The 72,089-nt window shown below is 35.2% G+C and overlaps 4 protein-coding genes and 1 pseudogene across 5 annotated transcripts in view; 3 read left to right on the plus strand and 2 right to left on the minus strand.

Moving 5' to 3' along the window:
- LOC142631284 (DExH-box ATP-dependent RNA helicase DExH12-like) overlaps nt 1–4,155 on the plus strand; it is a 7,126-nt gene extending 2,971 nt beyond the window's left edge. For both annotated transcript variants that reach the window (XM_075805417.1, XM_075805418.1), the window contains exon 3: nt 1–4,155. This exon is cut by the window's left edge and continues 2,511 nt beyond it. In XM_075805417.1, the coding sequence (XP_075661532.1) occupies nt 1–4,009 (4,009 nt within the window). In that variant the 3' untranslated portion in view covers nt 4,010–4,155.
- An 11,179-nt stretch (nt 4,156–15,334) lies between these two features.
- On the plus strand, nt 15,335–17,143 carry LOC142631689 (uncharacterized). The gene is made up of 3 exons (XM_075805935.1): nt 15,335–15,612; nt 15,704–15,770; nt 15,955–17,143. Exons 1-3 carry the CDS (start codon nt 15,538–15,540, stop codon nt 16,866–16,868), a joined length of 1,056 nt encoding a protein of 351 aa, XP_075662050.1. The 5' UTR covers nt 15,335–15,537; the 3' UTR covers nt 16,869–17,143.
- A 26,633-nt stretch (nt 17,144–43,776) lies between these two features.
- LOC142632900 (uncharacterized) lies at nt 43,777–50,439 on the minus strand. Its single transcript, XM_075807218.1, has 8 exons — nt 50,328–50,439; nt 46,182–46,543; nt 45,636–46,082; nt 45,308–45,554; nt 45,057–45,178; nt 44,727–44,951; nt 44,481–44,565; nt 43,777–44,003 (listed from the first exon to the last, which is right to left on the minus strand). The coding sequence occupies exons 1-8, from the start codon at nt 50,437–50,439 to the stop codon at nt 43,777–43,779; spliced, it is 1,827 nt and encodes a 608-aa protein (XP_075663333.1).
- A 2,177-nt stretch (nt 50,440–52,616) lies between these two features.
- Nucleotides 52,617–53,339, plus strand: LOC142632901 (uncharacterized). Its single transcript, XM_075807219.1, has one exon. The coding sequence runs from the start codon at nt 52,617–52,619 to the stop codon at nt 53,337–53,339; it is 723 nt and encodes a 240-aa protein (XP_075663334.1).
- Nucleotides 53,340–64,048: 10,709 nt separating this feature from the next.
- LOC142632903 (protein EDS1-like) lies at nt 64,049–65,694 on the minus strand (annotated as a pseudogene).
- Nucleotides 65,695–72,089: the final 6,395 nt, after the last annotated feature.

The raw sequence follows: 72,089 nt of genomic DNA on the forward strand, positions 1-72,089 counted from the left end.
ACTTGCTTGGGGTGTGAATTTGCCAGCTCACTCAGTGATTATTAAAGGGACACAGATCTATAATCCAGAAAAGGGAGCTTGGACTGAACTTAGTCCTCTGGATGTTATGCAGATGCTGGGTCGCGCAGGAAGGCCCCAGTATGATTCTTATGGGGTGGGCATAATCATTACTGGTCATAGTGAACTACAATATTATCTTTCACTAATGAATCAACAGCTCCCCATTGAAAGTCAGTTTGTGTCCAAATTGGCTGATCAATTGAATGCAGAAATTGTTCTTGGAACTGTTCAAAATGCTAGGGAAGCCGGTAATTGGCTTGGGTACACTTACTTGTATGTCCGAATGTTGCGGAACCCTCCACTATATGGTTTAGCACCTGATGCCCTCGCAAAAGATAGGGATTTGGAGGGGAGGAGGGCTGATTTGATCCATTCTGCTGCAACCATATTGAACAAAAATAATTTGGTGAAGTATGATAGAAAAAGTGGATATTTCCAGGTCATGGACTTGGGTCGCATTGCTAGCTACTATTATATTACTCATGGGACTATATCCATTTATAACGAGCATTTGAAGCCCACTATGGGTGATATTGAGCTTTGTCGGTTGTTCTCACTCAGTGAAGAATTCAAATATGTTACAGTGCGACAAGATGAGAAGATGGAACTTGCAAAGCTTTTAGATTGTGTTCCCATTCCTATCAAGGAAAGCTTGGAAGAGCCTAGTGCCAAGATTAATGTTTTGCTGCAAGCATATATTTCACAGTTGAGGCTTGAAGGCCTTTCATTAACATCTGACATGGTGTTTATAACTCAGAGTGCAGGACGTCTCATGCGAGCTCTTTTTGAGATTGTCTTGAAACGTGGATGGGCTCAATTGGCTGAGAAGGCTTTGAACTTATGCAAAATGATTGACAAGAGGATGTGGAGTGTTCAAACACCTCTTCGCCAATTCCATGGAATTCCAAATGATATTTTGATGAAGTTGGAGAATAAGGATTTGGCCTGGGACAGGTATTACGACCTTTCATCTCAGGAGATAGGGGAGCTTATTCACATTCCAAAGATGGGAAGAAAGCTGCATAAATTAATCCATCAATTCCCCAATCTTAAACTTGCAGCATACGTTCAGCCAATCACTCACACAGTTTTGAGGGTTGAGCTGACAATTACAGTGGACTTTCAGTGGGAGGACAAAGTTCATGGATATGTGGAACCATTTTGGGTAATTGTTGAGGATAATGGTGGTGAATATATTCTTCATCATGAGTTTTTTATGCTGAAGAAGCAGTATATTGATGAAGATCACACTTTGAATTTCACAGTGCCAATTTATGAACCATTGCCGCCTCATTACTTCATCCGTGTCGTGTCAGATAGATGGCTTGGGTCACAAACTGTTTTACCTGTATCTTTCAGGCACCTCATCCTGCCTGAAAAGTATCCTCCACCGACAGAGCTATTGGACTTGCAACCACTACCTGTGACAGCCTTAAGGAATCCAACTTACGAAGCTCTTTATAAGGAAATCAAGCATTTTAATCCTGTTCAAACTCAGGTATTTGCTGCTTTGTATAATATGAATGACAATGTCTTGGTTGCTGCACCAACTGGAAGTGGCAAGACCATATGTGCTGAGTTTGCTATTTTAAGGAATTTTCAAAAAGGAGCTGACAGTGTTATGCGTGTTGTGTATATTGCACCCCTTGAAGCACTAGCCAAGGAACGCTATTGTGATTGGGAGAGGAAGTTTGGTAAGGGTGGTCTTGAAATGCGGGTGGTTGAATTAACAGGGGATTCAGCTACAGATTTGAAACTTGTGGAGAGTGGTCAGATAATAATCAGTACTCCAGAGAAATGGGATGCTTTGTCACGTCGTTGGAAACAGAGGAAACAAGTTCAACAGGTTAGCCTCTTCATCGTTGATGAACTCCACTTGATTGGGGGTCAAGGTGGTCCCATCTTGGAGGCGGTGGTTTCCAGGATGAGATATATTGCAAGTCATGTTGAGAACAAGATTCGTCTTGTGGCTCTTTCAACTTCTCTTGCAAATGCAAAGGATCTTGGGGAATGGATTGGTGCTACCAGTCATGGCCTTTTCAACTTTCCTCCTGGCATCCGTCCAGTGCCATTGGAAATACACATTCAAGGGGTGGATATAGCTAATTTTGAAGCAAGGATGCTAGCAATGACGAAACCAACATACACTGCAATTGTTCAACATGCCAAAAATGGGATGCCTGCTCTTATTTTTGTTCCAACAAGGAAGCATGTCCGACTCACTGCTGTGGATCTGATGACATACTCAGATGTGGATGATGGTGAGAAGAAGCAATTTTTATTGCAGACCCCTGAAGAACTCAAGCCTTTCATTGACAAAATTAATGATGAAATGTTGAAAGCCACTTTATGTCATGGAGTGGGCTACTTGCATGAGGGTTTAACTAACTTGGATCAGGAAGTTGTGTCACAGCTGTTTGAGGCTGGGTGGATTCAGGTCTGTGTCATGAGCAGTTCAATGTGTTGGGGAGTTCCGTTGTCGGCCCATTTGGTGGTGGTGATGGGTACACAATATTATGATGGTCTGGAAACTGCTCACACTGATTACCCAGTTACTGATCTGTTGCAAATGATGGGTCATGCCAGTCGCCCTTTGTTAGATAATTCTGGTAAATGTGTCATCCTTTGCCATGCACCTCACAAAGAGTACTACAAGAAGTTCTTGTATGAAGCATTCCCAGTTGAAAGCCATTTGCACCACTGTCTACATGATAATCTGAATGCAGAAATTGTTGCTGGAGTTATTGAGAACAAGCAAGATGCTGTGGATCATCTTACATGGACATTTATGTACAGGAGGCTCACACAAAATCCCAACTATTACAATCTTCAGGGAGTTAGTCATAGGCATCTTTCTGATCACCTGTCAGAGCTTGTAGAGAACACATTAAGTGAGTTGGAAGTGAGTAAGTGCGTTGCTATTAAGGATGATATGGACCTTTCTCCTTCAAATCTGGGCCTGATAGCTTCATATTATTACATCAGTTACACTACTATAGAATGTTTCAATTCTTTGACTTCCAAAACTAAGATGAAAGGTCTTCTGGAGATCCTGGCTTCAGCTACGGAGTATGCACAACTTCCTATACGACCTGGGGAGGAAGAGGTGGTTCAGAGGTTGATTAATCACCTGAGGTTTTCATTTGAAAATCCCAAATGCACAAGTCCGCATGTGAAAGCTAATGCACTTCTTCAGGCCCATTTTGCAAGGCAAACTGTGGGTGGGAACCTAGCATCGGACCAATGTGAGGTGCTTCTTTCTGCAAGTAGATTGCTTCTGTCAATGGTTGACGTTATTTCTAGCAATGGCTGGCTGAGCCTTTCCCTTCTTGCAATGGAAGTCTGCCAAATGGTGACACAGGGCATGTGGGAGCATGATTCCATGCTTTTACAGCTTCCCCACTTCACAAAGGAGTTGGCCAAGAAATGTGAAGAAAACCCTGGAAAGAATATTGAGACTGTTTTTGATTTTGCAGGGATGGAGGATGATGAGAGGCGTGATCTGCTGCAGATGTCAGATGAACAGTTGCTGTATATTGCACGATTTTGCAATCGGTTTCCCAATATTGATATGACATATGAAGTGCTTGAGAATGGAAATGTGAGAGCTGGGGAGGACATCACACTGCAAGTCACCCTTGAGCGGGATCTTGAGGGAAGGACAGAGGTGGGACCTGTTGATGCTCCCAGGTATCCCAAGGCCAAAGAAGAAGGGTGGTGGCTTGTTGTTGGTGATACCAAAAGTAACCAGTTGCTTGCCATCAAGAGAGTTTCCCTGGAAAGGAATGCAAAAGTTAAGCTTAAATTTGCAGCCCCTGCAGATGATGGAGAGAAGCAATATAACCTCTATTTCATGTGTGATTCATATATGGGCTGTGACCAGGAGTGTAGCTTCAGTGTTGATATCAAAGAATCAGCAGGCCCTGATGAAGACAGTGGAAGAGAATGACCAGGTCATCATTTTTATTTGCTTTTAATCCCTACTTATTTTTCCTTTCTGATATCTTGAACATTGTGAGAGGGAACCGTTATGTTATTTGATAATTTACAAGCCAAATACCTTTGCATGTTTTGAAGCAATTGGATCTTAGCTAATAGATAAATGTCTCTGCTAGCTTGTGTCTAATTATTATTTATGGTTTGGGGAAAACTGATTAAGTCCTGCTGTAGTTTTATCTGTGCTTCATTTGGTTGAATTGAGAGCAGGTGGTGGGTTTTTTTTATTATTATTATTTTTTTATGTGTATTCAAAAACTTTTGGTTTTATATGGCAGCCTTAACCTTTTTTATTTGTTGCCTGCCAACAATTTTGAGCTTGTATAAGGTGCCCTGGCTTTTTGCTGTTTATTTAGTTTTCTGAATGTGTGGCCCATAGAGAGTGTTTACCCAGTAAAATACCATTGATGACTAATAATGTTGGTTAGCTTTGGTAAATTTTTATTTTATGTTAACAGGTCACCTTTCTTAGTTTGAATATTCTTTATGCTTAATTTCTCTCCCACAATATTTTTTCTGTTGCTGCACCTTGTAAATCTTAAATTTTGAGCACGACTTTTCTAAGCATACGGAATCTCCTAGATTAATCCCATTCTTATATTGCAGTGGTAGCTTGAGATTGGAGAGGGAATTTGGTATTCACTTCATCTAAGAATGTGAACACCAACATCCCTCTTCAAGCTAAAGCTGAATCTATACTGGCTATCCGAATGCAGATCACGAATCTGGTTTCTTTGTGGAAGGGTTTGGTCTCCTTCTTTTGTGGGTATAATTCGAAAGAAGCCCTGCCTTTAGTGTAACTGAATTTTCCTGGTTTTGTTTTTGTTTGCAATAAAAGTTTTTCATTGCATCAAAAAATAGTTTGTCTGGATTCCATCTCACAATCTGTCTATCAATGCTATGTCTGCCCGTTAGGAATTATCCAATTCTAAAATTGTATCTCATGTCTATATTTTATTATGATTGCTGTGGCCAATTGGCCATTAGAATGTGTAGACTATATAGAGAATGAGAGGGAAGTAAATGGCACGAGGGGAAAAAGAGAATCATTCAGTTTAATACTATTCTATTTGATGGATAATTGATATGAGATTTGATGACCTATTGTGTTTTTATATACAAGGATTTAGCAAATATAATGACATCTAAATTAGAGAATTTACATAACTTCTTTTTATATTTTCAATGTATGTTACATCTAAACAAAGAAATTTGTAATTACAAGAATTTAAATATAGAAATGTAAGTCTTATCATTTGTGAATTTCTATGTAATTAACACTTATTAATCCAATGGTTCATTTAGTGACATTTAAAAAAAATTTCCACATCTTGTCCCAATCCTTTATTGGTTCTATATGCCGTCCATCGTTTGCCAATACCTTGCTCTTTCTTCTTTTTCTCTTTTTTATTTTTTTTATTGTTTTTTATTTTTTAATTTTTTTATGAATGTTCATCAATACCTTCCTAACTATTTTACTGGAGCAACTCATAAGCTAGATGCCATAATGACAAAAACTGGACAATAAAAAAATAAAAAAACACAATCATAGATTTATTGTAGCACAAGTTATTGTGCAAAGTTTTATATCATAGTTCTTTTGTAATAAGATATATAGAAAAACCCATAAAAAAAAAAAAAGATATATAGAAAAAAAAAAATTCAATAGCACTAGGTATTGTGTAAAGTCTTATATCATAGTTCTGTTGCAGTAAGCATATATAGAAAATATCCAATAACACCATAATGTCATTCTGGTATTAACCTAATTGACAGCTACTACTTTCATGATTTTCCAATTTATTCTGAATTTTACTGTTTTTTTTAAGAGATTCAGTAATTTCAACATATATGGACTATTATGTTCTTCCACCATTCAAATTCTAATTAATTAAATAAAATAAATTCACTATCTGATAATATTATCCACATAGAAGTATGTACTGCTTGCATGTCTACCATAATTAAAATTAGACAAAAATTCAATTTATACCCTATAAGTTTGGTGAATTGTCATTTTTTTTTTTTTTTGAGAATGGGTGAATTGTAATTTTAATCATTTAACCTTGATAACTTTGTTATCTTAGTTTTTTCATTTATTGTTGTTTGAAGAATTTTTTTTTTTACTTATCTTAATCTAGTTTTTAAAACAAGTTTTTTTTTTTTTTTTTTTGGATTAGTAAAACAACACCTCTGTCTTAATATAGTTTTTTAAAAAATGTTTTTTTTTTTTTTAATCCAAAAAAAAAGAAGCATTGTTTTAAAAACTAGATTAAGACAGAGGTATTGTTTTATTTAGGACAAAAAAATGGTAGAAGTAGAGTGTGTTGTTTTATTTCTATCTTTTTGAATAAAGGTATATTGTTATATTTATAATACATGATTTTTTTCTTAATTAATTTTTTGAATTTGTTAGGGTTTAATACTCTATATTTTGATTTCCTATTTGTATGGTTTTGGGGATTTTTTTTTCATGTTAATATTTGTAGTATATATTTTGTTCTAATTTTTTAATACAAGATGTGAAGACTCACTTCAAATATATTATTTTTTTCAGAAACTTTCTCTCTAAATATTATTGGTGATAAAAATTTTATTTTTTATTCTAGAATTATGAAATTATGAATTAAATTATTTATAACTTCACTAATTATTATTTACCCTTTGCTTTATGACCACTTTGGATATAGATTTTAGGGTCAATGCCCTTTACAAAATTTTTCCTTACATACTTACCATTTTTATTTTTACCCCATAAAAAAAAAGAAAAATGAAGGGTTGCAAAATGGAGCGTCTATAGTTGGGAACTTACTAAGAAACACTAGAAACATCTTAAGTGAAGTTTAGTGTTACTTCTCTACTGGTCAGTCATGACAAAACTATCAAACTTTGTGAGTTTGTAACTTTGTATGCATACAACTTCCGAACTTTCAATACAGCATACCTTTAGTGTGATAATTGCTCCACGAATAGAAGTGCTTGTGGGGTGTAAGGGGTAATGGTCGAGATTCAAATCTCTAAGAGGAAGTTTCACACACATGTACACTTAGATTATATTTGAGTAGAATTTTTATCTTGTAAAAAAAAAATAATAATAAAACTACTTGAACTTTCATTCAAGTTGGAGGTACATTTTGTTGATTGACATCACAGATGTGCTGTCACTCAAGGGTTAAACACTTTTAAGGGGGCACCAACTACCAAGAACTTCTTTTCGGTTTCAATACTTTATTGCTAAAAGGATATGAGATCACTGTGCCACTCCAAGGTGACCCGGTTTTGAAGAATGCTAATTTTGGAAGTAGGGATGGCAATTTATATCCGATCCGGGATATTCGGTCCGGCCCGACCCAACCCTAATGGGTTGGATTTTACCCAACCCGATAAATGATAGGGTCGGGTATGGGTTTAAAAAAAAACCCAAACCGGGTCCGGGTTTTTGCAAAAATCCGGCCTGAACCCGGCCCTGACTCGTTTATATATGAGTTAAAAATACTAAAATACCCCATGTATATATATGAGTTAAAAAAAAAAAAACCCTAACCCCATGTTCTCATCTCATTTCACTCCTCAGCCGCATCTCTTTCCCTCTCCCACTCTCTCGGTCACTCCTTCTCACTCACCCCCAACCCCCAATCTGTCACCGTGGAGAGCAAGGACGTTCTGGTCCTTCTGGAGACCATTAACCTTGATGGTTTGAAGAGCGTGGTCGATCTTCTCAATAGGCATGTTGGTGCAGGTGAGATGCATCATGGACTCAACACAGATCATGTTCTACATCCTGTTGGCGATGTCGAGAGTGAGATTGGCGGTGGAACCACCGACTCCCCAAGTGAAATCAGTGGTGAGATCGGCGGTGTCTCTATTACCTTCATTTTTCCCATTCCACTCAGATTTGTGAAATCACCATCGACACTCTACTAATAATAATAATGATGATGAATTAAATTAAATTTCACTCTGTTATAAGTAAGAAAGAAATTAGAGATTAGAGAGGAGTGAGAATAAGGACACAGAGAGAGATTGATTGTGTTGTTAACTGTTAAGTGCTTCCCATTGTTCATCCATGATGTCTTTTTATTTTTCAAGTTTTCAATTTCATTCTTAGATTTTCTCCATAGATCCTCAAATCTATATTATTTTTCAACAATTTCTCTGCTAATCCTCAAAATTTTTTTTTTTTTGGGGATTGGGCCACGATTTAGACCCAAATCATTGCATGGCTGGTGGGGTCTGTGGGTGCCCGACGGGCCAAGTTTGGGGTTAAAAAAAATCCGTTTAATAAACGGGTCGGGTCCGAGTTTTTAGGGCAGACCCACGGGGTCGGATCCGGGTATGAAAAAACCCAGCCCGAACCCAATCTGTTGCCATTCCTATTTGGAAGAGCAATAAGCTTTGTAAACCAAGATAAGGTACAAAATAAAAGCACAAAAAAATATATATATACAAGCATATTGACGTTTCAATTGCTTTTAATTTAATTCTATTCTAATTACAGCAACAGTTTATTGATGATGAGCAGCGTTACAACTTCTTCCTCGAATCTCTCCAAGAACATTGAAAATTTGAAATGGGAAAAAGAGCCTCAAGAAATTAGTCCTTGAGGTTCTTGTTATTCCTTCTTGATCTTTACGCTAAAGCTATGTTTCTGTGTTTGGTTTTGAGGTACAATTTTCATTTCTCAACACTCATTTCTCATTACCCTAAACTCTAATCCGATTCTCAGATCTGTAACTGGCATTTTTTTTCCCGTAACTCTACCAGCCTTGCTTTTGGGTTGTCATTCCCGGTGGAGTTTTCATCTCAAACGCTCCAAATTTTAGAAAACTTGTGGCACCCACTCGCCTGACTATACACAGAAGAGGAGCAAAAGCATGAATAGTGGAAAAAGGATAAGTAATAATAGCACAGGAAAAATTCTATTAAAATGGAATCAGGAGCTTGATTAGACAATAAAATAAAGGGTGAAAAACTTTCCAATAGTTTGCTTGAAAATCTTTAGATATACATCACCTGATAATCAGTTAACTTTTTCATGATAATGAAGATTTATAAGGGTAATGCTATTTACATTTTTAAAAAAAATTAACAACTTTTTTTTCACACCAGTTGATTTGGCAAAGTTTTTATTAGTTCTTATTTGGGTTTATCATTAATGTCACTTTTTTTTCTTGCTACTAACAATCCTGCCACATAAATAGATGTCAAATTTTGTTTGTCTCTAGACTTTATCCAAGTAGAAAGTTCAGAAACATAAGCTGCCCATTGGTCATATTATCAACTTGGGGGGGGGGGGGGGTGGGTTGTGCTGGCTAGGCTCTATTGGGCTTGATCACCTGATATTTCTTTTTTTCACCGACAAGGTTGGACTGAGTAGAAAATTTCCCTTATTACATCACAGTGATTATCAAAAAAAGGAAAGATTTGGGAGCTTACGCTTCCCTCAGGTTGTCATTGATCGAAAAAACTAAAGACTAGTCACTGTACCACCTCGATCTTGTTTGTTTATAAGTATAAATTATGGATTCTTTCATCCCCATCTCCAGTCTTCTCGTCCCAGAAGGAACAAGCAAGAATGCTAACTAGACAGGGAATTGAGTTGGGCTATATGTATGGAGTGGAGGTGGAGAAACCTCCATTCCAAAGACGTGGCCCACGAACCTCATCGGCGCAAAAAGGAGCCTCTAGTAGTAATGTCTGATTGATGTCTTTTTCCACAATCCCACTTTGTTGTCGGTACAAAACCAAAAGTAATATTGAAAAATTCTCTTTTCCGAACCTATATGCAACCGTAGATCAAATCACATATTATACACATGAAATTTCGAAATTATTGATGATGTAACAAAATTCACATGCGCATTACATTATTAAATCTTTTAGACTTTGACGAAATACTACTATAAGGTTTGATTTCATAAACCCGATGTTAAGGGGATTTGTTCAAATTGAAAGTCTGAAGACATTGGTGAAATCCCTTACTTTTAAGGAAACAATGAAAAGTCATTTTGAACCAAGTTTTTTGAGATAAAAGATAGATTCCGAACCAAGTTTTAATCAGGATTTTTATCTTTCGTAGCAAAGCTTCTTACCAAGGATAACTTGTTTGGTAGTGTGGAAGTAGTAATGGCTACCAAACCCACCTTGTGCTCTTTCACATTACTTATATGTTTTTTGGATGAATTTTCAAATTGCATGTGCTTCTCACTGCAATGCAAAGTCACTAAATTTGATCATGACTATTTTACTGATTTAACGTGACAGAAAATTAGACCTTCTTTTCATATTTAGAGTAGAACCCATCTGCCATTCTGTTTTTGGCAAGAATGTTACTTCAAGAGACTTCATGTCATGTGATGGTAGCATGGGCTAGTTGGCTCTTTCTTTGTGTGCAATGTCAGCTATTGGAACAGAAATTAAATTACAGCAAAACACGATTGTGTTCTATACTTTCCATGGCGTGAAATGAGAGGAAAACATTTTATCCGGGAAATGTGTGTAAAACATTTTTATTTTCCAAAAAAGTATTCAAGGTAAATAGGTAATATAGAAAGGACAAAACATTTTTAGTTACAATTTTTTTTTTTTTTTAGAGAGAATTTAGTTACAAAATTAGTTGTACCTTAAGGCTGCAATCTTATTCAATATATTTTTATTGGTGGTGAATTTTGACAAATTCACCATTGGATTACATCTTCTTCTTATATCCTCCATAGTTGCAAAATTTCTAAAAAATTAAAAATCAATTGCTATGTTATTAATAAATTATTTAAATTGCAAGTTTTTGTAATTTAAAATTATACATAAAATATAAACTTATAGATCATACAGTAAATAATATCTAATTGACACAAAATTTGATAGGTGTAGTAAGAGCATAAAGAACATGCAGTCCAAAGATTAGATTTTCAAAATATGTAGTAATGTTTATTTTATTGAGTAAGGTTGTAGTTTTAGATTACAACCAGTTTTGTAGATAAACTATGTCGATTATAGAAAGGACAAAATTAGTTACAACCTAAGGCTGTACCTGCAACCTTATTCAATGTTTATTTTATTGAGTAAGGTTATAAATTTATGCTACAACTAGTTTTGTAGATAAACTTTGTTTATTATAGAAAGGACAAATTTTAGTTATAAAATTGGTTGTAATTTAAAGACTGCAACCTTATTCAATATTTTTTTATTGGATGTAAATTTTGACAAATCCACAATTGGATTTTTTCTTCTCCTTGTATCATCAATAGATCATTTAGTAAATAATGTTTAATTGATACAAAATTTGATAGGGGTATTAAGAGCATAAAGAACATGTGTAAGGTCACAATTTGCACTAAAACCCAAAAGTAAGAATGAGATAGGCCCAAAAAACCCAATATAATGAAATTTGTAGAGAGTGGGCTTGAAATCTATATTTTAGTGATGTTAAATAACAAAAATGATGGGCTAGATTACAATATCATACACATTGGATTGTTTATGTAACAGAAATTGTCTTCGGACTCAAGCCGAGAATGATGGATATTATCTTTCACTCTTTCAAAGACAGATTACAATTATGGATGCTAATGTGTACATTGTTTTCTCCCTTTTTTCTCCGATCCCCTTTCCTGAATGTCCCCTCCTTCTTTTATATCATCCTCCCTCTTCTTCCCATCTTCCACGTATGGATCAGATTACTAGTTTAGATACTTGTCCCATCAACCCATCTCTGAAATTTTTAGAAGCAGCTGTAAGGCTGAACCCTGATGCTCAAGTATCACTTCCCTATTAATGCTGCCAAAGAGGTAGCTACAGAGCATTTAATGCGGTGGTAACAACTTTATCTTAGATATTTCATAACCCTTTTTCTTATCTTGTATATCCACCATACCTACCCTTACTTATAGGATTTCCTAGAATATTGCCTTTGGACGCCAGATAGCCCTTTCCTATCTCGGCTTTACATAGCCGAGGACATACTCTTCCTCGGACCATCTTCTTGGATAACCTTGATCAGACATCGCTTCTTTATTCATCAGTACTGCCTCTTGGGTTGATATTCCCACATCCTCGGACCATTCAGTGTCCTCGGATTGGGCCTTTAGCCCAACACGTATTCTTGAGCCCATTGACCCCACAACATGCAATTCAATGATTAGATTTTTTAAATATGTAGTAATATTTATTTTATTAAGGTTGTAGCCTTAGGCTACAACTAATTTTGTAGTTAAATTTTGTCTATATAGAAAGGAAAAAATTTGACTATGAACTTGGTTGTAACCTAAGGTTAAAACTCCACTCAATATTTTTTTATTGGATGTGAATTTCGACAAATCCAGCAATTGATTATAGTTTCTTTTTATATCCTTCATACTTATAAAATTTACATAAAATTAAAGATTAATAGTTGGTTGTAGCTAAACTTTGTTCATATAGAAACGACAAAATTTGACTATGAATTTGGTTGTAACCTAAGACTACAACTTCACTCAATATTTTTTTATTGGATATAAATTTTGACAAATCTAGCAATTGATTATATTTTCTTCTTATATCTTTCATGCTTGTAAAATTTACATAAAATTAAAGATTAATAGTTATGCCATCAATTAATTGTTTAAACTGCAAGTTTTATAGTCTAACATTATACATAAAAAATATGTTTATGGATTATATAGTAAATAATATGTAATTATGTTACGTTTTTTAAAGGAAGTTATAGTCTTAAGTTATTATAAAATTTGTAGTCAAACTTTGTCCATATAAAAAAATTATGATATATAATTTTTTTTATTATTAAAAATTGCTATAGTTATATTTTTTGACTTGCCGATGGAGCTATGAGACTAGGTGATGGAAATTTTTTTATTTTATCAAGTCACTAACGCACCAATATATGTACTAGGAAAAGAAACTTTGATCTTTACAGGGAAGTTCATACCACATCATACTTTAAAACAAAATGCTATGTCTCATGCCACAAAATTTTTCTTCCTCAGCGCCATTCTGGCGGGGCACTCATCCCTGTATTCACTTAAATTCATTAGGTGGATCCCGGCTCCTTTACCTTTTGTTATTATCAATATAGATGAAAGCTCGTTAGGTAACCCTGGTATGTCCAGAGTGGGTGGCGTGGCACATTCAGCCAATGGCAAATGGTTGTGGGGCTTCTCCTTGCACCTGGGAGTCACCAATTATACTATGGCCAAGCTTTAGGGTATTAGGGAGGCATTGGTTCGAGCATGGGCCAACAGTCACCATTGAGTTTGTCTTCAAACAAATTCTCTTCTTGCTTATAAATGGTTGAATACTAATGAGGATTACCCTATGGAGTTTTCTAACTTGATTTTGGATTTCTGGCTCCTCAACAGGGGCTGGGAGGCATACGTTAAGCACGTATGGAGAGAGGCAAATAGCTGTGTGGACTTATTGGCAAAGAGGGGTGCTTCTCAATCAGAAAGGGAAGTTTTGTATGATACATGCCCCACAATTTTGTGGCAATGTTTATATTGGGACTCCATGGGTTTTGTTTCATCTCAGAGTCATCGCGGTTAATAATGGTCCAGTTGTGTTTTGTTTTGGTTCAAGCTATTACCTCTCATCGGTTTGGTTAGTTGTGTACAAACTATGTATGTCTTGTTTCAACCTGGTTTGTGTGTTGATGTTGTTCTATGTACTGTAGTCATGAAGTTCTTATAATATTTCTGTTTATCTGATATATTCCCTGTTTATGCAAAAAAAAAAAAAAAAAAACTTTTTATTTTTCGAAAGAGTACTGGGAAAAGAACCTAATGTTGTTTTATAATAAAAAATAAATAAATCACATGTATAAAAATCATTATGATTATTTTTACATTGTTAATTTTTGTTGTATTATTTTGTTATAATTAAACTCTTTTTGATTAATTTCATATTCATAATATTATATTTGTTATATTTCTAGAAACAAATTTATAAAGCGATCCTTTTTTTTCTTTTAAGCAAAGAAAGATTCAATTAACTTTTCAATTATTCTCTCTTTTTATCTTTAACTTTCTCATATCCAAAATGATATTTTAATTTTCTAGTGATGATTACGTTTAAAAAGAATTTAAAAAAAAAATGCATTTATATATAAAGAAATGCTATTTATAATATAAAATTATACTAATATAATAAGAATTAAATAAAATTTTTAATTCAAACTTCAAACTATAAAGCCTAACTTATCAAAAGTTCATAGGAAAACTGTCCAATAGCCTTGTGAACTTCCCTAAATTGAATTTAGGATTCGTATTTTGTAAAGCAATTTGACTTTAGTCCCAAGATTTAATTTATAATTATTAATCAATTGAAATCAAAAAAAGAAACCATAAAACCTTTGATCTTTTTTTTTTTTGGCTGAATCCATTTATTAATAAAAGGAAATTGTGAATAATGTTGGAAAATTTGAAATACATTACAAGAACGTCTGTATGGTTTTACACAACACAAGAATATGTAATTGCAAATAAAAGTAAATCACAATGAGTAGTAGTATGACTTTTCATTAAAAAAAAACACAAAAAGTCAAAACACAATCTTGACATTTATATTGAGGATTATCAATCATAATATATTTCGTTTTTTATTTTTATATATAGGGTGCTGCCCCCCTTATTTTGAGTCTATTATTAGGATTGAGGCAAGCAATTTTGCTTTTTTGTAGCTTCTATTTTTCTTTAATAAATACTTCTTTCCCATAATATATATATATATATATATATATATATATATATATATATAATATGATCAAAATTTTCTTTTTTGGAAAGATGGTTTCAGTTTATGATGTCTACTCTTGATGATATCAGATCAATACACCAATAAGTTTTTGGTGTAAGTGGAGATTGAATTCTAAATCTCTTATTCATCCATCAAAATTTCCATTAGTTGAATTAACTAAATACAATCAAATTGAATGGCTATGATGAGATTGAAACCTTCCTATGCAGTTATTACACCCAAATAAAATCTTAGATAATAATCCAAAAAGAAAAAAAAAAAACTGTGTAATTAATGCCACTCCCCCAGCTAGAAAATCTCGGATAATATTTTAGTTGACAATGCTTTTACGTGGTACTCAAGTTTTAAAATAAAAAAGAAACTTTAAAACGGTGTCGTTTTGACAGATAATCTTCACCAGACCCCCAATATTACCCCTCAATTGTCACCTTAAATATGCGTGCTCTGTATTTGGTATCCCCGCAAATTAATTTAAAACCCAGGGGCATTTACGTAACTGGAGTATTATATATATGAAACACGGCCTTGTTTTATCAGACTTTGTGAATAGTCAAGAGGCGAAGCAGAGGAGTTTCCGTTATTCATTCATCAAAATATTTCTCTCTCTCTCTCTCTCTCTCTCTCTCTAACAAAAAAAAATAAAACTCTCTCTCTTTCTCTCTCATCGGAAAATTTAGGGTTTTTGAAAATCTCTCTCTGTGTTTTTGTCGAATCCCGAATCTGAGTGTGTCAGCCATGGTTTCAGACTCGATCACCAGAGCTTCGATGTCTTCGGGTCCGAACGTGAGGGATTTGGGCAAGAAGAAGAGGGTGAGAATTGCAATTTCTCCTTTTTTGATTTCGTTGATTTTGGAAAAATTTGGAAAATTTGATTTCGTTTTTGGAATTTGGGGATTTTCAGGCTAACAGGTCTGCCAAATTGAAGCAGTGCAAGCTTGACGCTCGTCGTGAACAATGGCTATCTCAAGGTACGCTTACGATCTCTTATTCTTTGTATTTGTATTCTATAGCTATTTATGTAATTAGAATCACACATGCATGTATATGAAAACGAGAACAAAAAACAAAAAACAAAAACAAAATTTTATTTAAAAAAAAAATTTTATTTGGTAATTTTAATTGATTTGGAAATGATGGGTGGGGTTGGGTTAGGTACGGCGAAAAACAAAGGGTGTAAGGAGGAACAAAACGACGGGGTTCAGTCACGTAAAGGGGTGAACGGTTCGTTGAAGAATTTAGAGATGAGTTCTAGAGGTGAAGAAATGGAAGGGTCGATGTTGATTCATCAATACAGCGATTTGGAGTCGCCGGGGAACAGTCCAACCAGTGTGGCTAGTAGTGTCTTGGGGGGTAGTACTGATTCGGGTACGAATTTCACTGGGACTAGCAGTGGTAGCAGTAGAAGTAGTAGTAGTAGCAGTGGTGGGTATTGCTCTGGGAATATTACAGAAGATGAAGAAGGAGGTGAAGGAGGAGGAGATGATGGGTGTTTGGATGATTGGGAAGCTGTGGCGGATGCTTTAGTGGCTGAAAACAAAAACCCGTGTTCAGAATCTTCTCTGGAGCGTGAATCTGTTGCTGAATTGGTTTCTCCTAGGGAAGCGAATGATGGGGTGGGATTAGGAGGTGGTGATTTGAAGCTCGAGTGTCCAAAAATGGTTCTGAGGGGGGCTTGTGGGAACAGCCAAGCGTGGAGGCCAGATGATGCTTTTAGGCCTCGGAGTTTACCCAATTTGTCTAAGCAGCAAAGCATGCCTAATCCAGATCGGCATTATGGTGGAGGAGCAGGAGGGGTTGCGTGGGGTTGTAACAAAGTGGTGTCTACGCCAACTTCGTGTCCTATATGCTATGAGGATTTGGATTTCACGGACTCGAGCTTTTTGCCTTGCTTGTGCGGGTTCCGGCTCTGCCTTTTCTGCCACAAGAGGATTCTTGAGGAGGATGGCCGCTGTCCTGGATGCAGGAAGCCGTATGAGACTGACCCTGTTGAGGCAGAGACAAGTGTTCATGGGGGCAGCCTGACTTTCATGTTGGCTCGTTCTTGTAGCATGATCGCAAGGTCTTAGGCGTGTCTCTGTTGTGGTCAATTTGAGATGTTTGCTGGGTCTCTTTTTGCATGTCTTGTGTGTGTTCTGTTTAGTTGAGACCTTTTCTTTTCCAAAGGTAGATGTTGTCATAGGGTTTTGAGCACCCAGGAATTAAGCTGCTTCTCGTATGAGTTTGGCTCTTATGTGTATGGTGCATTTGTTGATGTAGAGGACTAATTTTGGTATGTGAATACATATGGTGGTATAGAAATTCAATACATAAAAGATGATTACAACATGATTGTTCTCTTTTCTGCATATGCTTTCCTATGATTCCTTAACCGTGTGGACTTTCCATGTGTTATTCCATTATTTTGATCAATATTTCATTTTAATTTCTTTGCGTTTGTTGTCCGAGCAATTTGTCATGTTGTAGGTGCCCTCTCTGTATATCAACTTGTGCTACATGGTAACAACACTTATTGCTTTCTGAGGACATGCTTGACTAATGCAAGAAAGAGTTTATAGAAGAGGTTTTGGTTTTACTTTCCTAGATTAATTCTTATGGTTATAATCTATGAAGTACGGGTGCGTTTCCGGATTTGGGTGCGGGTGCGGCAATTAAAAAATTATTAAAATTTTTTATTTATATTTTCTATATATTTTTACTATTAAAATATTCTTAAAAAAAAAACACATTAACTAATCCAGCGACACCATTGGACAACCGAACCTTTTGCAGGGCCCACTATATTATAGTTTACATAGCACCATTATATTAAATTTTTAATATTTGGATCTAATTATATTTAATCAAAATAAAACAAAATGGTACAAAATGTAATTATACTCAACTGTCAACTGCCCCTAAAAACAGCCAATTAATTGAAACTTGGTTGTTTCACTATTCACTTTAAGTTTCATTACATTTCCTTATTGTTTCTCTTATTTCCTTATCATTTCCTCAGTTTTCTTCTTTTCTCAGCAACCAAACGAGGTCGACAAGCAAGTCAATCATGATCATCTCTAAAAAATGAGGTTCCTGTATGATCGCCAATCATTGATCGGCTGTTTTGGCATGATTCAAGGCCGATTTCGGCCTTTTTAGGCTGTTTCGGTCGCCGGCCAGTACGCTCCAATCTGGCCGATACGACTCGATTTTTTTCTAATCGGCGTGAATTGGAGCAGAGTCAGTGCGATTCCTAAAAAAAATATAAAAAAAACTCGGACGCGGCACCAACGCGGGCAGTGGTGTTGGTGGCTGCACCCTGCCTCGGGCTGTGTCGGATGCCGGTGCGGCACCCTCCCAGCCGCGTTGGTGCTTCATAGGTTATAATTGTAAATAATTTAGCTCAACCCTTCAGACTTTGTGGGATATCACCTATATATGGATACTATACAGTTCTCGAACTTAGTTTCTTCGTACTTGCATTGCTGTTTGAGGTTTTGGAATAGAGTCATGTCTAATTATGACTTATCAAAAAGGGAATCACTTAAATATGGACTCTTGCTCTCTTTATCTATCTTATCATTTGATATGATAAGTCATGCTAGTAGTGTAGTCAGTTATTTAAGAATCCTGTGAGAGGAACTTTGGCTGACATTATTTCAAAGTTGTAGGTTTGAGTGGTTTTCGTTTCTCAAGATTAATATCTTTTTGAGTAATATTAATTTAAAATTTAAAATTTCTACTTTGCTTGTACTTTTGGTTTACCTGTCCTCCCCTGAATTCAAGGTACTTGTAGTTTTGATACTCAGTCGATTGGAGTTCAATTCCCTCTTCTTTCGCACTTTGCTTTACATAACCATATTATGGTCTGGATTGATCTATGAGCAATTTTACCAGGCAAACATTATTAAGGGATTAAGGCAAGTGTAACATCTTGTGTTTGAACAAAGTAGAGATGGCCGTCATATCCTCATCTCCCCCTATAGATGGGAACAGCTTTTTTGATTATATGTTATCTGCCCCCATCTGAAGAAAATCTTTGTTATGATCACCCATATATTTATTTGTTTATTCATTTAAATGACTGACTAAATTTTAGCTCTGTATTTTTGTGGTTGTAATTTCCTTGGTGTCCATGGTATATGGTGAGTTGATGGAGCATCAGAAGGCTGGTAATGCAGTCGCTGCAAAAACTTTTTGGGTACTGCAGCGTTTATGCTTGTATTGTAAGAGGTATGTGTTTATATGTCTCTTTCAGTTTATGATATTTTTTGGAGCAATATACAGAACTTTGATCATCTTGGTGAAAGGAAAAAGGCATAAGCTTTGATGGAAGTCTACTGTTCACATTTTCATTACAAATTCTTTACTATCTAATATTTATATGATGTCCTTGATATTTTTTTAGATAACAAATTTTTTTCTATGCTACTGTTGATTTGTTATTGGGGTTTTGGATAATCATTTATTTGCTGTTGTCTTAGCTGTGAGGGGAAATATAGTGAATAAGTTGTACTTGGTGTTCTTTATGTTTCGTTTGCATTTGTGTGTGAGTGTGTTGGTGGGGGGGCAAGCAGATGGAGCAAATTTAGCAGTTAAAAATTTATATGTTAACATCTTGTGCCTACTTGTCCATATTTAAGGGGCTTCCACAAGAAGGTTTGTTCTTGAGGTGATTAGTCATGGCACATATAGCACATAGCTGTCTGAATGCATGCTAAATAAAAGATCCCAACATAGCCTGTCTGTAACGTTATCTGTTTAGCACATGCTGTTTTGCAGTCTCAGGTCAGGTGTTCCATTCATGGGAATCAAGAATCTGACAAGGGGAAAAGTTTTATGATTATCTTCTTCCATTTAGACTGATTTTTTTTTTTTTTTTGGCATTGAAATATATCACCAATGACTTTTAAGACATTTATGTTGGAGACTGGAGCTAGACAAGTTTCCCGCTGTTATATAATCAGTTTTTTCTACAGTTGGACTGTTCTGTGATTTGCAATTCCACATGCTTCTTAGTTAGTTCTGCCATGAGGATGCCTTTGATAATGAATTCATTGCGGTGTGGCTTCTACTTTGTAGTCTGATTTGTAATGCTGGTACATCTGACAAATTGGTCCACACAAAGTGCCACTCAATAGGTGGATAAATGTCCTTCGGAAAAGTTCTTGTTCTGTACTGGTATTCTGTTTCTCCTTAGTTCTTTCGTCTACTGTGTATTTAGGGTGATTGGGGTATGCCAGAATTTCGTGGGAGCTCATTGTTCGTTTCCAACCAAAAAACAAGAATTTCACGCTTGGCATGTTCGAAAAATCTTGGTTATTTTTTGTAGAAAATTGCTTGAAGTAATTTTACCTTGATTTTAAAAACTGGACTGGCTGGTTCAACTAGTTTAACCAAGAACTGGACAGTAATCCGGTCCAGTTAAACCAGTTTTAAGCAGTTATTCATAAAGACTTCTGCTGTTATATTTTTGAAAAAAAAAGAAAATTAAAGAGAGATTTTGGGCCCATTTGTTTTGTATTTTTTGAAAATACGTTTAAGTAAAAAAGTGTAAAAATATGTGTAATATTGTTTAAAAACTGAAAATTATTGTTTAAGTGCATGTGCCAAATACTCTCATTTGTTTTAGATTTAAGAAGAAAGGAGATTTTTATTTTGAAGTGGTGAAGCCTAAAACGCCACAATGACCCCAAAAAGGCAACAATATCAAATTTACCATCTTCGTGCTGAGGAAGAAGCTCAAAGATGAAGCAGATTTCACAATTTTTTACAATGATATGATCTGTGCTTCAGTTGAGGCCTTTTCTTGCTGCTCTTGTCAGCTTCAGTATGCTTCAGTTGTGGTATACTGGTATGAACTATGAAACATTTGAATGTTTAAAATTGGTATATATACTATTATTTAAGAGGTTTCTCTTGTTTGGATTGGATTTTTTTTTGTTCCAAAATACACCTATACTTCTAAGTTTAAGTAGTGATAAAACTAAAAGATAGTCCGATAAAAATATATCTTTAACTTGCATTAAAATATTGTTTATAAAATAGGATCACTCTTTCACTAACCCACTTCTTCAAAACAACTATACGTTTATTGTTTTAAAAAAGAAAAAAGAAAAATAAGTTAAACACTTCATATTTATCCAAAAACAAATCTAAATAAAAAAAAATAATAAAGGACAATCTGGATTTTTTTATACTAAAATACCTTTACATTCTTATGTTTGAGTAAAGACAAAACTAAAGGATAATCCGGTAAAAATACAATCTTAACTTTTACTAAAACATTGCCTAAAAAATAAGGTTACTTTTCTATTGATTTCTAAATTTATTTACCTATTTATAAATGAGATTTTCAAAATAAAAATTATATATATAATAAAAAAAAAAACCTTATTTCACATGCAAAGTGAGTGTGACGAGGTTAGTTTGAAGAAGTAACTGAAATGCAAATGTCGAAATAGAGGGATAGAAAGAAGTGGGGGTAGGATGAGATATTTAATGGTTGCCACGTTTCAGTTTTCTATTGGTTCTTGGCTTTTTAAAAAAAATTTCCATTCAATGTGTGTGTTCCGTGTGGTGCCACGGTGTTGGCATGCAAGGTAGTAAATTTTTTTTTTCCCATTAGTCATGACTCATGAAGTCATCGGTCATGGCTCATGAGTGATCATGACATTTCTTTTTCTTAAAGAAAAAAATAGTATCATCTCATTTCATTAATATAAAAACACGAAAATGAGCATAAATTTATATATATTTATGAATTAAATGACCAAATAATTATATATTAACTAAATATTAATATATTATATATAACTAATTAATTCATATACTAAATAATAAATATGTCATTGGTTATATTTTAGTATTTTATTTTGTAAATATAAGATTTAAAAGCTTGCTTAAATCATTTTTAAAAAAATTATATATTTTTAACTAAACATATTTACTACTATTAGCTTATTAGTTGTATAAAAAGACTTATTATTTATTTTTATAATTTAATTAAATTATTTATGTTGTCACCAGTCAGACCATTAGTTCGACTTCAGTTAGACCACAAAATAATAATTAGTTCATTTTTCAGTTTTTTATCCGTTATGGTTTTTAAAACCATGAATTTTACTTTTAGGGGAGCTATGAATTATGAATTTATGAGAGGATAGTTGTTCTCCTTTTATTAAGGGTGGAGGTGTGATAACCGAAATTGGGGTTAAGCAGGGTGGATTTTTGTTTCATGCATGTTATATATGACCAAAGAACAACTTCTATCCTTTTGGAAATAATGACATCATATTCGTATATTTTTATTTTGCAATCATATTATGTTTTTATCGGACTGAATTAATTTATGTTCAATTATAGGCTTTATTAAAAAAAAAAAATTCTTAATATGGCATATAATTTGGCCGATCACATTAGAGAGGGGTGCTTGAAGTTTGTTACCATTCTCAATTTCTTCTTTTACTTTTTGGTCCACGAAATTTTCAATAGGTAGGAATCACAAGAACACAAAAGTATGGTCCACGAAATTTTCATAGAATCTAAGAAACATGTGGCACTTTTCAATAGGCAGGAATCACAAGAGTGTAGGGAATTAACATGAAATTCTCAAACATGTGAGAAACAAAAAATAGAGAAAACACAAGCCAAAGAGGAAAAAAAAATCACATGCACAAAATGGTATTTACGTAGTTCGGCAATTTGCCTATGTTTACGGAGTTGCAGGGATTTCACTATTATCAGGGAAAAAATATACAAAGTGCGGTTACAGTTTTTCACACTCTCGAAAATAACAACAACCAAAACCCTAATCACCAAAACAACATTTTTTCTATATCTTGTGCACAAGTTTTACAATGAGCTGCAAAACGAGCCAAAATTTTTTCCCGAAACACTTCCACGACCCCTTGTCCACCTAACCAGCCCATCGTTTTCTAGAGAAGCAACCCACCCGCTGGAAATTTGTCCCTTCAGTTGTGTAACAAGGCGTCCACACGATTACAAGTCTGCTCCCGTCGAGCCTCTTCAACGGCATTAGCCTATTGGCCCAAGCCTCTATTCCATGGACTAAGCCTTGAAAAATCTTCCATTAAAAACCATGCAACATTATTCGAGTCGGGTAAAGTCTTCAACCAGATCAAACACAACTAAGCTCCACAAAGAACACCAAAGTATTACTGATCAATCAATAGTGATGCCACTCTGAGGTTGGATGATGGTTCTGCAGATCAATCCCGTCTCTGTTGGATGCAACTCTACTCTACTCCCTTCTATTCCCTCCTCAATCCAAATGGCCCCTTAATGTGCACAAAGTAATAATGATTACAAGGATGAGTGTAGAGCATACACAAAAATTAATTTATGTGGTTTTTTCCCTCATTTTTTTGAAACAAAAAATATAGTAAACAACCACACAAATTCTTGATTTAAACAGAAACGAACTACCGAACCAAGCTATCTTTAATGCAAGATTTCAACTGATGCTCCTCTTTAGGGAATGTTTTCCACCACTTCATAAAGGTGGAGTTTTAACAACACATTTCTAACCAACTATTTGTCCTTGATCCATTCTGTGCTTGCTCTTCTAGTTGCAAAACCTTTTCTTGACTTGTTCAGACCATCCTGTGCTGCATGTTTCAATGCGCAGCTCCTCTACCTTGGCACAAAAGCATGATTCTTCACAAGATTCAGCAGGAATCCTCTTAGCATGCTTAAGCCATTTTTGCGTAAACCTGTAAACGTTTTGACCTGCCCCTCTTCAAATAAGCTCATGTCTTTGTTCTTCAACTTCAAGTATTGATTGTAGTTGGCAATATCTAGGGGCTCAACAATTTCCAATCATAGTTTTTTTTTTTAATTTTTTTTTTATTTATATATATAGTACGTGCAAAAGAAAGTTTGAGCCCATTGAATGAAACCTACTTATTTGACATAAATGGTCAAATACTTAACTCTATCATATTTGTAAGCAACCAATGATTTTTAATTAGCTCAACTGGTAAAGTCTTTTGAGTTATTTGTTCTTAGAATACCGCTGATCAAAACAAATTATTAATTAATGGTTGTTTTTGGTTAGTTATACATGAAATTATGTATAGTTTTTTAAGCAATTAAAAAAGCTTATGTAATCCATGGAATTGGGTTATGAAAAAAAAATACCTCTTAGATTATATAACAATTTCAAATGCAAAGGTTTAATCTAGGATTAACATAATTGCAATATCTTTTGAATAGAACTTTGTGTTTAAAATTATTGTTCTTTTTTTTTTAAAAAATTTCCATCTTGCAAAATTGCTAAAATTAGTATATTTTTAAGAGGCATCTCTAATTTCTCAACATATTATGCATTTATGCAAAATTTTCTTGCTCACGCGTGCGTACGTACGTACATACATACATACATACATACATACATACATACATATATATATATATATATATATATAGAGAGAGAGAGAGAGAGAGAGAGAGAGAGAGAATACAAACAATTAAAAAATATACAACTAGTTACAACAATTTCTATAAGTAAGAGCTTACTCTAGTGTGTAAATTATTTTAGAAATAGATATCAGAGATCTGAGATTGCTTGTTTTGTTTTTTTTTGTTTTTTTTTTGTGGTGTTTTGGAGGCTAAAATTATAGTTACAGAGTTTTACAACTTCGAATACAAGTGAGTTGGGAGTTGGACTTGGTGTGTACAATTCGGTGTAAAGTGAGTTGGGACTTGGTTTTGGCGTGAACAATTCGGTTACTATAAATAAATTTATGTAGTATCAACAATTTATCAATGCACTTCTCCCTTTTAGAAAAAACAAAAATTATTGGTACTATAAATAATTTGATCGGTTCATTTTATTTTTATTTTTTAAAAAGATAATCCTAAGTAAAATTAAATATAAAAAAATCCCCTCTTTGAACGGAAAAAAAAGAACGATAGTTTTAGCTTTTACGTATAACTTTTTTTTTTTTTTCACTTATTTAAAGTATAAATATATTTTAACACACTTTCAGCAAAAATGTAATGTTCGTTTGGAATAACTTATTTAACTTTTTACTGAAAATTTTTTATTAAAAGTGTGCTAAAATGTACTTGTATTTTAAAAAGTGAGAAAAAGTACTAAAAGATGTGAGATTTTAAAAAACTATATATAAAAGCTATAAAAAAAAAAAAAGGCTAAAAGTAAACTTTTTTTTTCCCCCTTTTTTAAGTTGGTGTGTTTGATGGTTGCAGAACCTAATGATTTTAACTCCTATGTAAGTATGTAACATAATTTTCTCTTATGTATTTACTTTTGTTTCTAATATTTTTTTTCTTTAATATTTTGTGTCTTTTTTCATCTTTTTACTTTCATTGTTTGTGTGTTTATGTAATATTTAATGGGAAAATTACAAATATCTCTCTTAAGGTTTGAGGAAATAACACTCCCCTAACTTGAAGGGAAAAAACATTTTCCCTCTTGATATTCATCTGATTAAACTCTGTTAAATTAAAGTTAAAGTTAAAAATATGGTATCTTAATTTGCCCGGGTTAAATAGTGAATAGCAATAGCGTGGCAATTCTTTAACAATTGGATCTTCAAAGAGCTTCAGTGAAAGATTTAGACAGTTGTACAGGTCAATGCAACTTAAAGTTTTGAAGGATATTGCTAATGGCCCTGTAATTTGGAATATGAAAATACAATGTATCCTATTAATCACTCAACTCCATCATCATAACATTGCATCATCAATTTGTAAGAATCCCATTATTTATTCTGAATAATAAACTTCCTTGAGTCAGTTTTTGAACTATTACATCGATTTTGAAAAATAAACTTCTTTTTGGGAGGGAGGTGGGGAGGCATCGACATGATTGGCTAGCCAAATAATTAAATTTTTATAATTTATTCTAAGAAAACTTTGGGGATCTTGTTAAAATCCACTCTTGAATGGTGTATTACTTCAGTCAGTTATTACTTATTATTGCTAACATCGCTTCTCCATTTATATGTACTATTTATAGATCGTGTTAAAATAAGCCAATCATATACCTAGCATGAAATGATGCAACAGTTTCTCTCACATGTTTTTGACATAATATTAAATACTATGAGAATTAGAGCAAAATGTCAGCAAAGTTATGTTGATGATCATCTTGTTCTTAGCTGACATCAATTACACCAATTTTGACAAAAGATACAGAATTCGCTGATGGTGAATAGAAACCAAGAGACTTGAGGTGTAGTTTCTGATAGCAAGCGATGGTATCCATCAGCAATAGCAGGCAAGTATTATTCACAATTCTAGATCAGATTCTCTTGTAATTGACTTTATTTGATTGCTAGAAAACACAAGAATCAGATAACCAAAATAACCACAAAAGCTCTTAACAGAAGGTCTGAGCAGTCAAGTGAAGCAAGTCGTAAGTGAGCAACAGCTTTGGATCTTGACCAATCAAATAAGCCAATGTCTAATTTCTAAAGAAGTTTTTTATTTGGTTTATCTTGGTTGATACAATAAATTTATAACATAAGAAACTTGAAATTTCAATGCAAATATTGTAACTTCTGTATATAAAGTGAATAACTTTAAAAATAGTGTCTTAAGTCCATTAATATTAGATATACAACATACCAATAATGGGTAATGCCTTGCTTGACAAGTTGACATAAGTTTCAGAAAACCTCTCCCTTATATCACTTGGAATATGAGCGAGTTACTTGATGAGACAATTATAGAACATACTAGGCCAAAGGATTTTAGGCTTTAGAAGTGAAAAATCAGCAATATAAAAAAGAAGTACGTTTGAAATTAATTGAGTTTTTACACTTTATAAACTATGGCTTTTAAAATGTAATTTTCTCTTTGTGAACTGAAACAAATTCCAAGCCCAGACTATGAGGGAGTTACACTTATGATGCCTAGGCTGGTTCGGTCATGAGATGCATATTCTTCTGTGAAAGGTTGGTTGCCTAGTTCTATTCAAGTTTTCCACAATCATGCAAGATTTAATTCTTCCTCTATTTTTTCTTTAAATCAAATTGTTTGTTTGAATGTGTATCATCCAAAGACATTGCTAGAACCTTTGAATATGACAAATTCCTTATGCTTTATCTAACAGTCACACTTGCAAAGTTTCCAGAGACTAGCAAGCACATCACAACATAGGTAACACTTTGTTGAGGACAAATTTTTCACACCACATGGCTTCATTTCATTGACGACCCCTACCGCATCAACATTATCATGGATTTTGGGAAAAACCTCTTTTAAAGCCAAAAAGAGCCCATATTTACACAAAAAGGCATCAAAGCCCATGGTTCAAGCTCATAGCACATCATCTCATTTTTGGCACATGATCCAAGCTCTTGAGTCTCATTGGGGGAATTTTGGGAGTCGTGGTTTGGAGGGCCAAGAAGTATGTTCAATAAAGCTACAGTAGTTCAAAATTGATAAAGGAAAGCATGTTGCTTAGCATGTCTTCCCCAATTCCCTGAACTTTGACGGGCCAGTGTGCAAATAGATAATATTTGGTAAGCCTCTCATATCACATAATACTCAAAATGATAAAACTCTCCATGTTCTTTACATAAAAAATTAATGTCTATCATATAATATAAGTTTAAAAATATAATTATAGTATTTCATATAAATTATATTATTATCATCTAAATCAATTCCAAGCACATGGCTAAATATATATTAATATCTCATATCTAGTATTAAATGCTCTCCTTATTCTCCAAGATTTGGTGAAAATACAAATAGATCATAATTACATCTCTAAAACTTCATCAAATATCAACCAACTAGCCTATTACTTACCAAAATTATATATGGATTAAACATATAATTTTTCCAAAAGAGGAAACTTAGCCAAAAATACCAATAACAGCTCCGGCAAAAGCTGAAACAGCTCTAACAGAAGCTGCAACAGCTCTAGCACATTTTGCAGTAGCTCTAGTTGTAATACCAGAAATAAAAAGATCCTATAAAGATTATCTTACCATCTTTAGCCAAACCATGAATTTAATGCCAAACATGTCATTCAAATGACATTATCGAATTGTGACAGCAACATGAAAGTCTCAAACTTTCTTCTTTTGGCTAAAAAACAAAAAAGCCACTTACCTTGTCAAAGATTTTTCCTTATTTGCTAAATTTCCCTTCAACTGGTTCTAATCTAATGACATGCTTGACTCTATATAAAGATGACCAAGCCACACACTATAGGATACCATCCATTTTTCCCTCACCCTATATTCTGAAACTTCATTCATTTGGCTGCCACATACACATTTTCACACTTCCTCATCTCTCTTACAAAATCCCTCTTCATAGATAATAACACAACACACATATTGCAACACCATTACCCATTACCCGTCTTTCCCACACTCCATTATCTGAAATATCATCATTTTACTGCTCATAAACACATCTCCATCTCTTTCTCTATTTCCCTTGCAATACCTCACTTCTTAGAAAGCAACATAACCAATGTCATAACACAAAAAACAACTCTAGCAGTAGCTTTTACTACATTTAACCTCCATATTATCTATCTCGTACTTCCAAATATTTTACAAATACATTCCTTACAAACTACCCATACATACTTCCCACATATATGTTTTTAATTTATCTTACAAACATCATATCTCACAAAACATATATAAATATATATATATATATATATATTTATATATATTTCTTACTATCTCCATACATCTTAAGAGATGCCAAACACTCTTTTAAGGACATATTACAAAAGTCATTCTCATGAAATACATATGAACATCAATACTTAGGCTTTTCTCTTAAAAGACACAAAGACTTCATATTAAAATCATTTTCATTGGACACATACATTTCTAATAGATTTCCTATGGAAGGAAATATCACTCATACTTGACTGAAAACTAAAAGAGCATTACATGGAGAAAGTCATTTTAGTGCATGATGAAAAGGGATAAACTTAACCAACCTATGCACACGGTTGGACATATTCTCTCTCCCTTCAGTTGCACCCATTTTTCCCCTTCAATCATGAAGTCACCATGGAAGGACTCATAATATCATATTGTACCGCCAGACTCATTTTATTATGCTGCTGAAATATTCTAAGCCCACTGTTGTTCTACCGCTAGAGCCACAAACTATAAAGATAAGTCATTATATTTTACCTTCAAACTTATGTTATTAAGTATATTTTATTCATTATCATTATACCGCTCAACTAATGTCATTATACTGCTGGAATGTTATTAACTCATTAACACTATAAGGCTAGAGCCACAAACTATGAAGCTCACTAGCGTTATACGGCTGGAGTCATAAATCCCATAAAGAACAAAGTGATGCTATACAACTGGAGTCAGAAACATAAAAGATAAGTTAATGTTTTCTCTATATTTGAAATTACATTATTAAGTATATGTTAACTCATTATCATTTTACCATTATCTCACCATTTAATAAACATGGTCTCACTAATACTTCATTAATGAATATACATATTAATAAATTGATCTACTACTGCTGGATGTATATTATTTGGACTTAAATTACCGATGGACATATATTATTTGGACATATACCACCAATGGACATCTATTTTTTGGACATAAACCATTACTGAACATACATTATTTGGACATGGACCATTGCTGGACATACTTTATTATGTTGAACATGAACCATGAATCGCAACTGGATATGGACTATTGGACTCATCCCATTATTGGACATTTGATACCTAATCAAGTATTTTCTAATGTTGGACATCACTTAATATACATAATAATGACGTATCAACTTACCATTTAATCAAAGTTATCATGCTAAACATATTATTTATATATTTCAACCATTATCATGATTCTAAGATTTTGGGCTTTATCTATTTTATAGGCTTAAAAATACACCAGAAGCTATTGGTCTATGCGGCCCAATGTCGAGTTCCGGGTTGAACTTCCTAAAACAAATCTGGGCTTAGCAAAGTCACACCTTCAGTGGAAGACATGTGGCTATGTGCAAAAACCGCCCCCGACACACTTCATTCAAATTTTATGGAAAGCATAATCAGGGAAAAGGAATATAATTGGTTATCTACTAAGAATAATCGCAGTTCAACCATAGAAGATAATTTCACAATCAATATCAATGGCACAAGGATAAGACTATCTTGTAATTCATCAGCGAAATACCCACAAAAAATGACCATGTGCCAAGCTTAAAATATACGTGACAATGTCTTCCTAACAAACTCTATTTCTATCAGTTGAGTACTTTCTCCTTAACAACCCCACATGCAATTACGTCAATAACTAGATTGAGCTTTTTCTTACCAGCTTTTGGGTGAAGTGCATCACATCCTCTGTATATTCTTCCGAAACCTTTGTCTCCCCATTATTCACCCCAGCTATTTTAATCCACCAAAAATTTTTCTTTGTTATTGAAGTAATTCCAAAGCCTGCAATTGCCACTACATGTGCAATAAAATCTTCATCTTTAGCAGTAGCTTTATAGATAGAATTTTCATCATGATTGTATTTTTCTAAGTCTACAAATATTTGAATTGTTGCACATAGGCAAAATCCATCACTTAACATCTTCAACATTAATTCCTCATTCTCTACATTAATCACTGTGTAGTCTTGGAGATATGCCACTGTCATCCCCTAAAAGATTAGAATTAACACATTATGGAATAAAATATCATTTTTTATTGTTATTTACATATATGTTCATTACAAAGAAAGAAGAAAAAAAAAAACTTATAGGATTAAGAAAGACTTTTGCAAAATCCTCAGATTTGCACTCAGATCCTTTTGCTACTCCATATACCATCATCCAGTGAAATACTTCAAGAATTGGCACCTCATAGTCCCCCTTCCAAGTGTGTGCATCACTTATTGGTACAAGGATCGTAAGATTCTACTTTTCGATTACAAAAAAAATACTATAAAATACCTATAATTATAATTCACAATATATATTAAAGAAACTTTGAAAAAAAAAATGTAATTTGGATACAAATTAGCGAAATTACTACAAGAAAAAAGCCTTATTGCAACCAAAGTTTTTCTTGCAATTAACTTCAAATTGTTGCAATAAACCTCTATTGCAACGAAAAAAATTATGTTGCCCACTATTGCGATAAAGTTTGTGGCAATAGACTATTGCAACAAAAATTTCATTGCAATAGAGTTTTTTTGCAATAAATTATTATAATTATAATAATAATAATTATTATTATTATCATCATCATTAAAAATACTTTATTGCAACAAAAAATTTTTGTTGCTACAATTCGTTGTAACAAAACTTTTGTTGCGATAGGTTACCGTAACCGTATAGTTAATCATTATAAACAACATTATCATCATTATTAGCAGCCATATGACTGGCATCATTCATTAACTATTCATCAAAATCTCTTAATATTGCATTTGGGGGAGGGGGTTGTTGCAATAAAATTCAAATTGTTGCAATAAACCTCTATTGCAAAGAAAAAAATTCCGTTGCCCACTATTGCGATAAAGTTTGTGACAATAGACTATTGCAACAAAAATTTCTTTGCAATAGAGTTTTATTGCAATAAGATATTTTTATTATTATTAAAAATATTTTATTGCAACAAAAAATATTGTTGCTATAATTTGTTGCTATAATCTACTCCCTTGAAGCCATTGATGCGTGAGATGAGAGTGGAGAGCATATGGGTTTCAAGCCTGGATTTTTGGATTCAGTCAGAGAGAGAAGAGCTTGGGTTTGTGATTGTGATTGTGGGTTCGGTCAGAGGAAGAAGAGAAGAGGTTGGGTTTTTGGGTTCAGTCAGAGGGAGAAGGGAAGAGCTTCAGTTTTTGGCAGCGTGAGTTAAGGGATTGGAAGCAGCATAAGGCGTGGGAGAAGGGAAGGGAGCATTGCGGCTTGGGTTGAGAGAGAACCAAGAAAGAAAAAAACTATAGAGGAGGCAGTGTGTGAGGTGTGGGAGAAGGGAAAAAATGTGGGAGAACTAGAAAAATGGAGGGAGAACCAGGAAGAAAGAGGGAAGAGAGGCAAAAAGTTGGAGCTTGATTAAAATGAGGAAAGAGCACACAGGTTTAAAAAATATAGTAGCTCACTGTAGCATGGTGTCAAAACTTATAGCATATAAAATGTTTAAATAAGTGTGCTTTTTCGGAATGAGATGCTAAAAAATAGCATTTTTAACTTTTGAGAGCTTTGAAGTAAACGCTCTTGGAGTTGGTTGTGATAGTGGAAGATGGGTTAATAAAATCCGTATTTGAGCAGAAGTTATTTTGCTCCATTAAAGATATTGCAATACTACCTTGGAATGAGAAGTTCAAAGCACGAAACCTAAGGGCTTGTAATTTAGTCCCTTGTATTGAACTTAATTTTATGAGATTGAAATTATTTCTCAATTGGCTAACTACCATTTTTTACCTTCCTATTTTGTAGATTATTGGTTGGAAAGCATGGGGGCGCCAATCCAATCAGCGCACCCACGTCCAATATGCACGAAAGCGCCGTGTGGCTATGGACGCGGCTACATGTGCGTCCTTGACGATTTTTTTTTCTTTCCTGTTTTCCAATTCGATCCGAAATGGGCTAAAACAGGCCCTAAATCGTTCCAATTAAGGCCAAAATAAGTGTTTAAAAAAAACATGAAATTTTTTGTCAAAACGCATCCTTTTGACATCCTAGTTTAAAGAAAAAACCCTAAACTCATTTCAAACCCTAATTTTTGTCACTTCATTATCTACTATTTCTCTTAAATTGGTATATGTTTACCATTACATGAAAAAATATGCTAGGTAATATATAGAAAATATAAATATAAATATAAATATATTTAATAAATTATTAATAAACATATCCTACTGCACCCATACCCTACTTTTTCAAAAATTGCCCAGTCATTGCACTGCACCGCACCTCCACCTGCATCCAAATCTTAATTCTAGGATATTGCAACGATGACAATATGTTTTTTTTTTAAAAAAATTTTATTTTTTATTTTTGATGCTTTCTTTGTGAAAGTAAGGAAGTGTTTTGCTACTGCTTTGGTGAATCTCACTGTATATTGGTTGTTGACATAGGCTTATCTCATTCCAACGTATTGAGCTACCTATTTTGGGAGAACCCGACCATCATCAAACAACTATTGATTCCAAGTAAGCCACTTCTGTCCTGTGGTTAGTCGAACTGGCACTAACATTTGAGTGACCCTGCAATCAAATAAATTATTATCTTACTTATAAAATAATAATAGTTTTATGATTATCAAGCTAATTTATTAAGTCTGTGTAATTTGTTTACTCCATTTTTTCTGTTGGGAAATTTAGACCCCGATTGATAGAATTAACAAGTTTTAAATCCAAGTTGTTAATTAGGTTTATTATGAATAAAATTTTTTAAAACAAACAAACATCAATATCATGTCAAAATATAAGTGCTGCGGAAAAATAAATAAGATAAGATATGATGACCTAGGAAAACCAATGAAACCAACCAGTTTCACAGTAAAAAACCTGAGGGGAAACCTTCCCGAAAAGCAATCTACTATAGCAAAGAAAAGTTTCAAATCTAGTACAAAACCTTTGTCCCTAGACTTTACAATCCCCGTAGATGAACTCACAGCAGAAATCTTCTACTGCTTCAGAACCTCTGAACTCTTCAATATATGAATGCCACCCTTTGATGCACAGATCCCAATACGTGACTCACTCCTTTGCACGAATCCCAGTACGTGACTCACTCAGCAACTTGAGAAAGAAGAATGTTGGCTGCAAAGTTTTTCATTTCATCAACAATGAAGATCAAGAAGCACTTGGTTACAAAATCCTAAGCCGGAAAGGATGCAGTAGCTTCTTTTAGAAAGAATAAGGCTTTGGTCATCTTTTGCAATTGTTCTCCTTCTATTCTCTTATGTGACAGCCTCTAAAATAAACCTTATATATGTCTAGGGTTAGGAGAAAAGAAGGCCCAAAAATACATCCACAAATTGGAATCAAAACAGAACTCAGAATTTGTTTTTCTTAAACCTCGACAGATAGAGGTATCGAGATGCTGTCGAGCCACGGGGCTGGAACAGCTCTTTAAACCTCGACATATGCTAGCTGTCGAGTTTTAATGATCTTGCACTTTTTAGCTTGTTCCTTGGACTTGTTCCTTGGACAAACTTGATGACCTCAACACTTGATCTTGAAACACAGTTTTTTGAATTATAAAACTCATCCTAAATCTATCCAATTACAAGTAAAGTGTGTTTTGTCAAAGGATTAGTCAATTACATAAAAGAATGACATATGTTCTAAACAAGCGAAACACATATGTCCTAACAATCTCCCCCCTTTGGCAATCCGTGACAAAACCACAGCTAACAAATGAACATATGAGAGAAGTCATAAATCACTCAACTCATATTCACTTGTTGAATACAATAAAATCTATCTTAACACAAACTCTTGAAAAACTTTGCAAGAAGAGAGTTTATGGCAAGTAGACTTTGACAACCTGTATTTCTGAAACACTTTAAACAAAACTCATTAAGGCATCTTAATGTGAACCAGAAATAATAGATTGCATAAAAAAAAGAAACATGTGTATAAAGAGAGAAAAGAAACAATACATGTAGAGATAGGTGAAGAAACATACATTATCACATATATATCAAAGATAAGCACAATGTATGTAAAAATTGGTTACAAAACCAAAAGATACACAACACAAAAATATATCAATATCAATGTGTATCAAACTAACTCTCCCCCTAAGTTAGTTACATAAAAAACTTTCCTCCATTTAACATGAAGTTCTCCCCCTAAGTCTATTACTCCCCCTGAAGAATGACGTTCAATTCTCAAATTTCTCCCCCTTTTTGATCCGATTGTCAAAGGGCATAAAAAGCCAAAAGACTTGACAGAGAGAGACAAAAAACAGATATAGAGGGAACGAGGAGAACAAGGAACCATAGACCTACAAGAGAAAGAAAGACAAGATGCTATGGACACAAAGGAAGAAAAAAAATGCAAAGCAAAGAAAAAAAATCATGCAAGAGTATCTCAATCGATCGAGAGGTGTCGAGAAGCTGTCGAGCCAACCTCGATGGATCGAGAAAGTGTCGAGGATCTATCGAGCAGACAGGAGATATCTCGATCGATTCACCTAGCTATCGAGAGGTGTCGAGATTGCGATAAGATGCAATAGAAGAGCTCGACAGATAAGCCAGGTATCAAGAGGTGTCGAGAAGGTATCGAGATTACTTAAAACAGTTTTTCAAAGAGGAGAAAAATAGAGATATGAATGCAATCAAAAATCTCTCAACAAGATCTCTCAACAAGAAAAATGTCATACATTTTGATCCAAAATATACACACACACAACACACTAAACAAGTCTAACCAATTTTATATTTCAAAAACAAGTTAAGACAGTTTAGTGAGCATACATCAACACATATAAACCTTGTGATGGTCAAATCACATTGTACCTGCACATGTATCAAGAGTAGCAAAGAATATTGCGTGTTGTGTGTGAAAACATCGCAAGAATGCATAAGTTTCTCTAAGTTATGATGATTTGAGATATGAGAAAATCACTTTAACTCACACACAATCATAACTGTTTGATGAGGACTATCACTTTTGAGGTATATCCTATAACTCCCACATCTCCTAGAAAACACGCTTGTAATAATATTGTAAAGCATTTTGTTCTTTTTGCTTTTATTTTTTTGCATATTTTCTTTTTATTAAGCAAACCATGCATGGGTATACAAAGGAAAGAAAAGAAATACCCAATTATGTTAAGCTTTTTGACATTGCACTTTTTGTATGCCGAAGCATACAGATTTCATTCATGATTGGTGGGTAACAGTGGTGAGATGGTTATTTATGCCTTTCTTTTAGGATTTTCTAGTCCTACCCGTCAAAAAGAGTGATATGAGTGTTAAATACAAGAGATTACTTAATCTTACTCATTACAAACAAAGAGCCACAAAACTCACTTGCTTAGTTGTGCATAGGAATGCTCATCTAAGCTACAAGAGATACAAAGTTTAGAAAACTCTATTTCAATGGCCATTTTAAGGTTCACAAGAACCAATGTACACAAACACACACTGTTTTTGTATTTTTCTGATTTTTTTTTAAAACAAAAATAAAATAAAATCGAAACAACCAAACAAAAACAGACAAACAATCATGAAAGCATGAAAGAAAGATGCATATGCATGAAGGCATGATAGAAAAATGCAGATGCATGAAAGCATGATTTCAAAAGCAGAAAAGAAATCAAGCAAAGAGAGTCCTACTAAAGATAGAAAGAATTAAAGTAGAGGACAAACAGAAAAGATAATTAAGTCTTAGGCTCCTTTCTCACCCATACAACACGAGTCTTTGGCCGTGAAGATGAAAAGGCACGTGTCCTAGTATGACTACTAAAGGACATAGAGGAATTAAAATTCCCCTGAAATTGAGTTAAAAAGCTCAAAACTTTTAATAACTCACCAAGAATAGGTACAGAGCCTTTAGTCAAAGGATGAGACCTATTTGACACTCGCTTATAAGGAAAAAACTTGAAACAATTAGGCTGAGTGTGATCGGAAGCACCACAATGGTGACAAACATAAGTAGTTTTAGAGCTACTAGACTTCTTAGAAGGAGGTCTAACCTTAGAGGTTGACAGAGACCTCAACTTCGGACAATGTGGCCTAATATGACCAACAATATGACAATGATGACAAGTGGGGACAAATTTAGAATTTTTATTCAACCTAGGAGGAGTTTAAGACATAGGTTTAGAAACTTCAACGTTAACATTAGATTGTTTACCTTTGTCTATCCTAACAATATTAGCCTTCAACTCTTCATTATTCCTTTTAAATGAGGGAATATAAAAATCTTTTTCTATTGAGTTAGGCTCAACAACAAGTTTGACACTAGTTAATTTTTCAATTTCAGTTTTAAATTCAAATAGTTGCTCTTCCAAACTCTTAATTTTTTCCACTTGAGATGGAATTTGATTTTTAAAATTCTTATTCAAATTATTGGCCTCATCCAATTTTGCAATCAAATCATCTTTTTCAAGCTTGACCTTTTTAAATTTAGCTTTTAATTTTGTAGAATATTCAAGAGATTTCATACAAAAATTATAAAGCTTGCAATAGGCATCATGAATATCATCATCATCATTCAACATAAGATCATGCAAATCAAAACAATCAAGAGTTTCCATGACAACAAGGGTCAATGGATCACACAGCAAAGATTAACCCTAATCAGAGTGTGCCTACTCTGATACCACTTGTTGGAAAATTTAGACCCCGGTTGATAGAATTAACAAGTTTTAAACCCAAGTTGTTAATTAGGTTTATTATGAATAAAACTTACTAAAACAAACAAACATCAATATCATGTCAAAATATAAGTGCTGCGGAAAAATAAATAAGACAAAATCTAATGATCTAGGAAAACCAATGAAACCAACCAGTTTCACAGTAAAAAACCTGGGGGGAAACCTTCCCGAAAAGCAATTCACTATAGCAAAGAAAAGTTTCAGATCTAGTACAAAACTTTTGTCCCTAGACTCTACAATTCCAGTAAATGAACTCACAGCAGAAACTTTTTACTGCTTCAGAACCTCTGAACTCTTCAATATATGAATGTCACCATTTGATGCATGGATCTCAATACGTGACTTACTCCTTTGCACGAATCCCAGTACGTGACTCACTCATCAACTTGAGAAAGAAGAATGTTGGCTGCAAAGTTTTTCACTTCATCAACAATGAAGATCAAGAAGCACTTGGTTACAAAACCCTAAGCCGCAAAGGATGCAGTAGCTTCTTTTAGAGAGAATAAGGCTTCGGTCACCTTTTGCAATTGTTCTCCTTCTATTCTCTTCTGTGACGGCCTCTAAAATAAGCCTTATATATGTCTAGGGTTAGGAGAAAAGAAGGCCCAAAGACACATCCACGGATTGGAATCAAAACAGAACTTAGAATCTGTTTTTCTTAAACCTCGACAGATAGAGGTATCGAGATGCTGTTGAGCCACAGGGCTGGAACAGCTCTTTGAACCTCGACACATGCTAGCTGTCGAGCTTTAATGATCTTGCACTTTTTAGCTTGTTCCTTGGACATACTTGATGACCTCAACACTTGATCTTGAAACACAATTTCTTGAAGTATAAAACGCATCCTAAATCTACCCAATTACAAGTAAAGTGCGTTTTGTCAAAGGATTAGCCAATTACATAAAAGAATGACATATGTTCTAAACAAGCGAAACACATATGTCCTAACATTTTCCTTCCTTAAAATTTAAATTTATGTTTTTTTGCACTTTTGTTGATCTTGATTGGAATGCTGATGCAAAATTTGGAAAATGAGCACTTATCCTAGAGTAGTATCATTACAATCCAAAAGTACTTTGTGAAGAAATATTATGGTGTTGATCTTTCATTTAATTAGGATATCTCCAAGCACGTGTACATGCTTGGGTCATGAAAAATATTATGAATAACTATTTTTTTCAAACAAGTAAAGACCCGAATTTTTTTTTAAGCAATGTGATGGAAGGGCACAAGGAAGATTTGAGGAGCTATGTGAATTCTGATTAGGCTAAATAAATAAAATTCATTGTGTTTGATTTGATTCCCATCAAAGAGGTGGGGAAAGGAAAAAAGAAAAACAAAAGAGTGTTATTTTATATAGGGTTAATATATAGACATATAAGGTAGAATACCAATTGTTGCGATGGAAATAGAACTCAAACTTCCTTGTTAATATGTTTGTATTTTCTTTCCTCATCCCTTGAAAAGAAAAGTATTCAAAATACATAAGAATTTTCCCGAGTTCTAACTTTTATGATTTTCTTTTTGCCGTGGCTGTTTCATTTCTATTAGTGCACATAGAGATTGTTTAGTTCTATATATATATTCCATTTCAACAAGTGATGGAAGCAGAATTATTGACAAGGTTAAAAATATTTTGACTTGCTCCTCTATTAGAGTTTTTTTTTTTTTTTTTTTGGTATGGATGAAAGAAAATAACATAGAAGTTGGGCATTGGAATCAGTATCTCAAAAAAATAAGAGTAAGGCTGCTTATCAATGACCTCTCTCATACCCAGTAAAAATTGAGAGTTTATACTTTATTGTATTGGGTACTACATTTATCAAAAAAAAAAAAAAATTAAATTGCTCAATCATCCCTAAATAATTGTCCACTTTGAAAAGAAATTTTTTGTTTGAGCTAACATTAATTGCTTACCCACCTACCTAAGATTATGAATTTTTCAATCGTACGTTAATTTTTCATTGAAAAAGGTGAAAAGGTAAATCAGATTGATAAAAAAGTGAGCTTTTGGCCCTAAGGAGAGGGGATAGGGGAGTCTGCTTTATGAGGTGTACTCCTAAGCCCGATTGCTCTACCACTTGGGATAAGGTATTTGTGTATAATATATGTGATTACAAGGTTTACAGTGGAAAGTGTCAAATAATTCTTTAACTTTTTGACAAAGGGATGAGTTTTGGGACATCCGATAAAGGAAATTTAGATTGTTAATTAATTTGGAGATGGAAAGATGATTATCTTTAAATGACTCTGTTATTTTGTTGACATAAGAATTTCATGGGGAGTAACTGAAATGTTTTGTCCCTGAAAGTTCAAAAAGCGTGTAAAACACCTTTGAACGTTTAGACCCCCAAATAACAAATTACCAATTCAAGCTTATAGACAAACAAGGTACATGCGAAAAATGTAAATAAGCTAAAACAGAATTTATAACATAATCTAAACCAGATAAAATCACATTCACAGCAGAAATTAAATGGCAAAGATTAAGGGAAGAGAGATGCAAACACAAGGACAACACAACGATGTGTTATCGAAGAGGAAACCGATGCCCTCGGCGTAAAACCTCTCCACCACCCTCCAAGCGATCAATAATCCACTAAAAAATGTAGTTGGGATACATGGATAACAGAAGACCCTCCAAGGCTAATCTACCCAAGCCCTCCAAGCTCCTACTCCAATGAGGTTGCGCCGAACCTATTTCTTCTTTAGCTTACTGGATTCCGCTATAGCCCATAGCATCAACCAATATGAAATTGGTCTCTTCCTAATTGCTTCCTAAAGTACCAAACAGCCTTCTCACAAATATGGGTATGATGAGTAAGGGTTTTGGTAATGGACCTCCCAAGGATGTAACAATGGAGAGGAAGAAAGTAGAGAAATTTAAGGAGTCTCTATGTGAAGATTGTGGATGAGTCAATCTTGTTTTTCTCTAGGGTTTCTCTCTCAAAATTCTCTCTGGAAGCTCTTTACATTTCGTGGGTAGAAGAGGTATTTATATTGGGGTGAGAAAGGAATGTGAAGAGTCAGATTTTTCCAAACAAGGCTGGCTAGCGGCTTAGCCTCGCGACTTGGCTGAGTTGCGAGTTCAAGCCGCAAGCAAACAGAATGGCCAGGTCGGAATATTTGTCTTGTAGTGCTCCAGCTGGCGTGACTGTTCAACTTCTTTACACACTTCACTCATGTGCATCATCTGGTGACTTGCAAGTCGCGAGCCACCCGCGAGTCCCTACTTCATTGCACATTCTTAAGCATTTCTTCACACTCTCTCACACACTACCCTTACATGAATCTCACCTAAATACAGGGTTTCTAAGTGTTGAATTACAAGCAAATCGGCACGGAATAAAGGCAACACAATGGTTGATAAATTTCAACCTTACAATCCCATTTTCAGAGCTTCAGTTACACTCTTGAGAGTGAAGGGAGTGCAAGTATTCTCAAAGCAATGAGAAATGCAGCATACGAAGTACTAAATGAAGCATACAAAGTACTGTATGGAGCATGTGCTTTATTTCACAACATTCTGGTCACTCAAGATGGTAATGATGCTTTATTGGCCATTGTTAGAAACAGGTATGCCAACTGAGTTTGTGTTCATAGGGTGAAGTCCTGTTTATTATTCTGTTTATATTGTTTATGTGCTAACTTAAATCTAATTGCAAATTTTTTCAGGCGGGGAGCACTATTGAATGAAGTGCTTTTGTTGGGATGGGATTTAAGAGAATGCATTATACGCGTGATTTGTCAATTTCTCAAATGTGGACCCATCGCATATAAAATTGTCGAAGTTCCTCACCGATGTGGGTATGCGATATTGTTAAGGGAGGGTGATGATCTCTTAATGGATTTTAGAGATACAAAAAATCCGCATTGTGTGCAATCAAAGACAATGCGCGTTATCTTATGTAGAGGATGAGCATTCTCCTGTTGAAAAGCCAAGAAACCTCCCTTTTGATGTTTCTATTGCATTGACACTAATGCTTACTAAGTACAAAGATGGTGACAAGGACAATGTGACTTCAACCAACAAACAAATGTGCTCATACAGTTGGAGAATCCCAGAATGGTTATGACTATGAATGACAGAAAAAAGGTCAAAAACTTAACTTGATGGAAGTAATTTTTTATTTTGATTGTCTTGAACTTAAACTAGAAAATTGAGAGATACAGGGTCACGCCAATGCAAGGGTCTTTTGTGTTCAAGGCGAATATATTACTGTGTTTATTGAAAACAACAATGGGTTGGTTCTACGACTTTTGGAAGAAATTGTGGTGTACAAAAGTAACATTCCAAGCCTTGCGCCCACATCAAATTTATCACTTATGGATTTCCATGATGAGACACACAATAACATTTTTATCTACTGTGGAGAAGCTTCAGATACGGATGAAAGAAGCTGATTCTTTTCATGCGTTTCTTGTTCTATCTTGTTTTGAAAATTATTGAGAAAGAAGTTTATGGAGGTTGGAAGAGAGTTCTTTTGAGAGAAAAGAGATTTCTTATTCATCCAGAAAGTAAAATGTACAAAGTGACTAATTAAATAAGCTCTGTTTCTTTATATACAACAGCAGAGGTGTTAATATCTAAAACAGAAAATTAACTAATTTCCTAATCTAACGAAAATACATATCCATCATTGAATGCGTGACAGCTGGACATCTCAAACAACTAATTGGGACTTAATTCACTCACATGCTGTGCACGTGCTTTCACTAAACTATATACTGCCGTTTTTCTTCTTCAGCTTGCTTTGTTCTTTTAATCTCACGCGTGTTGTTTTGCCTTGCACTTGACAACTGGCTTTGCCGTTTTTATTTAACTCAGTTCCAGGTTCAACACTCCCCCTCAAGTCCTGAACTTTGAGTTCTGAGACTTGACTTTCTTGATCTGAAACTTGATCTGTGACTTGTGCCTTTACACCCCTGGGAACGAAAATGTCCTTTAAACCCAATTTTCCAGAAAGTCTTGTAAAGGCTGAAAAACCCAATGCTTTGGTAAATATATCTGCCACTTGTGAATTAGTAGCAACATGGAATGTCTTAACATTCCCTCCATGATCTTATCCCTTACCAAGTGACAATCTACCTCGATATGCTTTGTCCTCTCATGAAAAACCGGATTTGCAGCTATATGCAAAGCTACTTGATTGTCACAAAACAACATAGCTGGCCTTGCATGATTCACCATTAAATCCTTAAGTATCTGTAGCACCCAAGTGATCTCACAAGCCACACTTGCCATTGCTCTGTACTCAGCTTCAGCTGAGGACCTCAAAACTACACTTTGCTTCTTAGACCTCTAAGAAATCAATGATCCTTCTAAGAAAATAGCATAACCAGTTAAAGATCTCCAGTGTCAGGGCATCCAGCCTAATCTACATCATAAAAGGATTTAATATGCAGATCAGATTGGCTTGGAAAGAAAATGCCTCTTCCTAGTGACCCTTTTATATATTGAAGTACTCTGTTGGCAGCTAGCAAATGAGGCTCTCTTGTCTGTGATACAAATTGACTCAACCTATGCACAACATAGGTGATGTCTGGTCTTGTCAAAGTAAGGTATAAGAGCCTCCCAATAAGCCTTCTAAACTGAGCAAGATTTGTCAATGGATTTCCCTCATATTTGGACAACCTTAAATTCTGCTCCATGGGAAATTTCCAAGGCATACTTTCGTTGGTTTAAGCTTATACCTGCATCTGTTCTAGCCACTTCATGCCCTAAGAAGCACCTTAAAGACCCCAGGTCCTTTAATCCAAATCTGTCATCAAGAACCTTCTTCAAATGTTGAACACGAGCTGGATTATTACCAATCAACAATATATCATCTATATAGACCAAAAGCACTGTGAAAGAAGATCCTTGTGTATGTGTAAACAAAGAATAATCTGGCTTGGATTGAATGTAGCCCATTTGTAGAATGGTGGATGAAAACTTCTCAAACCATTTTCTAGAAGCTTGTTTCAGTCCATAAAGGCTCTTATTCAATTCGCATACCAAATTCTCCCCCTTGCTGTGAAAACCAGGGGTAAACACATGTAAACATCGTCAACTAACTCACCATGTAGGAAGGCATTGCTGACATCCATTTGGTGAAGGAACCACCCATTCACAGCAGCCAAAGACAACACAATCCGGACTGAAACTGACTTAGCAACAGGACTAAAAGTCTCTGAATAATCCAAACCAAATTGTTGGGTAAAACCCTTAGCAACCAAACGAGCTTTGTATCTCTCTATGGAACCATCTGAGTGATACTTAACCCTATATACCCATTTACAACCAATGGGAGATTTGCCTGTAGGTAAAGGGGTTAGTGTCCAAGTATTATTAAGCTCCAAAACCTCAATTTCCTTGTCCATGGCAGCCCTTCACTCAGGAAATTGAACTGCTTAAGAAAAGCAAACAAGTTCTGATGGGACAGAACTAACAACCATGATAAAGGATGAAAACGGAGGTTTAAGATGTAAGTAGCTGATAACATTGGAAATGTCATAAGGCAAGCCAGAAGCAGACTTGGTACAAACTGCTTTACAAGAATAATAAAAAAGGTAAGCAGGTGGGTGATGAGGCCTGGTTGATCTCCTTAAGGCAGGTAAAGAAGAAGATGATGAAATAGGCAAAGAATGATCAAAGGAAGATGGTGAAGGTCAAGGCTCATTAGATAAAACTGGTTCTAAAGATGCAGCAGGCTGAGAATTAGACTGGGAAGGAAGAGGAATAGATGGAAGAATTGGAGTTGGAATGGTGGAATCAAGTTGGGAAGAAGCCAAGGTAGAGTCAAACAAAGAAGAAGCAGGATGATCAGAAACAAATGATGCATCAGAAACACAATGTGGAAACACAAAGGAATCAAGATAAGAAGTGGAAGGGTGAGCTGAAGAGGTAAAAGGAAAAATATGCTCATAAAAGATGACATCCCTAGAGATATGAATGGAATTTGATTCAATATCAAGGACCTTGTAACCTTTAATGCCATGAGGATAGCCCAAGAAAACACATTTTCTGGCCCTAGGTGCAAATTTATGCCTATTATGTGATAAAGTGGATATGAAACACAAACAACCAAAACATTTTAAATGATTATAACGTGGAGAAGATTTAAAAAGTAGTTCATAGGGACTTTTGTTGTGTAGAGATCTATAAGGCAATCTTTTAATAAGATAAACAACAGTAAGAATGCAATCACCCCATAAGCATAAAGGTAAATTGGATTGAAATTTTAGTGCTCTAGCAACATTGAGAATGTGCTGATTCCTTTCAACAATGGCATTTTGTTGAGGAGTATCAACACAAGACAGTTGATGCAAGATGCCCTTGGAATGGAAAAAATCCCTTAAGAAAAATTATGTACCATTGTCACTCTTAATAGTCTTAACAGAAGCACGAAGTTGAGTATGAACAAAATTAGGAATGAAAAATTGAGTATCAGATTTATTCTTGAGAACATAAACCCAAGTACAACGAGAGAAATCATCAGTAATTGTTAAAAAATACCTAAGACCTTCAACAGTACAAGTGGAAAAGGGACCCCACAAGTCACAGTGAGCAAGTTCACTTATTGAAAAGGTAATCTCTTTTGTTCAAAAAACTGACAAACCTCACAACAATCAGACTTATTGAATACTTCAGAATCTACAAGCTTATTCAACAAAGAAAACTTTGAAAAAGAAGGGTGTCCCAATCTATTGTTCCATAAAGTGGAAGAAGAATGGCTAGTAGAAGCTACCAAAGCAATAGGAGTAGGCTGAGAAGCAGGAGCTTGTAGTAGATACAGCCTTGGACACTCTTTACCTAGACCAATCATGCTCCATTGAGCAAGGTCCTAGATAAAACACCAATGTCCAAGAAAAATAAGGCAACAAGAAGAAAGCTGTGTAAGTTTGCTTATGAAAATGAGATTAAAGCTAAAGGTAGGAACACACAAAACATTGGTGAGTGTTAAAGTGGGTGAAATCTGCACAATGCCTATATGTGTTACTAAGGCCTGATCCCCATTTGGCAAGTAAACATAAGTATGAATAGTAGAAGTGATAGCAGTGAGTTGTGATACTGAGTGGACCATATGGTTAGTAGCACTAGTATCCAAAATCTAATTATTAGACTTAAAACTAGGCTTGTCAACAAAATGGGCAGAAAAAACAGAATGTGTGAAATTTAGGGGAATCCAAAATGGATTACCTGAAAAATTGGAAAGATCAGTAGCAGATGAAGCTGATGTAGGTGTTAGGGCAGATTGAATAATGGGAGCAGATGCCATGACAGTAGCAACTTGATGAACAATAGAAGTACCAATGCCTGAATTAGCAGCTGTGACTATTTTCAAATAGTTAAGAAGCTGCTCACATTGAACTTGGGAGATGGGACACTGAGGCAAAGAACCTTGGACAGAAGCTTGTGGAGAAGTCAATGCAACACCAAAAGAAGGCTATGAAGGAGCAACAAATTTAGATTGAAAGCTATGATTATTATGGATCAAATTAGGATTGGCCAAGGCAAAACCATCCACATTGCCAAAATTTCCAGAAGGAAAAATTGCTGAAATGTGATTAGCCATAGCTTGATTACTTCCCTTGTGCTTGTAGCCTAAAGGATACCCATGTAACTTATAACACTTGTTTGCAATATGACCACTAAGGCCACAGTAAGTACAAATGGGTCTATCCTTCTTAGAATGACCTTTATTACCACTAGTGCCTTGGTTCTGGCCTTGATTGCCATTAAAACCCTTAGCATGAGTAACAAACATAGCAGTAGCCTCAGTAGGATAAACTACATTAACTCCATGTCCAAAACTCCTTCTCTTTTCCTCTTGTGAAATCAAAGAGCAAACCTTGCTAATAGATGGAAAAGGTTCAAGCAACAAAATCTGCCCTATAATATTCCCATAACTATCATTCAATCCCATTAGAAAATGAAAAACATGCTCCTTATGTTGTGCTTCCAATTGAGAAGCCTTAGAACCACAAGTGCAAGCACAATTGCACATAGTAAAAGGTTGAAAATTAAAAAACTTATCCCACAGTGTTTTAAACTTAGTGAAGTATGAACTTACTGTGAGTGAACCTTGAGAAAGATGAGCTATTTCCTTTTGTAGCTCAAATTGCCTTGGAGTATTACCCTGTGAAAGCCTATCTCTGAGATCAATCCATAAATCCCTTGCAGTGCTGATATACATCACACTAGCCTTGAGATCCAAGCTGAGAGAGTTGGTCAGCCACGAAAACATAGTGGTATTACACCTACTCCAAGAATTGTACAAAGGAGAGGTAGGATCTGGTTGAGGAATCAAACCATTCACAAAACCAAACTTGTTTTGTGAACTTAAAGCCAAGAACACTGATCTTGCCCAACTCAAGTAGTTCTCTGGACCATTTAAAGATTGTGAAGTGAGAACTATTCCTAGACTCTCAGTGGCTGGAAGAAATTAAGGATTGTTAGCAGATTCATCTTCCATTGCTGCGCTTGAAGATGGCATAGATTATGTCGAAGATTGTGCTTGATTAGCTGTTGAATCGGAAGCCATGAAAGACTAGAACTTTAAGCAAACACGAAGGAAAAGAGGAAAAGACTAGATCTTCAAGCAACACAAGAAGGAAAAGAAGAAATCGAAGACTAAAAACTGTTTGGCAAGAAGGAAAATGAAAGAAACTTAAAGAAAATCTCGCTCTAATACCATATTGAGAAAGAAGTTTCTGGAGGTTGGAAGAGAGATCTTTTGAGAGAAAAGAGATTTCTTATTCATCCAGAAAGTAAAATGTACAAAGTGACTAATTAAATAAGCTCTGTTTCTTCATATACAGCAACAGAGGTGTTAATATCTAAAACAGAAAATTAACTAATTTCCTAATCTAATGGAAATACATATCCATCGTCGGATGCGTGACAGCTGGACATCTCAAACAACTAATTGGGACTTAATTCACTCACATGATGTGCACGTGCTTTCACTAAACTATACACTGCCGTTTTTCTTCTTCAGCTTACTCTGTTCTTTTAATCTCATGCATGTCATTTTGCCTTGCACTTGACAACTTGCTTTGCCCTTTTTATTTAACTCAGTTCCAGATTCAACAAAAATACTAGGGTATTGACGGTTGGGTTAAGATTTACTGATGTGACTGAACATGTTGGTTTCCTGGCTGATGTTGGGACTTTGGCAATGTGGCCTTTTTTGTGATGGTCTGCTTGTACAGATTCACCAAAATGCAGTTAGAGTTTGTTTTCCCACCTCAAAGCCCCATTTAGCGGGCACTCCTTTGCATTGGCCGGTTTCAATGTCTTGGAAACCGTCTAAAACAAGTGTTAATTCAGGGGCGATCGAAATAATGTAGTCATTGTGTCCACCTCCAACCCATGTTTTAATGTCGAAATTGTGGGAAAATATAATTGTGAAATATGTGAAATGCATCATATGAGGATGGAAAATGATATATCATGCATCTCCATACCTCCAAAGCATTAGAATAACATTTATCATTGGGACGCATATTCCATCACTGGAGATGTTTTCCTTTCCACCAAATGATGACCCGAGGCCAGGAGTTCTTGCATCAGAGAAAATTTCACTAGTGGATATAATATTTGACTGCATTCCACAAGATGTGAAATCTTTATTGGGTGAACAACTTTTTGTAATATCAAGTTTAAGGAATGGAATTGTGCTCCAATTTAAGTGGCCTAATGCCTACAACATGCTTTCATCAGAAATTCTAGGATTCGAGCATCTACCACTTCAATTGATTAACCACTAGTCCTTTGGCAACAAACCTGTGATGCTTGTTTCACCGGAGGATTCCCTGAAATCAGATTTAATTGTTCTTGGTGACGAACTTCGCTTTTTGCATGCACACTACCGTTCATATACTTTTATCTCAAATCAACCTCCGACACAAGTCACCCCTATATCTTGTAGTGATTGTCCTCGAGGAATACTTTTTGCTACAGATAACAGTTAGCAATTGGAGTCTCTTTGCTATTCATTTGTTTTATTTATGGATTTTCCAAATGGATCTACAATAATATTTGGGTTTCATAGGATTATAGGAATTAAGCTGTAAATTTAAGGTGGAATTTCGTGCTAATAAGTGAAAAAAGATATGTATTAATTTAAAGTTAGGTACTACCTCAATAGTATTTAGGTTCAATTTTATTTAAAAAAACAAAGAGAAAAACTAAACAAAATGAAGTTTATACACATTGTTCACCATCATGACCATAGAGTACTTTTCTTTCATACTCTCAAATTTTGACATGTTGGTACACTAACATTTTTATGATCTTGATTTTATGACTCTCTAGACAGGGATGCACAATAAGCTGAAAGAGAAAGAAATGTAACTTTACAGGCATCCTGAAACAGTTTGTGTATCATACAACAAGTAGACTTTGGCTCCTATCAATATATATATATATATATATATAAACGGAGACCTCATGCGAGAGAGCATGAGGTTCTGCCATGTGATGCACTCTATGAAGAGAATTGAGATACCTTTAAGCGATATTAGAGATAAGAACAAATTTAAAGGTAGAGACTCTTTATTTCCTTTGGTTCAATGTTTTAAGACTATTTTTTTTTATTCAATGTTTTAAAACTACGATTTATTTCATTTGGTTCAATGTTTCAAGACCTTCCATCTCTCACACACAAAAAACTCTTTGCATTTCCATTCATCCTTTTCACTTTTACTCCTTTATATACACACATCCATAGTCTTTCATATCATCCTATCTCAAATACACTTAGACAAAAAATGGTGCCATTTAGCTTCAACCTTTCAATGACACATAGATAACTCCAATGTTGCAGTATTATTTTATTGTAACCCGTATGAGTAGGCTATAACCAAGGAAGGGGGCTTGCGTTTTTTATTTAGTGATGGTAGCTTACGGTTTTGATATTGAAGTTAGACATTGTAGATTTTGTGAAGGTTATGATTTGCTTGGAGTCTTTGGGTGTTTGAGATTTTGGTTTGGAAAGTTATAAATGTATTTTATTTTAGAACTAAAGAAAAAGAAACATTCTAATTGATTATTTATGAAGTTTTTTTTTAAAAAAAAAATTTTGTGTTAGAATTCATAATTTGTAGGTTTTTTTGTATGTAGCCATAGTGGTAAAAACAAAAATCGATGGTGACTTAAAAGTATTTTTCTCTTCTTTTTTTAAAGGATACAAAAGCCCAACTAAAGCCAATTAAATTTTGATAAATGAATGTGTTTTTAGCAAATTTTTCTTTGTTTAATCACATTCTCTTTATGTTGATACTTACAAATGATTTCCTTAATTCCATTGAGATAACTAATTGGGTGTTTATGATCAACGTCTCCATATTTGGTTGTGAGAATAGAGTGATTGAGAAATTGTTTGGTAGGTTGCTTAAATTTATGTAATTTTAGGATATAAAAGTATTTTATATTTTAAATTCTTATTTTTAAATTTCAAAATCATTTAATCAGTTTGAAAAATAAAATCCACTTTTAACAGTAAATATTATAATATATTATAATCTTACAATGTTATATAATTTTTTAAAATAAATTATGAATTAAAAAAAATCAAGTTTCAAAGTATTTAACAATATTGTGGACAAACATAAATATTATACAACAAAACAAGTATCAAGTATTATATGTAGATTTTAATATACATAAAAATAATTTCAAATGAAATTATAAAGTACCCCACGCATCGCTCAGAATATCATCATCTAGTTACTATTGAAAAGATTTTCCTGTGTACAACATATGCTTCTGGCAACCCTATGATAATGTGGTCCTAGCGTCGTATAATTTTGCTCTTAAAAAAGTAATAAAGTCAATGACACTAGTGAGAGTTTGTAGTGAACAGGTATTGGTTGACCTTATGGCTGGACCAGAAATCCTGACAACCAATACCTATTCACTACAAACTTTCACTCACGCCATTGAATTTGCTACTTCTTTACGAGCAAAATTATATGACACTAAAAACACATTATCATAAGGTTGTGAGAAACATATGTTGTACGATCAATTTTTAATCTCAATAGGAGCCAGAGTCTGCTTGTTGTATAATACACAAACTGTTGAATCATCTAATATCAAGTATTGCAAATATCTAAATAGCAACACTGAAAATTTTTTCTCTCCGTACAAACACTAGTACCTCCTCCCCTTCACCTTTCCCCTGACCAATCCAACTGTTGCCACCACGTCCCACCTTGTCCCCTGCCTTTAACCTCCATGCTAGCCGTATCCCTGTCCACTATCTTCCTGATGCTCCCAACCATATAACCCACCACCATCACTACCCCGCCCACACCAGTAGCCATTTTTTTCCAACTTGAGGATGGAGGTCGCCGACCTTGTATCCCGTACAGAGAAGATTTCGTGTGAAGAATCCAGACTAGAGCTCCCTCCAAGCCAAGACCCTATGTTATCCCCGGACCTCAACTTAATCGGTAAACTCATCACTTCCAAAGATACTGGGCTCAACTATGTTAAAGACATTGCTCTTAGAGCCTAGAAACCAGTCTACTCAATGGAAGTCAAACGATTAGACAATAACATTTTCATGTTTTCCTTCCAACATGAAGTGGATGCTCACAAAGCGTTCCTCAGGCAACCGTGGTCATGCAGAGGTGGACACCTCATTCTAAAAAGATGGAGCCCCGATATCACCTGGCAAGAAGTCAACTTTTCTACTTCCACGTCCTGAGTCCAGGTTCACAGGCTTCCTACCTTGTGGAGAACAGAGAACAACTTAAAAATGATAGGAGGCCGTCTAGGCCAAGTCCTCGAAACGGATATAATCGGAGACCCCGGCAGATGTTGGAAGAAATTTCTTCGGGTCCGAGTAGATATCCCTATCGAAAAGCCACTATTACCAGGCTTCTTCCTCCCCTGGCCAAAAAAATCTGACATTTGGATTGGACTCAAATATGAGAAGCTAGTCGATATTTGCTACAAATGTGGAAGTATCGGGCATGAAGAAAAATCCTGTAAAGGAAACCTTTTCCAACTATGCAATCCGAAAGGTACTAGCTTCAATGCAGCTGGCCCTTGGATCCGGGCCTGAAATGATGACTACCCACCTGACGCGTTCGCGTGCACGGAGGTCCCAGCTAGAGCCTCCGGCAGCACCAAGCCTTCGTCGGTACACACACAGGCAATGACAGACTGTCCCATACCAACTGTACAACCTGAAGAGACGTTGGCACCTTTGTACTGTACTACCCCAAAGCACAGTACTGTGTCATCCATCCCGTACCAAACGTAGCAAGTCCACACCACACACACTACACCTGAGCCACCTGACAAGAGTACAAATACAAATGCACAACCCCAACCCTAAGCCGTCCAAGACACATTTAAAAATTATTTTGCTACAGTATTTCCAGTTTTCAGTTTTCAGCAATAAGCTCTATCTAAACGAACCCTAAACCACCCTATACATCAAAACCAAATGAAAACACGCAATCCCTAAAATCCTCAGCATCCCCAATCTCAGCACCTTTGAAGACCACCATCACTCCCATACCGCATACCAACCCAAGCACAACTCAACCCTGGCTAAAGTCTTCAATCCAGCCCCCCCTTGTAACCCACTCGCCCAAGCCCAAAAGGAAGAACATAGAAGAGGAGATAGCAAATTTTGCCAAATGACCCAGGAAGGCAGCGAATGGTCCGGAACCGGTATTCTTCGACCCTGACACCGTCTCACTCATCCCTCAATCAAGGTTAGAAAAATTCATGTGACTAGAAAGGCAGATATTTAAAGATGATGGGGATACCTGTAAGTATTTCTCCCATATGCACCTTCCCCCTGTACACCCACCCATGAAAACTCATACTCAACTGCTATTTCGGCCGAGGAGGCGGGCCTTATCATGCCCCCACCGTCTCCATGAAGCTACTCAGTTGGAACTATCGAGGCATCTGCAACACCTCAACAATTCGAGCCTTAAAGGCTCAAATAAAAGGGGTTAGACCCGATTTAGTTTTTTTGTCCGAAACAAAAGCTAGTTTTAGTAGAATGGATTATCTTAAAAGTTCTATTAGTTTTGATAATATGTTAGTGGTTGAAGCAAGTGGTAAAGCAGGTGGTCTTTGTGTTCTTTGGAAAGAAGGTATCTTGGTCAGGGAAGTTGAATATATTAAAAATCTCATTGCAGTCTTTGTATCCGATTTCGTATGTGAATGGCTTATGGTTGGGTTCTATGGTCCACCTTACTTCTCTAAAAAAAAAAAGGCTTAGGGAAACCTTATGGCTCTTCTCGAGTCTCACCAAGGACCCTGGATGTGCATAGGTGATTTCAACTATGTCATCAATGAGGAGAAAGTCTCAGGAGGAAGGAAAGGCTGCTCCTCAGCTACCAATTATCTCAAACAATTGATGTTTGAATTTAGAGCCATTGATCTTGGTTTTTCTAGAAACAAATTCACCTGGGCAAAAGGCAGATAGGGAAATGCCTCAATTAAAAGAAGGTTAGGCAGGGGTATAGCAAGCATGTCCTGGAGATTGGCTTACGCAAGAGCCTCCATAGTCCATCTTGGCAATATAAAATCTGATCACGCACCTATTCTCCTAGACACAAACCCCCAGTCCAATTTTGCTCATCGAGCATTTAGGTTTGAAGTCACTTGGCTTAGGGATGACCGGTGCCATGATGTCATAGAATTGGCGTGGAAGGATCAAGTTGCAGGGTCTAAATTCATTAGATTATACAAGAAACAAGCTTCAACCAGGGATGCTTTCCGGAAGTGGAATAAAGAAGTATTTGGTAACTGTCAAAACAAGATAAACTCTCTGCTCCAAGCCATCAAGGAAATACAACAAGGACCCCCCATTGAAAATTCTAAAGCGTTAGAGGATGCTCTCCAATTAGAATTAGCTGAGTGGTTGCTAAGAAGCGAGACATTGTGGCGGCAAAAATCTAGAGAGCTTTGGCTTAAGCTTAGTGACAGGAATACCAAATTCTTCCACCTCTCCACGATTATCAGGCGTAAGAGGAATAACATTGATGCAATTAGGGATGAGCAAGGCGCTTGGATCACGGAGACTGAAGCCACCAGAAGTCCATTCTTAAACAACTTTAAAAATCTTTTCAGCCAAAAGGAAGTGTGTTTCCCTCCTCATTTAGAGCACCTGGTACTCTCGAGTATCACCGAGGATGAAAATTCTGAGCTTAGCAGAATTCCCACCCCTGAGGAAATTAAGGACACTGTTTAACATGCAAGATCTCAAAGCCCCTAGACCAGATGGATATCCTGTTATTTTTTACAAACAACTATGGCCAACTGTTGGGGATGATGTCATCAAGGCGGTCACATCTTTTTTCCACATCAGGTCTATGCCCAGGGAGGTAAATAGTTCTCTGATTGTACTCATTCCTAAATGTTCTAACCCCACCTTTGTTCAGCATTTCAGACCTATAAGTCTTTGCAACGTGGTTTATAAAATCATCTCAAAGCTCTTGGTTGCAAAACTCAGACCACACCTTGACAAGATTATATCCCTGACACAATTAGCATTTATACCTAATAGGTGGATTGCAGAAAACCAGGACATTGTCCAAGAAATATTCCATAGCTTTAAAGCCCGTAAAACCAAGCTTGGACTCATGGCGATTAAACTGGACCTCCAAAAGGCATATGACAGAGTTAGTTGGGGATTTATCCACACGGTGCTTCTGCACTTGGGTTTCAACGAGGTTTTCTCCAACTGGGTGCTCTCCTGTATCTCCTCAGTTTCCTTCAAAATCTTGGTTAATGGGGGCAAAACTGGAAATTTCAGGCCAAGCAGAGGACTGAGGCAGGGGGATCCACTTTCCCCCTACCTTTTCATACTAGGTCAGGAGATTCTTTCAAGAATGCTAGATCATGAACTCAGGCAAAGAAACATTAAGGGAATCAAAACTAGCATTAGCGGACCAACTATCACACATGTGATGTACGCCAACAACATCGTCCTCTTCTCTAAAGCCACCAAAAAGGATGCAAAAACCATCTCCAAAATCCTGGAGAAATACAGCCGCTGGTCGGGGTAGCTTGTAAACAGAAGTAAGTCAGGTATCTTTTTCTCCAAGCACACTTAAAGAACCACCCAAAGGTCTATCAAAAATTTTCTCCGTATCAAGTCCCTTAAAAAAGACACCACGTACCTTGGAGCACCACTCTTCTTAACTAGAGCCCCGACCAAAGACTTTGCCTACCTTCAATCAAAATTGGAAGCCAAACTTGCAGGGTGGAGAAGTAAGTGTTTGTCTTGGGCAGGGAGAAGAACACTTATAACTTCAGTGGCCCAAACCATCCCCATCTATGCCATGTCATCCTTTAGTATCCCCAACAAGGTGTGTAATAACCTCGATTCCCTCACTAGAAGATTCTGGTGGAAACCCAAAAATCAGGATGGTAAATTCCTCGCTTGGAGATCTTGGGACAAACTCTGTTTCCCAAAAAAACAAGGAGGTCTTGGCTTCAAAAAAGCTAAGGAAGTTAATAACACTCTGCTGGCCAAGCTAGCATGGATGATTGCATCCAAAAGGGACAGTCTATGCATGAGTATCTTAAGAGCTAAATATAAAGTCAGTAAGAATTGGCTTTATGCAGACAGTCCTAAACGTGCGTCACCCATATGGAAGGCAATCGAGCAAGCAAAGAAAGTCGTTGTAAAGGGGGCATGCTATTCTATTGGGGATGGTACATCCATCAATATCTGGCAAGATCCTTGGGTTCCTTGGATTAAAGGCTTCATCCCATCCCCCAGACAAAAGGCAACTAGGCCATGTCCCTTATTGGTGTGCCACCTTTTTGATCCGAACCTCCTCTACTGGAAAGCTGACCTAGTCAAGGCTTTATTTGATACCCAATCTGCACAAGCCATTCTCTGGACAAACTCATTTGGGTACCCGAATCAAAGGGTTGTTTCTCAGTAAAATCAGCTTACTTTGTTGGTCGTGACCCTTCTTCCCTTCCTCCCTCTTCTGGAATAAATTGGAGCAAATTGTGGCAGTTGAAAATTCCTGAGACGACCAAAATTTTCCTATGGAGATTAGGTGTTAATGCTCTACCCACCAGAGAGAATCTTATGTCTCGGCTTCATATAGCTAACCCAAGCTATGTTTTCTGTAAGGAAGCAATTGAATCACCTTGCCACCTCTTCTCGGCTGTCTTGCATCCAAAGCCTTATGGTTCGCTGCCTGCTGGGGTCTTAGGACTGAGGTGATGGTTTCGAACCAACCCGAGGACATTGTTAAGTGGGTACTTGACCCCCCCAAGCGTCCTTGATGGTCATCAGCAACAAGGGAAGGTATCCCTTCTCATGGCTCTGATTCTGGAAGAAATTTGGCAATTGAGAAACATTTCATATCTCCATAATTCCACCTAGGACGTACTGAAGTCCATCCAGCTCATCCACAACAAGGTACATGAATTTTCCCTTGTTGCATCCCCCCCTTGTCTCCCTAAGCCTTGTCCCAGTCAACAACATTGGCAACCCCCTCCTTTGGGTATGATAAAAGTTAACGTGGATGCTGCAACATTAAACACTTTTGCCACTATCGCTGTAATTGCCAGAGACCACGTCGGTGTGCCAGTCAAAATTTGGGCAAGGACCATCAAGAAATCCTCACCGCTACAAGTTGAAAGAGATGCAATACTATGGGCAATGCAATTGGCCAGGATTGAAAGATGGAGTCATGTGATCTTCGAGGGGGACGCTAAGAACTACATCGATGCCATCAACAACCCGTGCAACGCCTATCCTTGGACGTTGATCATTCCCATTCGCAACATCAACGCTCTTAAGGATTGTTTACTTCTTGTTTTTTTGTATGGGTTAGTAGGTCCTGCAATGGTGTAGCTCACCATGCAGCTAGATTTACTTTAAATTCTCGTTTGGCTTTTTTTTTCAATAAGGATAATCTGCCCCCTGCCCTTTCGGCCTACTGTAAGGCAGATTATCCATTGTGTTCTTCCTTTTTCTATTAATGCATTACAGCTTATCAAAAAAAAAAAAAGTTTCAGGATGCCTGCAAAGTTACATTTCTTCTCCTTCAGCTTATTGTGCATCTCTATCTTGAGAGTCAAAATCAAGATCATAAAATGTTAGCGTACCAACATGTCAAAATTTGAAAGTATGAAAGAAAAGTACTCTATGGTCATGACGGTGAACAATGTGTATAAACTTCATTTTGTTTAGTTTTTCTTTTTGTTTTTTCTAAATAAAATTGGACCTAAAACCTATTGAGGTAGTCCCTAACTTTAAATTAATACATGTACACAACCATTTTCACTTATTAGCACAAAACCCCAGCTTAAATTTACAACTTAATTCCTCTAATTCTGTTTTTTTTTTTTTAATTTTAATTTTTTTTTATATACAAGATAGAATTTCTACTCTAACCTAATCTAGATGTATATGTATGTAAAACTCCCTCCTAGAGACTTGAACCCCGGCCCTTGCCCCTACACCCCACACCAAGGGGGAGCGGTGGTAACTTAATTCCTATAATTCTTAACATCTGAAATACTAACAAAGAAAAATGGAAACAAAACAAACATGGTAATCATTAATTAAGAGATTTCACAATTTGCAGTGAAATTACAATTTTTCTTTTTGATCCTTACCTTCAATCATAGAAAGGTGATTCTCAGAAACCTTCACCGGTGACTAAAGCGATGGGATGCGAAAAGCAAATTCACTGAACACAGAACATGAGAGAGATATCAAAGAACAAGAAAGAGAAGAAGCGCCTTTTGTTTCTTTCTATCCTTTTTTTCTCTAGGTTTTTTTGCTATTATACGTTACCTGCTTGGCCTGTAATTAGTGTCTCGTTAAAATTAAATTAACGGTCAGGATTAAAACGAAGTGAAATACACGGTTAACATGGACGGAGCTATTATTGGACTAGGGGGCAATGGCCCCCCTAAATGTTTTAAAAAAAATATTATTATATTAATAGGTACTAATTTTAGCAATTTTATTTAATAAAATTACACTTTGCCCCTCTTAATAATGCCGTCAATTCTTTTGAGAGTAATCTTATAGTCAAAAACGTTTTTACAATGTTTATACAAATTATTGAGGTAGCAAATTCTTATTGGTTCGTATACTTGCATAACTTTTTACGTATCAATAACCACTTATCACATTAGCAATTTGTAAAAATTTTGTAGCTTTAGCATTTTTTACCTTTTAAAGGACATAAAAAATTAATAGATTAAATCTAAAATAAAATATACAAACTCAAAAAAATTAGCTCAACAACAAAAATTACCAATAATAAAACTAAAAAAATTAAGTCTAATCAATCTATTTTACCCAAAACAAACTACTTAGCCATTTAAAAAATTTTAAACAAAAATTTTTAGTAGTAAAGCAGTACACTCAAAGGTTGAAGTTGCTGCACACATGGCTAGCAGCAGAGTCGCCTCTCTTAATTTCAAGTCCTGGCTCCGTCCTTGACGGTTAAGGTACAAGTAGGTACAATACCTACTAAAAATATAAAGGGTACAATAGAATGACCCTAAAAAAATAGATAAAAAGAAAAAAGAAAAAAAGAAAAAATGACCCTTAGGCCTAACTGTGACTTGGGATAAGATAGAGTGACTAAGAGATCGAGAAACGACGCCTCTTTGCTTTGACCTTGTCCCGCTGAGTTTTTTTTGTTTGTTTTTTTGATAATGGTGCTAATTTCTTAATATGATCAATTTGTTAGGAAAAGTTGTGTTTGATTAAGGAGTACCTGTCAAATTAAAAATGAGAGCTCCAATTTCCCTTAAACCTTTTCTCCCTTCCTCCAGAAACATCTAAATATGAGCAGCTCTAGAGTAGAGCTAGAGTTCAATTCCCAATTTACCCAACTTTTAATAATAATTGAATTATGTAAGGAAAAACACATTCCCTTTCTTTTTGAGGTTTTTCCTTCCCAGAATAATACTTTTCATAAAAGAAATTACAAAGAAATAATAGGAAAGGATTCAGTATACTAAAAGTTAACACAGAAACAATATAAAAGGTATACGTCTTTTAATCACATTTTTGTTTTTACTCTAAATTGAAAGCTAGACCTACTCACTTGCACTAAAACATTCTATATATACCAAAGTGTTAACGACAGAATTCTGTAAAACTAAATCTTTTTATTTTCTTTGTGACATAGAAGTTTAGGAATTTTGAATAAAAATTCTTATAATTTAGGGATTTTAAATAAAAATTCGACAATTATAAAAGAAAAAAAAAAGATTGATTATTTATCATAACTTAATCAAAACAAAAAAAAAAAAACTAGATTTTAAGGCAATATAAATCATGTACACTTTTATTGGACACACCAAAATGTGTCAATCAAACTATAAAACTCTAAGCAAACAAAGTAAAATTTGATTGCCCATTTTTTACCCTGGGGTGTAAATATTTTGTGTTAGTTGGTATGACTATAATCATATGTAAGGATTCCATTGTTCCTTTTATGTTTGTAATAAACATTCAAAAGATAATAATAGATACGAAAATGATGAAGACACTTAATTTATATTACGCACCAGTCCAATTAATTGGCTAACTCTCATTCTTCAGAAAGGAGCTTTCGATTTAGTGTAAAAACAAAAATGTGTTTAAAACATTTTTTTTTTTTTAAATGGACACATACATATAATATACCCTTTTATATTGTTTCTTTGTTAGCTTTTAGTATACTGGATTTTTTCTATTATTTTTCTGAAATTTCTTTTATGGAAAGTATCATGAAAAAATCACAAAAATGTGATAATTTTGTTTGACATACAAGGTAAGTTGGGACCCCTAAAAAGTATAAAAACCCTAGGTTCCTATGCTAAACTAGAAAGTAAAAGAATGTCTTGAACCAGAAGACAAATTCGGAAGCTTGGTTATGTGTGGGGAATGTGTTAAGCACCCCACAACGCCTATGCAAAAAGATAGAATCTTGTTTTGAATTTAACCTTAAATTTTACCATTTAAAGAACAACTTAAAATATTTGGAATTTAGTTTTAAAAAGAATGAGATATGCATGTTAATGTGAAATGAAATAATGATTCAGCTTACCGTATGTGACACATGATCTATCCTAGAATGTCATGTAAAAAGAACATGCATAATCTATCCTAAGATGACATATGAGAAATGGCATGTATCTATCCCAAAGATGGCATATGAAAGATGGCATGTATTTATCATAAGATGACATGTGAAAAATGGCATGTATCTATCCTAAGGTGGCATGTGCTAAGTGACATGTATCTATCTAAAGATGACATGTGAAATATGTAATGCATCTATCCCAAGTTGACATGTGGATGTATGACGTGTACAACCTACCCTAGGGTGACATATTTATGAATGTACATGTGAACAATCTTAGAATTACATATAATTTATCTTAGGATGATATGTGAATGCATGACATATATAATCTACCTTACGGTAACATGAGCATGTAGGCATGTGCACATGGACATGTGAATAATTTATTTTTGAAAACAAAATTAAAAAACATTGTTAAGCAAGTGATAGCATGACATTTGCTAAGAAAATAAATTAAATAAGGCTTACCTCATTGCATAGCCATAATACAGCATACCAAGTGCGATCTTGCAATTCTTCTTCCAAAAGTATCTTTTCATGCAAAAGACGCAAAGAAATAACAAGAAAATGGTAAATTCGAAGTGTGAAAACAAGGTCATTTGACAAATTTATGATTTTAAAGGAATAAATTTTATTTGCGCACAAAATGAGATTGAAAATGCATTTTTGGAAGTGTTAGAGGTCAATTTGTGATTTCAAAGAGTTTAAGGTCTTTTGGGTCGAAAGTTTAATTTTGGAAAGTATGAGGGTTAAGAATGTAATTTTATGATTAGAGAGTTATAATGTAATTTATGAAGTTTAGGTGTTGAAATGTCATTTGGAGAATTTCTGGGGTTGAATTGTGATTTTGTGAAGTTTTGGGGTCCAAAGGTAATTTCAAATTGGGCTTAATTTTAGTTGGGCCAAAGTTGAGTGTGGACTTTTTTTTTTTTTTTTTTGTGAGTGGGCTGAGCTGGTCAGTTTGCTCTAAGTTTGCTGGGCTCCTTGTTGTTTCGGATTGAGCTGAAACATTTGTGGGTTTTGTTTTATCTTAATTTTTTTTTTATGTGAGTGGGCTTGGGGTATAAGTGAGAGTGGCTCTTAAAGTTGGACTTGGACGCATTTCAGACCCAGGCTTTAGTGAGGCCGGACTGGGCTTTAGCTAAAGTGAATGTAAGGCTTTTGTATTTTGGTGTGGGCTAGAGCTTATTAGGTTCAAGTTTGGGTTGAGTTGTTGTTGCTGGGTTTAAGTGAGCTGATTGATTTTTGGGCTGGATGAACTTTTATGTTTACATGTGGGCTGGCGTGAGTCAGATTTGGGTTATAAGGAATGGGCTAGACATGGGTTGGAGTTGGACTGGTTTAACCCGGTCCAGGTCTATACTAATGAAATCCCATCACCCAATCAGGTCCTATATAATCTCTAAAGGCACCAATGAAGAATTGCCACCTCACCTAGGGCTGTACACGATGCGGTCGGTTTTTTGGGCTATTTTGCACCGCACTTGTAGGGGCGGTTTCCTTGCATGTCTGACCACACCTCAACTGTGGAGGGGTGAAAACCGGCCTACACAAAGTGCGGTGCACCATGCTGGTTCGATGCGGTTAGTTTGGCTATTTTTCAATTTTCTCAAGAGCCAAATACAATAGATTTAACACACAAACCACATCAAAATCATTAAAATACCCCAAATATTCCCAAAATTATAAATTGCTCAAATAAGGAAACCCAAATGGTATATTTAGTAATAATTTTTCATGGAAATCACACTAAAATTTTAGCAATTTTATAGAAATTACATACTTTTTTCATAATTGGGTAATTTCATTCAACCAGTGATATCTCATTAAAATCAGGTTTGATTTTTGCCCATAACCAATCAAATTACATTAAATTTCATGGTTTAAAAAAGAACATCAAAATTAATCTAATTGCATGGTTAGATTTCAATTTAAGCTCAATCAAATTGATATAAACAAAAAAATGAGGTTTAACCATTAAAACCATGCAATCCTTAATTAATTCAGGGTTAAAACTTCTATTGAAATTTAGAGCTAGACAAAATAGGGTGATTGGGGTATGCTAGAATTTCATGGGAGCTCATTGTTCATTTCCAACCAAAAAACAAGAAATTTCATGCTTGGCATGTTCGGCCGATCCCATTAGAGAGGGGTGCCTAAAGTTTGTTACCATTCTTGATTCTTCTTTTATTTCTGGATAATATATAATAGTATGGTCCACGAAATTTTTAGAGAATCTATGAAACATGTGGCACTTTTCAATAGGTAGGAATCACAAGAACACCAAAGTATTATTGATCAATCAATAGAGAAGCCACCTTGAGGTTGGATGGTGGTTCTGCAAATTAACCACTTCTCTGTTGATGTTGAATGAGGTTTTTCCTTCTTCTTTTTGTGTGTTGTTGAATAAGGTTTATCCCTAATTTAATGTGCATGAAGTGATACTGATTACAAGGATGAGCATACAAAAAACATAATTTTTTGTGGTTTTTCCCCCTCTGGCAAATGTTTAATTTTTTTTGAAACAATATATAGTACAACCACAGAAACTCTTGATTAAAAAAAAAAAAACCCACACAAACAGCCAACTGAGCAATTGCAAAACTTAAGCATAAAAATACTAAAGATAACAAAAGGCAACATAGTTGCCAACTAAGGAATTAAAATGCTACTAGACACTAACTCATGAATCCTTCTATATCTTTAATGCAAGAATTTGACTTATGCTCATCTGGGAGTGTTTCTCACCACTTCATAAAGGTGGATTTCTTGAACAACAAATTGTGATGGGCCTTTTTGTGTCTTGCGCTGGATTGTTCCTGATGCACTAAGACCCTATGATTCTAGGGTTGGAGAGTCAGGATTGGCCTAACTAAAACACACCTTAGGCCAGCTTATGTGCAAGTTAGGGCCCTTCTTGTGCTGATGCGCCCTGGTAGGAATCTTGAGCGTGTTGCATGCTCACGACAGGAAATACTGTTACAAAATATTATAGCAGGAAAAACATAATACAGCAGGATAACTAAAACACTTTAAATAAAATACTTTCTATTGACAACAATAATACTTGAACAATTCCAGAAAGGAAAAGTATGACAACATGATTACGACAGGAATATATTAATAGTAGAAAAGGTCACGTTAGTCCTTAATCAACCATGGCAAAAGAAAAAGAAAATTAGTCTACTAAAGGAATACGCTTAAGTCTTCAACAGATTCAAGTCCAAAAAGGGACACTAATCTCAAATGCGTGTAACCTCAGAGGGAAATCTTGTTGTAGAAGTTACTCACTTTGAAAAATGGACCGAAATGGCTTGATCTCAGATTCTTGACTTATTAGAGAGTGGACTATTGAGAGGGAGAGAAGTGGGTAGCCTATTGGTGCATGCTTTTACTTCTATCACTCATATTTTCCTTCCTCACTCTTGGTTTTCTATTTTTTCTTTCCTTTACTTGTTTTCCTTGTTTTCTTTCTTTTCCCCTCTTGTTGTTGTCGTTCTCTCCTTATTGTTTACTATGCACGTCTATGGCCTTTTTATATTGCCTACCATGATATGATTTACCATTTTTACCCCTTAACTCCTTTTGGCCTGTTATGGGTGTCCTTCCAGGACTGCCCATTAGTCTGCCGGCTATCCAGCCACCACCATTACACTGTGTTGGTTGTGTCACGCCTCATTCCCAGACAAAAGTGGTTTTGTTTTGTTTTTTACTTCCCTTGACACTCCTATCCGGATAAGGGCTGGGCTTCTCCCTTACCAACCTCTATAGCATGTTCTTAATGATTTCAGCTCATGTTTATCTCTTATGGATGAGATGTCATCCTAGTAGGACATTTTTCCCAAAAGAGCTTGAGCAGGAACTCCAAAATAGGCTCTCTTTTCTCCCCACTGCCAAACTATACCCTTTCTTACCTCTGACTGGTGGCCTACCTCCTCTATATTGGTTGGGTACAAGTAGGTGGTGCCTGAGTTTTGTATGTGTGCTCCACTCATATATGAGTCCATTGCTTTTCTAGCGCTCATGCATTTGCCATTGCCTACAGGTTTGTATGACTCTACAGTACGCTCTAGTGCCTGGTTTAACTCTTGTGACATGAATGAGTTCTTGGTTCTTCATTCTCTACATCTCATTTCTTTTTCGGGCTGAGCATTGCTTGGATGTGAGCTTTCTCTTCTTTAATTTAGCCCATGTCTCTTTTCATCCTTTGTCCATGGACAGGTTGGTGCTACTGCCAAGCCACTGCATTGTTCCTGTTATTATATCATTTACCCTTTTTTACCTTGTTATTACTTCTAGACTTGCGGGCTTAAGTGCTTGCCATGCCAGATTCTCATATTATTCCTTCTTTTAGTTTTACTGCCCAGTATTCCTGTTAGGCCAATTCATACATCTCAGGCTTCCTCGGCCTATTTCACTCTTTGGGCATCCTTTGCCCATTTCATTCTTTGGGCATCCTTGGCCCATTTCATTCTTTCCTACCTTTTGCATTTCATTTTTTCCCTGGCTCAATTACCACATCATTTACCTTTGGGTTTATTGGTCTTCGAACCAATCATATTTACTAATTCCTTTCTTTTGGGCTCTTTTAGCCCGTTTCTACTTTTTTTTTTTCTTTCCATTTCTTACAATTTGCATGGGCTTACTACTTCATTTTTTTGGGCTTTTCCAGCTCGTTTGCTTTCACTAAGACCACTTTATTATTTTGTGGGCCTATGGACCATTATTCCTGCCATTCTGGTCTAATGGTCTTTATTTTATTATTTTCTTTCTCCTAATTTTTTCATATTGTTGGGCTTCTTCTGCCATTGGGCCATTTTGTAAAAAATAGGCATCAACATACATCTTTACCCAACTCGTTGCCATTGATCCATTTCTTTACTTGTTCTTCTAGTTGCAAAACCTTTTCCTTGATTGGTGCAAAGCCTCCTTGGCCGCTAGTTTTAATGCGCAGCTCCTCTTCTTTGGCCCAAAAGCATGATTCTCCATAAGATCCAGTAGGCATCCTTTGAGCATGCTCAAGCTATCTTTGAGTGAACCTGTAACGTTTTGGCCTGCCCCTATCCATATAAGCTCCCGTGTCTTTGTTTTTCAAGTGTCGATAGTAGTTGGCAATGCTTAGGGGCTCACTAACGCAGCGGTACCTTGTTCCAAGTTCTACCCATTTTTTCTCGCCCTCAAATGCATCTGGGAGTTCATACCTTTTTAACATTTTGATGATTTCATCCCATATACCTGCTAACTCAAGCCCTTTCACATGAGCATCAAAATCCTTGGAGGTTTCTTGAAGCTTGAAGGCATCATAACAACCTAGGCTACTAATACTATGCCCACAATGCAATCGGTAGTCTTCTTGTAGGTAATTCATTGCCTTTTCAACAACTATCATCTTGCTATCAATGCGTTTCTGGTTGCCATCCTTTCGATTTATCTAGCTCCCCAGCAACGCGAAGACACAATCTAGCTCTTGTGCTCTCGAACCCCCTAAATACAAAATAAGCATATAAAGAATGACTAAGAAAATTCTTTGGCAGTAGTGTGCTAAATTTAACACATTTTCTAGCATTAAACTATTTTTTCCTATTCTTTCAGTAAAGTCTTTTGCAAGTCAAGTTTTGAAAACAATTATCTTTTAAGAAGAGATTATTGATTTCAAGATTTTAAAATTTGTTGAAACACCAATAAAAAATATTTTGGCAATAACAAGCAAAGGAAATAGAACTTACCAAGCCAAGGTCCTTCAAGGTTGTGTTCATTGTTGCAGTATCACCACTTGTGGAGTCTGTAGATAATGGAAGTTGTTCCAATGGCTCCAACAAAACAACATCTACCATATTGAAGCTCTCTTTCAATTCATTCTCATAGTTGAAATGTTGTTGAAGGCTTCTTTGGGCAACATCTATACATTCTCACTACACAACTGGGAGGAGTAAAACAGTAGTTGTAAAACAACATCTGGGTTCCTCAAGATAGCCAGTTTTCCATTCCCAGTGCAAAAGACATAAGTTCCAAAGGGCTTGTGAGGGCTTAAAGCAATGGAATTTGTTACAGTTTCCAATAGCAGTTTTGTATTTCCCATGAGGTTGCAAGCAGCATGGCTTGACAGATGATGCATTCCTTATTACATTCGAATAAAAATTCGAAGCCTCCCAGGGTGTGTTAGCGGATGCTTTTGCATTAAGGAATTGGAGAACTAGTTGTTATTCTTGTTTAGTGGATGACAAAGGAGCAAGCAAGATTCGAGGGACAATGTCATATATCTCATGACAAAATGTATGAAGTAGGGAGCCCATTTCTCACGCCTAAGAGCATGGGAAAATATATGGTTACTGGTTAGAGGATATCCAAAAGTCTGATAGCGAGGTGAGGCTCTTGAGGTATCTGGTCTCAAGTATTTTTTAGGAACCAAATTGTTGCAAGGATGGCAATTGAACCACCAGTGGAGTGTCCTATGAACACTATTTGCCTCTTCTCATTCATAGCCTTTTCCACCTAAATGAAATAATCATAATAAACCCAACTTTTGTTAGTTTAAAATGATAAGTAATCTTATCAAAAAAAGAAAAATGATAAGTAATAGGATTATATTAGCAAGTGCCCTTAGGGCAATTGTAAATAAACAAGTTTAGAAAAAAATTTATACAATTTTTATGGAAAATTGAAAAGGTTGTCAAAATATTTTTTTTTTCTCATAAAAACTTTCCTAAAATAGTTTACTAACAAATGCATTTCTAGTAATATAGAAAGAATAAACATTAGTATTTTTAAGTTAATTTTTTAAAAAATCATATAATCTGTTTAATAAAAATTGCATAGAACATTTTAAAAATTTTGAGTATATTCTTATACTTTTTATAGTCCTTATTAATTTATATTTTATTTTACTTTTAACTCAAATTACTTGTTTAAATATCTTAAAATTATTCTTTTAACTTCATACTCTTCATCTATAATGACTATATGTTGATCATTTTTATTTATATATTTTTATATGTATTTAATATATATATATATATATATATATATATATATTGTAAGGACTAGATTTAGCGCTTAAGCCTAAACGAGTGAAGGACTCAAGCCCAAATAGCCCAACATAATGAATTTGTTAGAGAGTGAGCTCCTAAATTAGGCTTTCATGGACAAGATAGCGTTTACCACGGGCCAGCAATAACAATGAGACGAGGAAAAGTAGAAGGCTATCACCAAATTGAGAGGGATAATTCTCCTTGGATAAGTTCGAGGAGGTTCTGTTCTTGAATATATCACTGTCAGACTTGTTTACAATTTGCTTTCATCGTGCTATAGTATGTTTTTCTGCCCCCTTCCCTCTGGGGGGCCTTCTATCTTATATAGGCCCTTTTGGATGATCCTATCCTTCCATTTGTTGATCGTGTAGGCCATCACTCAAGTGCCAGTCTCATCAACCACCTTCTCTGTTCCCCTATGAGATAGGGCATCTAAAGCAGCATTGTTCAAAGGTTTTCTCCACATAAATGCGGCCAGGAAGTTTGGTAGAATGCATTGAATGTGGTGGCTTCAATCACGTTAGTGCTAACTCTCTTCCCAAGGCTCTTTCCACACGGTAAGGCCTTCTCTGATGACGCGATCATAGAGTCTAAGGATGTGGACTCCTCGGCACTGTAGCTGACCTTCTCGGCTATGTCATGACACGTGGCGTGATTGCCTTACTTGGAATTCTAATACACACACACACACACACACACACACACACACACACACACACACACACACACACACACACACACACACACACACACACACGTGTGTGTGTGTGTGTGTGTGTGTACTTTTGGTCATCTTAGATTATGAAGTGTGTGTGTGTGTGTGTACTTTTGGTCATCTTAGATTATGAAGTACCTTAAACATAACAATGATTTTAGTATACTTGAACTTTAACATTAGTTTTAACTACCAAAAAAAAATAAAAAACTCTAACATTAGACACAATAATAATAATAATAATAATAATGACACCATGCACGAGAAAATCAATTCTCACATATTCACATTATTTTTTTTATGTCAATCAATTTCTTTTTAATTAATTAATTACTTTTAAATATACTAATTAATATTTTGAAATTAATCTGGCTTTAACCTTTTATTTTAATCATTGTCCTCTGCTAAAATCCTAGTTCTGTGTTACTGCTACCATGTAACCACTTCTCCAGACAAAAACTAGCATTCTACTAATTTTTTAATTTCTAAACATTTCATATATCATATTTCCACCAAACCTTACACATTACAAATACATATAATATGGTTTACATTCTTAATATATTTATTATGGCGTAAACAATGTTAGCAAATCATAGAAGACAAGCAAGTGGTCAGTCCATTTATTTATTTGTATTTCTTGAGTTGGAGCCTAAAGACTTCCTTTAATTTTTATTTTTGTCTTTGGCCAAGACTGGGGTAAAAACAATCGTTGACGGCCAAGACTTCCTTTAATTTTTAATTGTCTTTGGTTGAATGAACAATGTCATTGACCAAGACTTGCTGGAAGGTGATTGGAGATTGGGGCTACAGAAATATTCTTAAGCCTCCAATGAAAAGCCTCATAAGTGAAAACTGGGCCAGACACATTTCTTCAAGGTCTTCAAGGAAGTTTCTTGATGTGATTAAGGATGTTGCTCTCACAACTTCCTATTTGATCTTTTTTTTTTTCTTTTCTTTTTTTTTATAAATAATTTTAGCGTAAGTGAACTGACTGTGGTTACTACGCATTTGGAATACTTCAAAGATGTCAAACTCATAGTTATTAAACTTGGTAAGGATATTATTTTGATCTTTGAGTCAGATCACTGGGTTACTGATTCACTAGTCAGTTATGAGTCAAATCACAAGAGAAAATAGAAAATTTTAATATATATATATATAGTAAGTTTTAGAAATCATAATATTAATACATAATTTTTTTTTTTAAAAGCATGTATCTAAATTAAACTAGAAATTATAATTTAAAATCAAGGTTTCGCAATAATAGAGTAGTTTTTTGATAGCATGAGAGTTTTGGAGGTAAGTAAATAGACTGAAAAGTTTTTTTTTTTTTTATATAAAAAAAATTTAGGTTTTCTCTTCTTTAAACTAACATATTATAACACATTGATTAGTAAAAATGTCAATAAAGTGGACCTATACATGTAATATTATAAATTTCACAAACCAAATTAGGTTATATAAACCCATTTGGGTTACCCTAGTTGCCATAAACCCCCCAAGTTTGACTAGGCTTGATGGAGTCATAACTCATATGCAGAAACAATCCATTTAAACACTCAAACCAGTCTAAGTGTCGAGTCACCAAGTTTTCAGTCTAATTGACTGGTTCAGTTTGAGTTTAATAACTTACTAACTCAAACTATTTGTATCTGTAAACGTAAAATGACATAAATGTAACATTTTGGCCTAGTAACCCAAAAAATTACCCACATCAATTTGTTCACAATTATGAATATCTTGTCCACATCTACAATACTCAAGTAAATTTACACAGCTAAAGTTCATGTGTAAAGACATATTTTATACATTTCTCAATTCACGATTGCGTGTATTTGAGTAATGTGAATGTTTTAAAAAAATGGTTATGTGAATAAGGAAAGAATGTTTTATTGAAATATTTTTAGAATATTCTAACATGAGCGTCTTTAAAAAATAATTGTATAATAATAAAAAATAATAAAAATAAATTTTCATGCTAACATCAATAAGAATTCTGACGTGAATGCTCTTTTCCGCTTTAAATGTAGCAATACTATTGTTCTTACTGTGTACTTGGAAAAAGTAGGATTGGTCTAGCGGAATTGCATTCGTAAATCACTAAATCCCCAAAATTTCACTGAAAATAATATAATCCAAGCTTAACGGTAGAAAATGGACAGGGCACCTAACACTAGGGATGGAAATTTTTCCCCACCCCGTTTGACCCGCCCCTCTCCGTTTCGCCCCATGTGAATTTTTTCCGCCCCACAAAGGTGATGGGCGGGAATGGGGCGAGATTTTAGACCCGCACTACGGGGCGGAGCGGAAATGAGTTTACACTTTTTAGACACGCCCCGCTTCGCCCATCCCCGCCCCACGCCTCGTTAATAAGGATTAAGTTGTAATTTTTTCATACTCTAAAATCCTATTATTTAAACAAAAATATCATCAGCTTATTTTATTCTACCTAATGTGGTTCTACCTCTCTTTTCTCTCAAGCAAAGTTGGAAATAAGGTACCAATTTTAACTCTTTTTTTTGTCTTTTCATTCATGATTCATATGCCTTTCTCAACTTACTTTTCATCATTAACATAATATAAGATTTTTGTTGTGACATTGTCTTGTTAAACATTTAGATAATATTATTTAGTTTTTGCTAAAAATTAGTTTGATTTGATAGGATAAATTTATTTATAATTTTAAGTATATTTTTAATATTGAAACATGTCATTTTATTTGAAAAAATGGTAATAATTATAGGAAAAATTAATAAGAAATAAAGTTTTACGGTGTAGGGCGAGTCTTCGTGGGGCCTCAAGGGGCGGAAATGGGGCAAAAAAATTTTCCCATCATGTGGAGCGGGGCAGGGCGGGGTGGGGATGGAGTAAGAAAAATCTATACGAGGCGGGGGCGAAGATCCCATCCTTCAGCCTCGCCCCGCCCCGCCCCATTGACATCCCTACCCAACACCCACCCACTTTAGCCAATGTCTAAATAGAACCTACATGGAGAACAAAAGGGATAAAAACTACGGGCACTCTCTCTCTCATGTAAAATTATTTGCATTCAAAAGATTTGCGTCATTCGCTCTTCATTTTTTTTTTTTTTTTAAAACCTTCACATCATTAGAGTTCGTCAAAAGAAAGTTTTCCATTACGGCCTTACCAATATTTTCCTACCAATGAAAACAGAAATAAAATTGCAGGCATCGTTTATATTAAAAAAAAAAAAAAAAACACGTGGGGCTTTATCATTCATGGAAGAAGATAAAATCAATCAGTTTTTCTATGAAATTCAAATGCAAGAATTGGATGGTTAAAAAAAGGAAGAATGGCAAAAAAAATATATCCAAGAAAAAACGGAAGATTATAAGATTTATTTATTTTTCTAAAACTTAAAGTCTTGAACCCGTTTGGTACATGTGTTTAAAAATTGAAAATCGTTTTTTAAAAAACCTTTGTGAAAATATGTGTAAGTGAAAAGTGTGTAAAAATGCGTGAAATGCTGTTTAAAAACTGAAAATGATTGTTTGAAAACAACCACCAAACACCCCCTTAGAATTTATATGTGTTATCTTTAGCATAGATATTATTATTGAACTAGTATATAACCCGTGCTACCGCATGGCAATAGATATAATTTAATAAAACAATGAAAAAAATTGCATTTTATTAGTTAAGTGATACTATTAGTTTTGTTTTCTTATTTTTTATTAATCATGAGTTTATTCATGTTTAAAAGGCTTAATTAAGTTTAAATTCATGTTTAAATATAAAACGGGAATTTATATCATTTAATAAAACAATGAAAAAAAATATTGCATTTTAATATTTAAGTGATACTATTGGTTTTGTTTTTTCATTTATTTATTAATCATTAGTTTATTCATGTTTAGAAGGCTTAGTTAAGTCTAAATTAATATTATTAATCAGAAAATTTCATTAGCAAAACTTAGCATTATGTAATTTTTTTACAATTGCTTGGATATATTTAAAAAATACACATTAAGATACATAGTGTAAGTGCACAATCGCACCTGGACCCAAAGACAATTATGGGCTCAGGCCTAATGAGCCTTAAACAATGAAATTTGTAGAGTGTGGGCTTGAAATCTAGGTTAGTGGTGCTGAGAAATTGACAACAGGCTAAAGTATGAAAATACTTGTAAATAATAGATGATAATTGCAAATGGATCTCCTCGGACGTGTGCCGAGGACCACTTCTGTATTATTTCTCTTTCTCTCTTAAAGGTTAAAATTCTTAATGTTTTCCTTCGTTCCTCTTTTTTTTTCTTTTCTCTTTGCCTTCACCCCCCTTTAAATACTTCTTTTTCTAATGCTTTATCCAGGTGTTGCCCAAATTCCCTCTCCCCTAGATATTTCTTCCCTTAGTGCCTTTGAATAGTAACCAGAAGTTTCAGTTCTACTGTTCAGGGGTCACTTCCCCATTAATGCGGCCAGGGAGGTAGGTGTAGAGTCTTTAATGTGGAGATGGCAGCTTTTGCTCATGATATTTTTCTAACACCGGTGTATCTAGAAGGTTCAGGGTTTCCCTTCTTAGCCAACAGTCTTTCCAGAGTTCTGCCTTGACCTTCATAGTGAATCTCCGAGTTCTCTTGGGTTTGTCCGAGGAGAAACTCACCCTCGGATGTGTCCTCAGACCCTCGGCGTATGGGCCGACTCACAGTACTAACAAATCTTTAGCTCAAGAATAGATCGGCCCTCCTTACTAGAGCCCAAAGGCCCAAATGCCTGCTTGGGTCCTTTTACTCCCCACAATAGCCCCTCAAAACTCTATTTTTCAGCATCCGAGGAGAAAAATAGGGTTTTGATCCGACGAGAACTTACCCCACACGTTTTATAAATAACTGCACGTGTGGAGATCGTTTCGTGTTCCAGAGGATGCCACTTGGCGGTTTTAATTTCAAAAATGCGCACATTTATTACCGTAAGTTACACCTTGTCCCCCACGTTCAACGGTGAGATGAGCATCTAACGGCCCTTGTTACCCCATGAAAATTTGGGTGGGACGAATGCAATTTCGAGGCCGCTTCCCGCACGTTGTGACGCTTTAGGAACCTGCGCCTTCATTTATTTCTTCAGAGGCTAATCCCATCAAAACATCAGTAATCACCTTTTGTCTGCAA

The sequence above is a fragment of the Castanea sativa genome, chromosome 4 (genome assembly GCF_040712315.1).
Source record: "Castanea sativa cultivar Marrone di Chiusa Pesio chromosome 4, ASM4071231v1".
NCBI lineage: Eukaryota > Viridiplantae > Streptophyta > Magnoliopsida > Fagales > Fagaceae > Castanea > Castanea sativa.

What these genes read in the sequence shown, in the direction of transcription:
- LOC142632900 (XM_075807218.1), bottom strand. Translation starts at nt 50,439, where the DNA reads ATGGCTACTGGTGTGGGCGGGGTAGTGATGGTGGTGGGTTATATGGTT. An exon ending in CTTCTGGAAATTTTGGCAAT is followed by an intron (nt 45,555 to 45,635) that starts GTGGATGGTTTT and finishes GCTCCTTCATAG; the next exon opens with CCTTCTTTTGGTGTTGCATT. An exon ending in ATAAGTCTGATTGTTGTGAG is followed by an intron (nt 44,566 to 44,726) that starts GTTTGTCAGTTT and finishes TATGTTCTCAAG; the next exon opens with AATAAATCTGATACTCAATT.
- LOC142632901 (XM_075807219.1), top strand. Translation starts at nt 52,617, where the DNA reads ATGTCCTGGAGATTGGCTTACGCAAGAGCCTCCATAGTCCATCTTGGC.
- LOC142631689 (XM_075805935.1), top strand. Translation starts at nt 15,538, where the DNA reads ATGGTTTCAGACTCGATCACCAGAGCTTCGATGTCTTCGGGTCCGAAC. An exon ending in ATTTGGGCAAGAAGAAGAGG is followed by an intron (nt 15,613 to 15,703) that starts GTGAGAATTGCA and finishes GGGGATTTTCAG; the next exon opens with GCTAACAGGTCTGCCAAATT. An exon ending in TGAACAATGGCTATCTCAAG is followed by an intron (nt 15,771 to 15,954) that starts GTACGCTTACGA and finishes GGGTTGGGTTAG; the next exon opens with GTACGGCGAAAAACAAAGGG.